The following is a 72,089-nucleotide window of genomic DNA, read 5'->3' on the forward strand; positions in this document are numbered from 1 at the left end:
ACCCTGTGCCTTCCTCCATTGTGCCTCTGCAGTGCCCGTAGTCAGCAAGTCAAATTCTACATGTAGCCTTTGCCTTTCCCTGTACAGTCCCTCCTCCGGTACTTCCGCATATTGTCTGTCCACCCTCAAAGGTTCTTGCAGCAACCGCTCCCGCTCCTTACTCTCCTGCTTCCCTTTATGTGCCCTTATTGATATCAGCTCCCCTCTAACCACCGCCTTCAACGCCTCCCAGACCACTCCCACCTGGACCTCCCCATTATCATTGAGTTCCAAGTACTTTTCAATGCACCCCCTCACCCTTAGACACCCCCCCCTCATCTGCCATTCGTCCCATGTCCATTCTCCAGGGTGGGCGCCCTCCTGTTTCCTCCCCTATCTCCAAGTCTACCCAGTGTGGAGCGTGATCCGAAATGGCTATAGCCGTATACTCCGTTCCCCTCACCTTCGGGATCAACGCCCTTCCCAGCACAAAAAAGTCTATTCGCGAGTAGACTTTATGGACATAGGAGAAAAACGAGAACTCCTTACTCCTAGGTCTGCTAAATCTCCACGGGTCTACACCTCCCATCTGCTCCATAAAATCTTTAAGTACCTTGGCTGCTGCCGGCCTCCTTCCAGTCCTGGACTTCGACCTATCCAGCCCTGGTTCCAACACCGTATTAAAATCTCCCCCCATTATCAGCTTTCCCATCTCTAGGTCCGGAATGCGTCCTAGCATCCGCCTCATAAAATTGGCATCATCCCAGTTCGGGGCATATACGTTTACCAAAACCACCGTCTCCCCCTGTAGTTTGCCACTCACCATCACGTATCTGCCCCCGTTATCCGCCACTATAGTCTTTGCCTCGAACATTACCCGCTTCCCCACTAATAGCCACCCCCCTGTTTTTCGCATCTAGCCCCGAATGGAACACCTGCCCCACCCATCCTTTGCGTAGCCCAACCTGGTCTATCAGTTTCAGGTGCGTTGCCTGTAACATAACCACATCTGCCTTAAGTTTCTTAAGGTGTGCGAGTACCCATGCCCTCTTTATCGGCCCGTTCAGCCCTCTCACGTTCCACGTGATCAGCCGGGTTGGGGGGCTTCCTACCCCCCCCCCTTGTCGATTAGCCATCACCTTTTTCCAGCTCCTCACCCGGTTCCCACGCAGCTGTATCTCCCCCAGGCGGTGCCCCCCCGCCCATCCCCTCCCATATCAGCTCCCCCCTCTCCCCAGCAGCAGCAACCCAGTAATTCCCCCCTCCCACCCCCCCCCCCGCTAGATCTCCCGCTAGCGTAATTACTCCCCCCATGTTGCTCCCAGAAGTCAGCAAACTCTGGCCGACCTCGGCTTCTCCCCGTGACCTCGGCTCGCACCGTGCAACACCCCCTCCTTCCTGCTTCTCTATTCCCGCCATGATTATCATAGCGCGGGAACCAAGCCCGCGCTTCTCCCTTGGCCCCGCCCCCAATGGCCAACGCCCCATCTCCTCCACCTCCCCTCCTCCCCCCATCACCACCTGTGGGAGAGAGAAAAGTTACCACATCGCAGGATTAGTACATAAAACTCCTCTTTCCCCCCTTTTTAACCCCCCTCTTTGCCCCCCACATTCGCCCCACCACTTTGTTCAAACGTTCTTTTTAATAACCCGCTCATTCCAGTTTTTCTTCCACAATAAAAGTCCACGCTTCATCCGCCGTCTCAAAGTAGTGGTGCCTCCCTCGATATGTGACCCACAGTCTTGCTGGTTGCAGCATTCCAAATTTTATCTTCTTTTTATGAAGCACCGCCTTGGCCCGATTAAAGCTCGCCCTCCTTCTCGCCACCTCCGCACTCCAGTCTTGATAAACGCGGATCACCGTGTTCTCCCATTTACTGCTCCGAGTTTTCTTTGCCCATCTAAGGACCATTTCTCTATCCTTAAAACGGAGGAATCTCACCACTATGGCTCTGGGAATTTCTCCTGCTCTCGGCCCTCGCGCCATCACTCGGTATGCTCCCTCCACCTCCAACGGACCCGCCCGGGCCTCCGCTCCCATTAACGAGTGCAGCATCGTGCTCACATATGCCCCGACGTCCGCTCCCTCCACACCTTCAGGAAGACCAAGAATCCTCAGGTTGTTCCTCCTTGCGTTGTTCTCCAGTGCCTCCAACCTTTCCACACATCGTTTCTGATGTGCCTCATGCGTCTCCGTCTTCACCACCAGGCCCTGTATGTCGTCCTCATTCTCGGCTGCCTTTGCCTTCACAACCCCAAGCTCCCGCTCCTGGGTTTTTTGTTCCTCCTTTAGCCCTTCAATCGCCTGTAATATCGGGGCCAACAGCTCTTTCTTCATTTCCTTTTTGAGCTCTTCCACACAGCATTTCAAGAACTCTTGTTGTTCAGGGCCCCATGTTAAACTGCCACCTTCCGACGCCATCTTGGTTTTTGCTTGCCTTCCTTGCCGCTGTTCTAAAGGATCCACTGCAATCCGGCCACTTTCTCCTCCTTTTTTCATCCGTGTCCAGGGGGGATTCCCTTCTGGTTTACCGCACAGTGTTTTTAGCCGTCAAAATTGCCGTTGGGGCTCCTATCAAGAGCCCAAAAGTCCGTTTCACCGGGAGCTGCCGAAACGTGCGACTCAGCTGGTCATCGCCGCACCCGGAAGTCGTCACCACTGATGTATATATTGTATATATAGGATGTTGATATAGGTGCTTTACGGTAAGGCCCCTGTACTACAGGTACGGGGGTAGATCCCTGCCTGCTGGTTCCGCCCAGTAGGCGGAGTATAAATATGTGTGCTCCCAGTACAGCAGCCATTTCGTCAGCTGCTGTAGGAGGCCACACATCTCAGTGTAATAAAGCCTCGATTACACCCTACTCTCATCTTTGTGTAATTGATCGTGCATCAATTTATTACACTGAGTTTTTTTGAAGATGGACCTCCACATCAAGCCGGATCGCCTGCAGCTGCATCCGCAAGCAAACAACGGCAAAAAGGACTTTGAACATTGGCTAGCCTGTTTTGAAGCGTACATCGGGTCTGCACCAGACGGAATTCCAGAAACACAGAAGCTCCGGATCATTTACACGCGGCTGAGCTCCAACGTCTTTCCACTTGTCCAGGACGCGCCGACCTACGCAGAGGCCATGGCGCTACTGAAGGAAATCTACACTCAGCGGACTAACACACTCTACGCCAGGCACCTCCTCTCCACGCGGCGTCAACTTCCCGGTGAGTCGGTGGAAGATTTCTGGCGCACCCTGCTCCCCCTAGTTAGAGACTGTGACTGTCAGGCCGTTTCAGCCACGGAACACTTGAATTTGCTAATGAGTGACGCATTTGCTACGGGCATAAGGTCTGACTACATCCGCTTTCACTCACGGTCGCATCACGCAACATTCAGGCCTATGCCCCGACCGCGTGGCCCAGCCCCCCTGTGCATCGTGGACTCCGCAGACGGCCACCCCATCGTGGACCCCATCAGTGACCGCCCCATCGTGGACCACATCAGCGACCGCCCTCAGCCAATCCCACGCTTGTGCCGCGCGGCAGCCAACCAACCCCTGGAGGCCCAAATGCTACTTCTGTGGGCAATCAAAACACCCCCGACAGCGCTCTCTGGAGCTGATGCCCCTGCAAAAAGGCAGCTTTGATATCCATAGATTTACATTCCCATGCCTTTGTGGCTAATAGAGCCAAGAAGATCTTTAAAATAACCTTTCCTGCTGTAGGTGAATCTACCCTTAAATCCTGATCTTCTAAGTTTGCTTCAAATCCCCTTTCCACGAGCCTGGCCTTTGCCTTATAAGTTCCATCCGGAAGAACCTTTTCCGTGCAAATCCATCTGTGGGATAGAGCTCTTTGTCCCCTATCCGGTACTTCCGAGTATACCCCACTCATTCATTCCACTGTTTTCCCTCTGATGGCCGAGGCTCACCAGGCCTTTAACCGTATCAAGGACGACATCGCCAAGGCCGCGATGCACGCGGTTGATGAGACGCTCCCCTTCCAAGTCGAGAGCGATGCATGAGACGTCGCTCTGGCCGCCACCCTCAACCAGGCAGGCAGGCCCGTGGCATTCGTTTCCCGAACCCTCCATGCCTCCGTAATTCGGCACTCCTCCGTCGAAAAAGAGGCCCAAGCGATTGTTGAAGTTGTGTGGCATTGGAGGCATTACCTGGCCGGCAGGAGATTCACTCTCCTCGCTGACCAACGGTCGGTTGCCTTCATGTTTAATAACACGCAGCGGGGCAAGATCAAAAAGGATAAAATCTTGAGGTGGAGGATCGAGCTCTCCACCTACAATTACAAGATTTTGTATCGCCCTGGTAAGCTCAACGAGCCCATGATGCCTTATCCCGAGGTACATGGGCCAGCGTACAAATGGACCGACTCCGGTCCTTGCATGACAACCTGTGTCACCCAGGGGTCTCACGTTTTTACCATTTCATCAAGGCCTGCAATCTGCCCTACTCCATCGAGGAAGTCAGGGCGATCACCAGAGACTGCCAGGTCTGCGCGGAGTGTAAACCACACTTCTACCGGGTGCCAGACCGTGCGCGCCTGGTGAAGGCCTCCCGCTCATCTGAACGCCTCAGCGTGGACTTCAAAGGGCCCCTCCCCTCCACCGACCGCAACAAGTACTTTCTCAGTGTGGTCGATGAATATTCCCGATTCGCTTATTGTCACAAGTAGGCTTCAAATGAAGTTACTGTGAAAAGCACCTAGTCGCCACATTCTGGCGCCTGTTAGGGGAGGCTGGTACGGGAATTGAACCGTGCTGCTGGCCTTATTAAAAGAGGTGCCTTTGCTTCAAAAGGTGCCACCTTCGCTGTTGCAGGACAAACTCCTGGCCACGGTCTCAGACATATATGGGGAGCTGTTGAAGAGAGAGTTCCCTGGTGAAGGAGGTTAGGAGTAAGTGGGAGGAGAAGCTGGGTGGGGCGCTGGGGGCTGGAGTGAGGCTTTGCGGAGGGTTAATGTGCCCTCGACGTATGCAAGATTAAGTCTTGTCCAGTTTTAAGTGGTACACAGATTCCACATGACGGTGTGCAGGATGAGTCGGTTCTTTCCAGGGTTCAGGATAGGTGTGGGTGGTGTGTGGGGTAGCCTACGAACCATGTTCATATGTTTTGGGTGTGCCCGAGGTTGAGGGGGTTTTGGATGGGATTTGCAGTTATATTGTCGAAGATATTGGGGGTAACGGTAGCTCCAAGTCTGGAGGTGGCAATGTTTGGGGTGTCGGAGGATCCAGGTGGGGAGAGAGGCCGATGCATTGGCCTTTGCCTCCCCGATAGTAAGGAGATGGATTTTGTTATGCTGGCGGGACTCGGAGCCGCCAAGCGCAGAGGCAAGAAGAATTTGGCAGAGCACTTAAGAGAAAATCAAGTTCGGCACCAGGGTTGCAGAGGGGTTCTCCTCGAGGTGGAACCTGTTTATCGACTTCCTTAAGCAGTATTGATTCATTGATTCATGGGATTGGGGGGAGGGGGGAGGGGGGAGGTTTTTTTTCTGTTTGGGTTGGGTAAGAGATTGGGGTTGGTTTGCTGGGGGCAAGAGCCGGGGTGGCAGCAGGTGGGGAGTGTAAGGATGTTGTGGCTGTTTGTTGTTGTCGTCGGGGCTGTTTTTTTTCCCGTTTTTCTTCTTTATGTACATATTTGAAAATGTCTCCAATAAAATGTTTTTTCAAAAGGCCTGCTTGCCGACTTGCATGGCTTATTTTCCCACACTCAGCCGACACTGTTCCCCAGGAGCTCCCAAAGCAGCTTGAAACGACACGCCCACGGTGACGTCTTTCGGCCTTCGACGTGAGGATGCGTGATGAGGTAGGCGTTGGACGTCAACGTAGCGGCGGGTGGGAAGCCGGAGGGTCGGTCGGTTGGTCGCCATGAACCAGAATGCGGCGGCAGTGGGAGACACCTGGCCTGACAAGCTTGACATGTCTCTCGGTAAGTGGGATGGTTGCGGCGCTGGTATCTCCGTTTTGGGATGGTTTGGCCCAGGGAGAGGAAGATTAGTACCCGGTTTGGGTGAAATGTGAGAGTATCAGGGCCGTGGCCTGGGCAGCCTCGGGTACAACATGGGAGTTGTTAGTGGCCGAGGGAAGACGTTATGTGTGTGGCTAATTCGTGTGGAGAGATGCGGACTCAATCGCTGAAACTTCAAATGTTGCTGACGATTTAAATAGTGGCAGGCGGAACTCCAGTCTATCTTTTTGTAATCCTGTAATCGACCGATTTTCCTCGTATTGATTAATGGGAACGGGAGTGATACAAATTTTATGAAATATAATAGACTAAACGTAATACAATTAAACTCTTCCTTGTGTTTAATTGTTTTTAATTTATAATTGACAACATGTAAAACTATATCTGGTCCTATTGATGTGACACCCCCCTTTCCTCAAAGCTGCTTATCTTCATTTTTCTTGAGAAAGAATTGACATGGATTAGATGCTTTCTTCTTGTACTTGGTCTTTGTTTGCCTTTTAAATTCATGTGCAAATTTTGGCCATGGCAGTCAGGTTTACTGGCCCTTGCTCACTCTTTGTAGGTTCTGCAGAGAAGAAGTGACCTTAGCAACTTTAAGTGAACTTAAATAGAAGTGAGAGTAGGCAATATGGCTTTTTGAGCCTGCTGATAGAAGGTATTTTCCATTTAAGCTAATCCATAATATCACACCATTTTTCTGATACCCACATCCCTCGATTCCATTTTAAAAGCTCAAACATCTAGCAGTCTCAGCATGGATTGTTCTCAATGACTGAGTACCAACAGCCCTATAATTAATAGAATTGCAAAGGGTCTTCTGAATGAAGAATGTTCACTCCATTTCATGATGAAACGGTTGATCTCTTCTCTTGATACAATTCCCAGACTCTCCAACCAGGTGAAACGGCTTCGTAAGATAGACTTTTACAGCACAGAAGGAATTAATTCGGCCCATCATACATGCACTGGCTCCGGAAAGAATACAGCACAGGAACAGGCCCTTCAGCCCTCCAAGCCTGTACCGGTCATGATACCAACCTTTGCCAAAACCCTCAGCACTTCTTTGTATCCCTCTATACCCATCTATCCATGTATTTGTCAAGATGCCTTTTGAACGCCGTTAATGTATCTGCTTCCACAACCTCCCCTGGCAACGTGTTCCAGGCACTCACCACCCTTTGCGTAAGAAACCTGCCTCACACATCTCCTCTAAACTTTGCCCCACAGATCTTAAACCTATGCCCCCTGGTGACTGACCCCTCCAGCCTGGGAAAGAGTGCCTGTCCATCCACTCTATCCATGCCCCTCATAATCTTGTAGACCTCTATCAGGTCACCCCTCAACCTCTGTCTTTCTAATGAAAACAGTCCGAGTCTATTCAGCCTCTCCACATAGCTGACACCCTCCAGACCACGCAACATCCTGGTAAATCTCCTCTGCACCCTCTCCAAAGCCTCAAAATCCTTCTGGTAGTGTGTCGACCAGAATTGTGTGCAATATTCCAAGTGCAGCCGTACCAAGGTTCTGTACAACTGCAGCATGACTTGCCAGTTTTTATACTCAGTACCCCGTCCAATGAAGGCAAACATTCTGTATGCTTCTTGACTACCTTGTCCACTTGTATTGCCACCTTCTAAGATCTGTGGACCTGCATGCCCAGATCTCTCTGACTTTCTATATTCCTAAGAGTTTTGCTATTTACTGAAATTTCCCTTCTAGGTTCGACCTACCTCACATTTGTCCAGATTAAACTCCATTTGCCATTTATCTGCCCAAGTCTCCAACCTATTTATGTCCTGCTGTATCCTCTGACAATTCTCAACACTATCTGCCAATCACCACCCTTGGTGTCAACTGCGAACTTACTAATCAGACCAGCTACATTTTCCCCCAAATAGTTCATGTAAAGAGCTACCTAGCTAGTCGTATTCCCCAGCCCTATCTCCATAATTTAGATTAATCTAGATTAATCACTTTCCATGAAATATCGAGCTCTCTTTTGAAACCTATGGAATCCACTTCCATCGCTCCCAGACAGCGCATTCCAAAGTCTAACAACTGAGTAACAGTGACCATCTTGAAATTGTGACCCATAGTCACTTACTTGCCAGATAGTGGAAACAGTATATCCTTTCTGATCCTGTCAAAATTGTTCATAATTTTGAACACCTCAATAAGGTCATCTCTTAATCTTCTCCGCTCCAAGGAGAACAAGCCCAATTTCTCCAATCTTTCCTTGTATCTAAAATTCCTCATTCCTGGCATTCTAGTAAATCGCCTCTGCATTCTTGGGCTTTAACATTCTTCCTTAAATTAGGTGCCAGAACTGAACACAATACTCCAAACGTGGTCTGACCAATGATTTGTAGCGGTGTAGCATCACTTACTTTTATACTCTGTGGCCTTGTTTATAAACCCATCGACCCTATAAGCCTTCCGAACAACTGTTTCAACTTAAGGCAGCACGGTAGCATTGTGGATTGCACAATTGCTTCACAGCTCCAGGGTCCCAGGTTCAATTCCGGCTTGGGTCACTGTCTGTGCGGAGTCTGCACATCCTCTCCCTGTGTGTGCGTGGGTTTCCTCCCGGGTGCTCCGGTTTCCTCCCACAGTCCAAAGATGTGCAGGTTAGGTGGATTGGCCATGATAAATTGCCCTTAGTGTCCAAAATTGCCCTTAGTATTGGGTGGGGTTACTGGGTTATGGGGATAGGGTGGAGGTGTTGACCTTGGGTAGGGTGCTCTTTCCAAGAACCGGTGCAGACTCGATGGGCTGAATGGCTCCTTCTGCACTGTTAATTCTATGAAACTTGCCTGGTCACCTTGAGAGAATTATCCACTTGAACCGAACCCCGAGGTCCCTCTGTTCCTGTACTCCCCTCAAAGTTGTACCATTGTCTCCCCATGTTTCCTTTCACAAAATGCATTACCTCTCATTTCTCTGCATTGAAATTTATCTGCCATGTTTCTGCCCATTTGGCGAACTTGTCATTGTCCCTCTGAAGTCTCCCAGCATCATTCTCAAAATTCACTCTTCTCCCTAGCTTAGTATAATCTGCAAATTTAGAGATTTTTCTCTCAACACCCATCTCTAAATCATTTATATAAATCATAAAAGGGGTCCCAACACTGATCCCGGGGGACATCGGTTTCAACTTGTCTTCATTCTGAGAAATACCCATCTACACCTATCCTCTGTTTCCTATCTCTTAGCCAACTGCAAATCCATGCTGCAAAGGACCCATCAGTCCCAAACGTTTTTAATTTGCTCATCAACCTGCCATGTGGTACCTATCAAATGCTTTCTGAAAGTCCAAATATACAACATCCACAGCTCTACCCTCATCTGTGTCACGCCGTCAAAGAACTCATTTAAATTTGCAGATATGATCTGCCCTTGACAAAGCCATGTTGTCTGTCTAGTATTCACTTGTTTTTCTCTAAGTGTATATTTATCTTATTCTGTATTGTGACCTCTAACAGTTTTCCCACTATTGATGTCGAGCTGACAGGTCTGTAGTTTCCTTTTGCCCCTTTCTTAAACAATGGCATCACATTTTCAATCCTCCAGTTGCCCGGCTAATCATGCATTCAGAGAGGCCTGGAAAATTTCTGTCAACGGCTCAGCAATTTGCTCCCTTACCCCTCTCAGCAATCAAGAATGCATCCCATCCGGGCCTGGTGACTTCTCTACCTGGACTGCTGCTAGCCTTCTTTATTTAACACCAACATTTTCAACTGGGCCATTGTCACCATCTTCTATTTTGGTAAAGACAGAAGCGAAGTACATCTGCCATACCCACTGCTTCAGTGAGCAGCTTGCCCTGTTTGTCCCTTATAGGCCCCACTCTATCCTTCACTAATCTTTTACAATTAATATGTTTGCAGAACATTTTACTCCTTGTTTTAGTGCAGCCTTCCATCATTTCCTCATGCCTCCCCTTAGCCTTCCTTATTTCAGCCAGAGCCCCTCTCCTACATTTGAGGTAGCCTTCCTGATTTCTGTTGCTATTATTCTGGCATGTATCATATGCCTTTTTTTTCTCCCTCAATTGTCTTAGTCATCCAGGGTACTCGACCTTTGGATACCCTGTCTTTATTTCTCATGGGTGTAGCTTGAACCTTATTCATCTCTCCTTTGAAAGTCTCCCTTTTTCATCCATGTATTTCCAATCAACTTTTAGACCCCTAAAATGAGCTCTTTTCTGATCTGGGATCTTAATCTGTGACTGATTTTTATCCTTTTCTAACTTAATATTGAACCGTATTCATAGAATTTGCAGTGCAGAAGGAGGCCATTCGGCCCATCGAGTCTGCACCGGCTCTTGGAAAGAGCACCCTGCCCAAGGCCCACACCTCCACCCTATCCCCATAACCCAGTAACCCCACCCAACACTAAGGGCAATTTTGGTCACTAAGGGCAATTTAGCATGGCCAATCCACCTAACCTGCACATCTTTGGACTGTGGGAGGAAACCGGAGCACCCGGAGGAAACCCACGCACACACGGCGAGGATGTGCAGACTCCGCACAGACAGTGACCCAAGCAGGAATCGAACCTGGGACCCTGGAGCTGTGAAGCAATTGTGCTATCCACAATGCTACCGTGCTGCCCGTATTATATTATGATTGCTATTTCCCAACTGCTCCTCCACTCTGACATTCTCCACCTGGCCTGCCCCATTTCCTCTGACCAGATCCAGCACAGCTTCCTCCCTGGTAGCACTGGAAATGTACTATTTTGGAAAGTTCTCTTGCGCACACTATTGGAATTTCTCCCCTTCCATGCCCCATACGCCCCATACTCTACCCTTCTCCCTGTCTACTTTACGATAATTCAAATCCCCAACTATCACAATCCTACTTGCCCACAAATTTCCATAATCTCCCTACAAGTGCTCTCTTCTACTTTCTCCCCACTATTTGAAAGTCTAATAATACCCTACAAGGTAAATGCTCCCTTTTTCTCACCTCCAACCATATAGATTTTAATTCGGGAACTGCATCACTTTCAAGGGCTATGATGCTATCTTTGGTCAAGACTGCTGCAACTCCCTTTTTACTACCCTGTTTCTACTAAAAACTGAATAACCTGGGATGTTAAGTATCCAGTCCTGTTCTGGCTTGAACAATTTCTGTTTACAGTTCCCTAATTTTGTTCACTGTATTTATATACATTAGAATTTAACCCTGTCCTTATCTCTTTCTTGCCATTTGGGAAGCGACCATTTTCTTGTTCACTGTCAACACTCAAGCCTCCCCACTTCCTTTTCCCTGTTCCCCACCTCTCTTTTGCCCTCTCCGGTATTTCTAAAATTAGACCCATTAGTCAACCCACCACTGCCATACAAGCTTAAATCCTCCCCCACTGCATTATATACTCACTCAGCCAGCAGATTAGTACCATTTCGGCTGAGGTGAAGTCCATCTCTTCTGAACAGCTTTCTCCTTTTCCAAAAGTGATCCCAAAAATCTAAACCCTTCTACACCATCCCTCATGCCAAACATTGACATCCCTGATCTGCCTTTGCCTAAATGGTGAAGCTCGTGTTACAGGTAGTATTTCTGAGATTACTACCCTGGAGGACCTGAAAGTTTGGCTCAAGATAGATTGGAACTTTATGGGAAAAACAAAATGTTAGATAAAGCTTTGTGTGAAGAAATGTCAAGACAGGCTTTTACAGGCTTTTGGTAGCAAGCTGTAATCACTTGTTTTTGTACCAGACAAATTGCAGTAACGGCCTTGGGAAGGGTTGCGCTAGGCTTTAAAATAATCATAATTAAGCTAAAGGCACAGATGGAATGCGAGGGGGGCTGCCCTCCGCAAAATGGAATGCGAGGGGGCTGCCCTCAGAAATGAACCAAAAACTGTACAAGAACTGCTGTTAGATGTATTGATTTTAGCTTACTGTTGTAACTATCAAGAGATACAGTGGTCTTAGCATCGGCCGAGAAATAAACATATGTTAAAGTAACGAGATGTTCGACTGATCATTTCATCCGGACTGGCAGCAAAGAATCCTCAGACCTGCGATTCACCCTACTTCTTAACTCCTGAAACTGGTCATGCAAGACCTCCAAGCTGTGCCTCCTTCTGTTGTTGGATCCCACATGAATCACACATCTGGTTGTTTGCTCTCCCTTTCCAGAAGTTGGCTAGCCGATCCGTTATGTCCCCACACTTGCACTCGGGAGGCAACGGACCAGACGGCACTCACGATCTCTTCTGTAAACTAGACTATGTATCCCTCAAACTATTGAGTCATCCACTACTACCACCTTTCTAATCTGCCTAGGAGTCTCCCTCTCTTTTCCCAGAGTAGCCTCGAACACCAGGGTACTGTGGCTTTCCCCTCGCGTCATCTGCCGCTTGCTCAATTGTGTTGCTTACTTAATAGTCATCTAAAGTTTCATACCTGTTGATCAACTCCAAGGAGTCCTGAGTTTCCTGGACTTATTGTCTTTTTTCCTTTCTGCTATCCCTCACTCCTCCTTGCTTTCACATTGTGGAGTCACCACCCTCTGGTATGACTTTCAGAAACCCCTCTCCCTCTTGTATGGAGCGCAGTGAAGAGAGTCGCTACTACAAATCAGCCACATGTTGTTGAAGGATTGCTACCCCCGGCACTTCATGCAGATATGACTGTCCTGGATGTCTTGTGGAGCCAAAACTTCCCACATCTTGCTGCCACACACAGCACAAGCTTTCCCACAGTCCCTTCCATCTTCACTGATGATACACTGCTGAGGCTCCTCTGTTTCTGAGCTACAAACAATTATCTAACAACCTCCCTCTCTCTTTGGTTCAAGGAGGAGCGGGGGAGGAATAGGAGCGAGGGGAGGGAAGAACTATAGGAATGTATTGTTTGGGGCTTTACTGCTCTTTGACACCGCTCCTCTGTGATTCCCTTCTCAGTTGTGGTGAGCGAGCAGACCTCTCACTACCACCATCTGAATGACATCTATGATGTCAGGCTCTTGGAATTTTGTTTGTCAGATTGCCTCTCTTTCTTCTAAACTGCTGAGAACATAGGCCCATACAACTCAATCTCTTCTCATTGGACAACGTCCTCATCGCAGAATCGTGGACTTTTAACACCCTTCCTCAGGGAAATATAATCTTCCTTGGGTACAGAGACCAAAACTGTGCACAGTACTCCAGGTGTTTCACAGAGTCTTGTACATTTGCAGCAGGACTTCCTTCCCTCTTTTGCTCCAGCCTTCTTGCAATACAGGCCATCATACCATTTGATTTTCTAATTGCTTCCTGTACCTGCATATTAACATTGTGTTTCTTGCACAAGGGCATCCAAATCCTTCTGAACAGCACTTGATCGTTTCTCCCCATTTAAAATTATCAAATTTTCTGTTCTTCCTATCAAAGCAAGTAGTCTCCACATTCTCCGTTACGATCTGTCGTCCCCATAGCTTCCTTTCCCACCTATCCTTGTATTGTCTGCAAAGATAGATATGTTACTTTGTTCCTCCATCTAAATCATTTATGTAAATTATAAATAGCTGAGCCCAAGCATTGTCCGTTGCAATGCCCCATTATTAATAATCTGAAAATGAGAATTAATAACCTGTCCCAAGCTGAAAACGACCTATTTATTGCTACCGTTTTATGCTTTTTTAACCAGTCATCTATCCATGCAAATATATAACCCCTTACTTGCTATGTTTGCAAATATTACTTCAAATAGCATGTGTAATATAGTGTGTTGCTTGTTTGACAAGCGTGTGAGTATGGAGATGAAGCATGACTATAGAATTGTGCTAGACCAGGCAGTACGGCTCCATTGTTGCTTAATTTCCCAAGGGTGCTCTCCCAGACTAAAACATCCTTTAGGTTTGCATTGCTCCCTTTTATTATATGTAATGCTGCAAACGATTATGGACTTTGTGATTTTGCAAGTTTAAATAGTGCACACATTGCACAGATCCCAATTTTTCTTGATATGAATCCTTGCAAAAATGTAGCCGTACAAGGATTTCCAGTGTCCCGCTTCCTTAAGATTTCTATCTGACATAAATTGCTGCCCTCCATGGTCGTGTATGACACATATTCAACGAGTTACTTCTTGACCGGACTGCACATTCATGTGAATATTTGTTTCCATTGGGTAAGCACAAAATACGTTGTAGTTTAAAAGAGGCATATTTTGTATATTTGGATAAGACACTTTAAATTACAACTTTCTTCTGGTCCAGTCCAATTGGTTATGTAACCTGTTAGCTGAACCAAATGTATTTTGAGGATGCTGCGCTTTCGTTAATTACAGGTCTGCTTTCATGCAGGTCACACTTCACGGCCATCAAATTTAGCAATACTCCATTGTACAACAATATTACAGCACTGAGTTGTTTGTAAATGTGTTAGCTTATTGACTGGTTAGGCTGCCGAACTAGTCCTAACATTCCATTGCATTGAGGCTATAAGAACTGGAGTAAGATACTCACCTTTAGTCTAATCTGTCCATCAATTAGATCGGGGCTGATCTGAACCTCATTTCTATTTACCCCTGTATCCCAAGGCTTCCCATTGATCTTGATCTCAAAAGCTCCATTGTTCAGCACCTATAACAGTGATTGACAACCTAGACTAGTGAGTGGGCTGCATGCGTGGCCCTCCTTCATCTCCGTGGGCTGCAAGATTGAAATCAGGCTAGTTCACTAACCATGACCCCAAGAAGAAAATTACATACATTTAATACACCGAATATTTTATAACTAGTTATAGAAAATGCTTAATTTATGTATTAATAGAACTATCATCAACTTAAAATTTTAAAAACAAAAGTAATGTATTGGCGTTGGAAGCAATGTTGTGTTCAATCAACAGGCACCTCACTTCACTTGCCCTTGCTTTATGTATATATTATTTCAGTCTCATCAGTGGGGAAAGAAATTATGTAGTGTGGACAAGCTGGATTTTAGGCCAGTATGTGGAGGAATCAACTAGCTAACATGCCATCCTAAACTTGATATTATGGAATGAGAAGGGGTTAATTAATAATCATGTTGAATTAATCGCGCAGATAGATATAAATGGGTTCGATATAATTGGGGTATAACGGAGATATGGATGCAGGGTGACCAGGGATGGGAACTGCATGTCCTAGGGTATTCAGTATTTAGGAAGGACCGGCATAAAAGAAAAGATGTTGGGTGGTACTGCTGGTTAAAGAGGAAATTAACACAATAGTGAGAATGGATATTAGCTCTGACAGTGTGGAATCTGTATGGGTAGAGTTGTGAAATACCAAGGGGCAAAAAACATTATTGGGTGTCATATATAGACCCTCAATTGCAGTGGTGATGTTGGGAATGGCATTAAACACGAAATTAGAGATGCATGTAATAAGGGAATATCGGAGATCATGGGTGATTTTAATCTTCACATAGATTGGGCAAATTAAATTCGCCACAATGCCGTAGAGGAGGAATTTCTGGAGTGTATACAGGATGGTTTTCTTGACCAATATGTGGAGGAACCAACTAGAGAACAGGCCCCAACGAGAGAGCAGGCCATCTTAGACTGGGTACTGTTAATGAGAAGGGAATCATTGACAATCTGGCTGTGCGAGACCCCTTGGTGATGAGCTACCATAACATGATAGAATTTTTTAGCAAGGTGGAGAGTGAAGCAGTTGATTTGGAGACTAGGGTACTGAATTTTAATAAAGGAAACTATGAAGATATGAGGCGTGAGTTGGCCTTGATAGATTGGGGAGAGTTACTTAAAGGGATGACAGTGGATAGGCAATGGCAAACATTCAAGGAATGCATGGGGGAACTGCAGCAACTGTTCATTCTGTCTGGCACAAAAGCAAAATGGGAAGAGGGCCAATCCATTGCTTACAAAGGAAATTAGAAATAGTATCCGATCCAAGGAAGACGCATCCAGATTGGCCAAGAAAAATAATAGGTCTGAAGATTGGGAGCAGTTTAGAATTCAGCAAAGAAGGACCAAAGAATTGATTAAGAAGGGGAAAATACAGTACGAAAGTAAGCTTGCAGGGAACATAAAGACTGACACTGAGTTTCTATAGATATTGAAGAGAAAGAGATTGATAAAGACAAATGTAGGCACCCTACATACAGAAACAGGGGAATGCAAAATAAAGGACAAAGAAATGGCTGAGCATTTGAATACGTACTTTGGTTCTGTCTTCACAGAAGAGGACACAAATCAGATACCAGAAATGTTGGAGAATGAAAGGTTTAGTGAGAGGGAAGAACTGAGGGAGATCAATATTAGTAGAGAAATGGTACTGGGAAAATTGATGGCATTGAAGGCAGATAAATCCCCATGGCCTGATAATCTGCATCCCAGACTGCTTAAGGAGGTGGCTCTGGAGATAGTGGATGCATTGGTGGTCATCGTCCGGGATTCTATAGACTCTGGAACAGTCCCTGAAAATTAGAGGGTAGCTAATGTCACTCCAACATTCAAAAAAGGGAGGTAGCGAGAAAAAAAGGAAGTATCGACCAGCAAGCCTAACATCTGGGGCAGCACGGTAGAATTGTGGATAGCACAATTGCTTCACAGCTCCAGGGTCCCAGGTTCGATTCCTGCTTGGGTCACTGTCTGTGCGGAGTCTGCACATCCTCGCCGTGTGTGCGTGGGTTTCCTCCGGGTGCTCCGGTTTCCTCCCACAGTCCAAAGATGTGCAGGTTAGGTGGATTGGCCATGATAAATTGCCCTTAGTGTCCAAAATTGCCCTTAGTGTTGGGTGGGGTTACTGGGTTATGGGGATAGGGTGGAGGTGTTGATCTTGGGTAGGGTGCTCTTTCCAAGAGCCGGTGCAGACTTGATGGACCAAATGGCCTCCTTCTGCACTGTAAATTCTATGATAATCAGTAGTGGGGAAAATTCTTGAATCCATTATCAAGGACTTTATAGCTGAACATTTAGAAAGCAGTGGCAGGATCAGTCAGAGTCCGCATGGATTTATGAAGCGGAAATCATGCTTGACAAACCTGTTGAAATTCTTTGAAGACGTAACCAATACAGTTGACAAAGGGGAGCCAGTCGATGTGGTATACTTGGACTTTCAGAAGGTGTTTGACAAAGTCCCACATAAGAGATTCTTGTGCAAAATCAAAGGGCATGGGATTGAGGTCGATAGAATACTGGTTGGCAGCGAGGAAACAAAGAGTAGGAATTAATGGGTCCTTTTCAAATTGGCAGGCAGAAACTAGTGGGGTGTCACAGTGATCGGTTCTGGGACCCCAGCTATTCGCAATATATATTAATGATTTGGATGCGGGAATAGAATGTAACATCTCAAAGTTTGCAGATGATACCAAGTTGGGTGGGAAGGTGAACTGTGATGAGGATGCAGAGATCCTACAGCATGATCTGGACAGGTTGGGCGAGTGGACAAATCATTGGCAGATGCAGTATAACTTGGATAAGTGTGAGATCACTTTGGAAGCAAAAACAGGAAGGCAGATTATTACCTGAATGGTTGTAAACTGGGAGAGGGGTGTGTGCAGCAGGACTTGGGTGTCCTTGTGCACCAGTCGCTGAAGGTAAGCATGCAGGTGCAGCAGGCGGTAAAGAAGGCTAATGATATGTTGGCCTTCATTGCGAAAGGTTTCGAGTACAGAAGCAGGGATGTGTTGCCGCAATTATACAGGGCCTTGGTGAGACCACACCTGGAATATTGTCTGCAGTTTTTGTCTCCTTTTCTGAGGAAGGATGTTCTTGCTCTTGAGGTGTCAAACCGCGGAGGTTTACCAGACTGATTCCAGGGATGGCGGGACTGCCATATGAGGAGAGATTGACTAGGTTAGGATTGTGCTCGCTGGAGTTCAGAATTGAATGAGGGGGATCTCATAGAGACTTATAAAATTCTAATAGGACTAGACGGGGTAGATGTTCCTGATGGGTGGGTGGGTCCAGAACCAGGGGTCACAGTCTGAGGATTCAGAGTAAACCATTTCGGACAGAGATGAGACATTTCTTCACCCATAAAGTGGTGAGCCTGTAGAATTCATTACCACAGGAAGTAGTTGATGCTAAAACATTGAATATATTCAAGAGGCGGCTACATATAGCACTTGGGGCGAATGGCATCAAAGGTTATGGGGAGAAAGCAGGATTAGGCTATTGAGTTGGATGATCAGCCATGATCGGGTAAATGGCGGAGCAGGCTCGGAGGGCCCAAAGGCCTTCTCCTGCTCCTATCTTCTATGAATCTATGTTGTGCGGAGTAATTTAGGGAACACTGACTATAACATGATAGAATTCTACTTTTGGATAGAAAGCAAAGTCTGATATGAAACCAGAATCTTAAATATGAACAAAACTACGAGGTATGAGGCATGAGTTGGCTAAGATAGTTCAGGGGATGACGGTGGCTAGGCATTGGTTAATGTTTAATAAATTCATCTATGTATTGAAACAGTTATACATTCTTTTCTGGTGCAGAAACACAGCAAGAAAAGCAGCCCAATCAAGGCATGCAAAATAAATTATGGATAGTATTAGATCCAAAGTGAAGTCATCCAAAGTGATGTCATATAAAGTTGCCCGAAAAAGTAGCAAGGCTGAGGATTGGGAGCAGATCAGAATTCAGCAAAGGGGGATCGAGACATTGATTAAGCAGGGAAAAATAGAGTACGAAGGTACACTTGCAAGTATCATAAAAGCTTCTGAAAGTATATAAGAAGAAAAAGATTAGTGAAGGCAAATGTAGGCCCCTTGTCCAAAACAGGAGAATTTATAATGGAGAACAAAGAAATAGAGCAATTAATATTAAGATCCCCGCTGATGTTAATTGCTAGCATATTCCAAATCCCAGAAGAGAAGCTGGAATGCTGGTTCTTAATTATAGACTTTTATAAATCTCTATGAGATCCCCCTCATTCAATTCTGAACTCCAGCGAGAACAATCCTAACCTAGTCAATTATAGAATTGCAATTTGGTTTGATGTGAGGAAAGATATGAAGGCCAGTGAATAATGTTCCAGTCTTGTAGTAATTTTAAACAAAAATAAATGTTGATTAAATAATAGAACACACAACAACGGCAACCACAAACATACACCTCTGCCTTATTGGCAATACACATTACCTTTAAATTGACCCAGTTCCAAACCTTCTATTAACCTAGTCTCGGAGCTAAACCTCTCCAAACAACATCCCATAGATTTCAAAATTATCCAAAATCCAGCAATAGTCAGTACCTACATTTCCATTGGGGTTGCTTTTGGCTTAGATTGGAGACAAAATAGCTCCTCCAATAAGAATCTCCGAGCACTTGTTTGTTTGGGGTGAACATAGTTTCCTGTAGCTGTGAGCTTATAATCTATCTATAGGATGAACTCTGCCACGGATAAGTGCTTTTTCTTTTGACCTTTTCTTAACAGCCACCTTTCTTAGAATGCAAGTCTGAAATTCAACTTTATCTTTTTGAATGTCTTCCATTTTTGCTTGAGCAGTTTCACACCTAAATCCTGCTCTGTTGCAATCTAACTCCATAATCCCACAATACGTTGGGTTAACAAAAATCTATGAATCTCAGGTTTGAAGTTAATAATTGTTCTCACTTCCAGTTATGGAAGAGTTTTTGAGGTGTAAACAAGCTTGGAGAATTGCTCACCAAATTTAAGCATGCAAGAGATTAGACTTGAGGCATTTGCTGCTCTGTATGAGTGTTTGAGATTAAAGTCTTGTCAATAATAGATTTAGTGAGTTATCCAACATATTACTGTGTCTAGCTTTTCAAATCTTGCTTTTTTAAGGGTAAAAGGACTTACCCAACAACATGGACCCCGTTCCTAAAAGGCACAGTTTCTGGGAGTTTCAGATCTGCTCAATTTCAGCAAACTAGAACATTGAATTATAACTTTTTTGACTGTCTATTACTCAACAGATTTTTTTAAATTAACGGAATTGCATGTTTTTAACTGCCATGAGAAGGATTTTTCTCTTCCTTTCCTGGGCACTTGCTGGAATATAACTCCATTGGCATCAGGCATCTTTCAGTACCATGCCAAGTTGTCATATGCATACCTGGACCATAAACATTGGCTGGCCATATTTGATTTTGCGAGGTACCAGCCAAGCTTGTGAGATTGGAAACCATGCATGAAGAGGAACTTATTGGTTTGTACACCATGTTCCACAACGCCAGATTACAGCGTCTGCAAGTTGCATATCCCGCAAGTTCCATATACCACAATAGAATTTCCATTCCTTCAGTTAATCATTTCCCTTCTGCTTCCCAAACGCCTGACAAAAACTGTTACATTTGGAGCAAAAATCAATGGATACGTTCTAACAGGAATGCCCCTTTTCCCAGTTGAGGGCGGAGGAGCCATTTACAACTTCCCGTCTGATACCCTGACGGAGATCAGACTAACTTAATGATTAAGCTGATTTTAACATGCCTGCAGTAACTAAATTTGTGTTTAAGTTGCTATTTCTTTTCATTGCAAATAACTCGCCTTGTGAAACATCTTTTAATGGTTGACTTTATATTGTGTTACAACAGATGATATAATTAAATTGAATAAACAGCAGCGGAATGTAAAGAAAGCTCTGCCGTTAAAAGGAAAGCAGGCATTAAATGGATCTTTCCCATTCAAGATGCAACAGAAAAGATCAAGCAGTTGGCGTGGAATCCCACAGCGATTTGGTAAGTTTAGAATTTGTGAAGCTGCTATTAAAATGTTTTTATTGAAGTTTTTCATTTTGTACACTGTACAATAGACAAGGATGTGTGGATTGGGTACAATATACAAAATCTCTCCATTTGGCATCGGCCCACCCTCACCCCGCTCCTTTGTTTTAGGGTACTTTATTAGGTCACATATTTTACAGTTGATAATTGTCATCTATTTACATGTGTGCAGCTTTTATCATTACCATCAGCTATCTTTTTATCTGGGAGCCCCAGAATTAAGAATAAGGGATCAAATTCTAAGGCTGTACTGAACATAATCTTTATTGTCACAAGTAGGCTTACATTAACACTGCCATGAAAGTTACCGTGAAAAGTCCCTCGTTGCGACATTCCAATGCCTTTATACGGAGGGAGAATTCAGAATGTCTAAATTACCTAAAGCACGTCTTTGGGACTTGTGCGAGGAAATCGGAGCACCTGGAGGAAACCCACGCAGACACATCATCTCAAGATCATGTGCACCAGACTAGTCAGATTTAATTTTGACACAGGACTCAACACAAATGTATGAAGTCTCCAGAGAACGATAGAAAAGTCACAGCACAGAAGGAGCCCCTTCAGCCCATCTTGTCCCTGCCAGCCCTAGGCCACCCAGTTGTCCTTTCTAATCCCACCTTCCTGGACTACTTTGCATTTGAACAGTGAGGATATGATAGTGTCAAACCTGTGTCTTAAGCTTGGCGTGATATGCAAATTGTGAAATATTATAAATTGAGTCGTCTCTGTTCTATTACTGACTGAGATTCTATTGGCATTTTCCCACTTATTGTCCCAAGTCGCATCAGTATTCACTGCAACGTCTTTTTCCCAAGACCACAGAGTCTCTAGTATATTCACACAGGATCCAGAGCATTGTGTCATCAAACTTACTAATTAATTGCTTAAGTTTCCTCAATATCAGGATTGTCTCCACTGGGAAACATTAGCGTTGAGATGCAGAGATGTCGTCTTGGGGAATGTCCAAATTACCTACTAGCACGTCTTGTGGGAGGAAACCGGAGCACCCGAAGGAAACCCACGCAGACACAGGGAGAACGTGCAGACTCCACACAGACAGTGAATCAAGCCAGGAATCAAACCTGGGAGCCTGGTGCTGTGAAGCCATAATGCTAACCACTATGCTACCGTGCATAGACCCCGGCATTCTTGAGGATAAAACACTCCTTATAATCCTCAATTACTAAATCATCCCCATTTGGATGATAAATAACAATACCGTTATGGCGAGGGATAGTGTCCAGCATTTACAGTGAACTGCAGATTGTTACTTCAAATTATTGTCTTTCACAGAGTTCACAAAGGCCTTAGCTAGATTGTCAAACATCTTCACAGACTCCACCCTTAGGGAAGCAGCATATAGCAGGGCATATTGCACTCCAATAGCTTTCAGCATTTTTGTAACTTCATCAAAACCCTTGTGCATCAGTTTTATTGCCACTGAGAAATTTTGGAAGAAAGAGACCTTCGCTCCATCATAGAGCAAGGCTCTGATTGTCCCTAGGCCTCAGAGACCGGATACAATGTGACTTTCTAACTTAATATGCCCAGCTTTCATATCCAGATGTAACAAATGTGGCAGCCAGCTCTCAAAGTATTTAACTGGGAGCTCATCCATAGCTCCTGGTAAACCAACAACCTGGACATTTATCTCTGGCTTCAGTTTTCCAGATGGTACAGGAATTCTGACATACCATGTAGCTGCTTTTCCAAGGATTGCAAGCTGGTCTCAACCAAGGAAGTTGTATTTTCAACAGTAAGGATTCTCACTTCCGCTTCATCGAGCCATTTACTAGTATTCTGCAGTTCTATTGCATGAGCATTGATATTCTGCGCCAATGAGCTCAGTTTCTTGTCAATGACCATAATAATATTAGAAGTCATCAGCTGTCTTACCTTCAAGAGTGCCGGACCGAGAGCCCATTCTAAGATCAAGTCATTATGTTGATTCTGTTGTGAGATCGTGTCTAATAGGTAAACTGCCTATTTACAGTCCATGGCCATCTCTTACTTTTAAGAAAACCATTCCTCTCCAAAGTTCACTTGCCTCGCTTGCCAGCAGCTGGAAAATGGAAGCAACACTGCCCTGTGATTTGCCGCCAAAAGCACAACCTGGAGGCCGCTTAACGTCAAGTGTGCGTGTAGGGCGCATGACATGCTCTCTGCTGCTGCTTTTTTGAAACGATTACACAACTTAATTTATTTTCATTTAAAGGGCTGCAGCGGCCGCCACACTTTTTTTTGTTTGCAATAAGTATTTTATTTTGAACAGTTAGGCATCATAGATCACAACATAACCAAGAGTAAAGAGTATTATTTCAGGTTGTATCGCAATCTAGCTTTAAAAATCCATCATTTTTCCAGAATGTAATTTCATTATAATTCACATCAAAATGCAAAAATGGTAAATATTTTCAAGATAGCAATTTTGAAATGTGACACAGAAGTTTAAGGCTCCAAGATAAAACACTGAAGCATGCATTCTCCAAACATCCTGCGTGAATGCCAGAATAACCTACACACTTTTCAGGATTCATGGCATTTTGCAACAAAGTTCAGTTTATATCACGAGGGGTCTCCTTCTCAGTAGAGACAGGGACTTATTTTCAAAATGCCATCTCGGATACTACAATAAAATGGAAAAAGCTGTGGACACAACTCCTCAGAATAACCACATTGACTGTCATTTCCAAGCCCGCAATCAATGCGGCCCCAGGGGTTCCAAAATGCAACCTTGGATACGAAAAAGAATGTAAAAAGTCATGGACACAGCTCCTGACGTTAACCTTACTGACTGTCATTTACGAGCCTGGCACTCAGTGCGGCCCAGGGCTTTATCAAATACAGCCCCCCCCCCCCCCCCCCCCCAAAAAAACAAAACTGTGCCCAGTGATCCTCCAAAACCAACCCAGGAGCTCCGTCTCCCCCAGAGCGGGAGGCTGGTGGGTGCTCAGTGACCAAGGTCCGTCTCAGCAGATGACTCTTAGGCCCATACAAGCCTCATTTCCCCAAATAAAGGAGCTGGAGGAACGGCGCGGCCAATTGTTCTGTGACCCACCCGCGGGTCGCGACCCTGAGTTTGAAAAACCTTGGGGCAGCAGGGTGGTGCACTGCTGCCTCACGCCGTCGAGGACCCAAGTTTGATCCCGGCCCGGGGTTACTAAGTTTGCACATTCTCTCGGTGTTTGCATGGGTCTCACCCCCACAATCCAACAGTGTCCAGAGTAACTGGATTGGACACGCTAAATTGCCCCTTAATTGGTTGGGGTGATTCCCAGTTACAGGAAGTTTATCCATCGAAGGGTTAAGATGACAGTTGAAGTCCCCACCTACAAAGGAATTGGTTGATGCTAATTCAATGAAGGTCATGAAGACTGTAGTAACAAAATCAAGAGAATAATTTGGGGGACCACAGACATTCATTATTGAGACATTTCCCCCATACAAATTATGAAGACAGAAACCCAGTTAGAACCTACAATAGGAAGATGAACCCCAGAAATGCACAGGGCATGATAAATCGATGTTTTCCATGTGACTCTCAATACCATTATGCTTTCAACTGTCCAACTCGTTATGATAGAGTGTTTGAAGCGACACATGACACGGAAGAGTCAGAAGAGGAAAAAGATAGTGACCAGAAAGAAGGCATTGTCCTATTGACGAGCAATTTTACGCCGGTAATGAGGGTGTTGGTTGCAGAATCCTTCAACTGTGCTGTATTGGACAGTGGCTGCACATCTACTGTGTGTGGAATTGACTGGTTAAAATGTTACCTGGACTCTTTGAATGCTGAAAATCGTAACTAGGTTAAGGAATTTCAACGTTTCAGGTTTGGGGATGATAATACTCTGAAGTCGCTGAAAAAAGTGGTGATCCCTTGCAATATTGCCGGAGTGAATCATTTCATTAGCATGGATGTTGTATCAAGTGAGATGCTTCTGAGCAGACCATCGATGAAGAAAGCACACATGAAACTGGATATGGAACAGGATAAGGCAACAGTTTTTGGAAAGACTGTGGACTTACAATTTACACAGTCGGGACACTATTGTATTCCATTACTGACAAATAATCATAGATTATCATAGAATTTACAGTGCAGAAGGAGGCCATTCGGCCTATCGAGTCTGCACGGCTCTTGGAAAGAGCACCCTACCCAAGGTCAACACATCCACCCTATCCCCATAACCCAGCAACCCCACCCAACACTAAGGGCAATTTTGGACACTAAGGGCAATTTATCATAGCCAATCCACCTAACCTGCACATCTTTGGACTGGGAGGAAACCGGAGCACCCGGAGGAAACCCACGCACACACGGGGAGGATGTACAGACTCCGCACAGACAGTGACCCAAGCCGGAATCGAACCTGGGACCCTGGAGCTGTGAAGCAATTGTGCTATCCACAATGCTACCGTGCTGCCCCATTTCAAGTAGAGTGGTTAAGGATGTGTTAATGGCAGTTGAAAGTGGGACTTTAGCTGATAAACTTGTGGTATTAAAACTGCATAGGCAATTTGCACATCCGTCTCCTCGGAGGCTGAAAAATTTATTAAAGGATACAGGGGTAAAGGATGACGACTATACTAAACTGATAGAACAGGTTAGTGACCGCTGTGAAGTTTGTAGGAAGTACAGAAAGACACCAGCACGACCAATAGTGACCCTACCTTTGGCCAGGGATTTTAACGACATTGTGGCCATGGACCTTAAGATCTGGGATAAAGCAAATAATATATTTATTTTGCATTTTGTAGATTTAGCAACCAGATTTAGTCAATCAACGATTGTACGAAGTAAAGAAAAGAGAGTAATTCTGGATCAAATCGTGGAAAAATGGATAGGGACAGGAATGGGTCCACCGGCAAAATTCCTTACGGATAATGAGGGAGAATTTGCGAATGATGAGTTTAGGGATATGTGTGAAAACATGAATATCAGAGTTATGAATACGGCTGCAGAAAGTCCATTTAGTAATGGTGTCTGTGAAAGAAATCATGCTGTCATCGATGACATGCTTCGGAAAATTTTGGCAGATCGACCAAATTGCAGGCTAAATTTAGCTTTAGCATGGGCAGTACATGCAAAGAATTCATTGCAGATGGTTGGGGGCTATAGTCCTTATCAATTAGTGTTTGTTAGAAATCCTAAAATTCCGACCATTTTGGATGACCAGCCTCCAGCTTGGGAGGGGACTACAATTAGCTCTGGTTTTGCTGAACATTTAAATGCATTACATAGCAGTAGAAAAGCTTTTTTGGAAGCCTAAGTCTCTGAAAGAATTCGCAGAGCTTTAAGACATAACGTACGGCCATCAGGTGCCGTTTTTCAGCAAGGAGACATGGTATACTATAAGAGAGACAATTCTAATGAATGGAAAGGCCCAGGGAAGATCATGGGCATAGATGGCAAAACAATTATTTTGCAACATGGTAATCAAACTGTTAGGGTCCATTTATCAAGTATAATGGGTACAGATTATAACTCTTCAAATTTAGACAGAGCAGACAGACATGACGAGGAACCAGAGTCATCTGGTACGCATGTGTTACAGAACTATGATGTGGAGATGCCGGCGTTGGACTGGGGTGAGCACAGTACGAAGTCTTACAACACCAGGTTAAAGTCCAACAGGTTTATTTCGATGTCACTAGCTTTCGGAGCGCTGCTCCTTCCTCAGGTGAATGAAGAGGTCTGTTCCAGAAACACATATATAGACACATTCAAAGATGCCAGACAATGTTTGGAATGCGAGCATTAGCAGGTGATTAAATCTTTACAGATCCAGAGATGGGGTAACCCCAGGTTAAAGAGGTGTGAATCGTCTCAAGCCAGGACAGTTGGTAGGATTTCGCAGGCCAGATGGTGGGGGATGAATGTAATGTGACATGAACCGGGACCTGGGATTCATGTCACATTACATTCATCCCCCACCATCTGGCCTGCGAAATCCTACCAACTGTCCTGGCTTGAGACAATTCACACCTCTTTAACCTGGGGTTACCCCATCTCTGGATCTGTAAAGATTTAATCACCTGCTAATGCTCGCATTCCAAACATTGTCTGGCATCTTTGAATTTGTCTATATATGTGTTTCTGGAACAGACCTCTTCATTCACCTGAGGAAGGAGCAGCGCTCCGAAAGCTAGTTACAGAACGATGAGGACCAATTAACTGATATAGACAGTTTTTCTGTGGAGGAACACAACACTTCTGGTGAATTAAAACAGGCCATTTTTCCGAAAGGGCAACTGCCAAAAGTTGGTACAAAAGTGACATACTTGCCTGAAGGGTCTAGTCAATGGAAGGATGCAACTGTTATTAGTAGAGCAGGGAAGGCCACTGGAAAGTATAAACATTGGTTGAATGTACAGCACTCAGGGGAAGGAGTCAAGACGATGGATTGGGAAAACGAAGTTCAAAAATGGAGGGCACAGAAACGCAGTGCCAGTTCAGATAGTCCATCGGATAGTGAACAGGTCCGCAGGACAAGTTCGAGAACTATTGAAAGGACATTCCACAGCAGAAGGGAAAGGTCAAGCAGTAGCAGTACAGAACGAGATACCAGGCGGGAGAGGGGACGTAATTTGTCAAGATCTAGGAACATGAGTAAGACTACGAATACTAATAGGAGTAGAAGCCCACATGCACGTGAGATTTTGGTGGCTTCAAATAAATTAGATGAAAAAGTTATTAAAGAAGTTAAACAAACAGCAAAAATTGCATAGTTGGAGTGAATTTGGGGTATACACAGAAGTACCGGATAGGGGACAAAGAACTCTATCCCACAGATGGATTTGCACGGAAAAGGTTCTTCCGGGTGGAACTTATACGGCAAAGGCCAGGCTCGTGGCAAGGGGATTTGAAGAAAACAGAAGATCAGGATTTAAGGGTAGATTCACCTACAGCAGTAACGGTTATTTTAAAGATCTTCTTGGCTCTATTATCCACAAAGGCATGGGAATGCAAATCTATAGATATAAAAGCTGCCTTTTTGCAGGGGCATCAGCTCCAGAGAGACATTTTTCTCCGTCTTCCTAAAGAAGCAGCTAACACAGAAGGGGTACTCTGGAAGTTGAACACATGTGTATATGGATTAAATTATGCATCTAGAGTCTGGTATTTTTCGGTAAGGTCAGTTTTGTTAAAGTTAGGCTGTTGCCAGTTGAAAGCAGATCCTGCAATGTTTTACTGGCACTATAAAGGAAATCTTTCTGGCATTTTTATGATGCATGTCGATGATTTTTTGTGGGGTGGGACTAGTGATTTTGAAGCTATTGTAATCTCTGGTTTGAGGAAAGAATTCAGGGTTGGAAGTCAGGCTTCCGGTGCATTTAAATATATTGGACTGGAAATTGGACAGACTAAGTTAGGGGTAACTTTACGTCAGCAATCTTATTTGGAAAGCATCACCCCAATAGCAATTCGTCGTGGCCGAGTTTCACAAAAAGACGCAATGGTTTCAAAGATGGAAAAAGAGCAACTGCGAAGTTTAATTGGGCAACTGAACTGGTTAGGTAGACAGACTAGACCGGACGTGAGTTTTGATGTCTTAGAGTTGAGTACAAAAATGAATGATCCCAAAGTGGAAGACATAATAAGAGCAAATAAAGCGTTGGCCAAACTAAAAATGCAGGAGTGTGTTTTGAAGTTCCCGGTTTTAGGTGACCTTAAGCACTTGAAACTCATAGTTTATATTGATGCGTCCTACGCAAATTTATGTGATGGGGTTTCAAGTGCAGGAGGTTTTATAATTTTCCTTTTGGGGAACAATGATAAATGTTGCCCACTTGTGTGGGAAACAAAGAAAATAAGGAGAGTGGTAAACAACACTTTGGCTGCTGAGACGTTAAGCCTTGTAGAGGGGGTGGATATGGCTTTTTATGTAAGTATGATATTGACAGAAATTTTGGGATTAGGGGATTTGGGTAATATACCTATTGACTGTCTATTGACAATAAATCCCTGTAGGAAAATGTGCACTCTACAAAAAGTGTCAATGAAAAGAGGTTACGGATAGACATCGCAAGTTTGAAGCAGATGTTGGACAGAGGGGAAATAACAAAAATTAAATGGGAAATAACAAAAATTAAATGGGTCGACAGGAGCTATCAACTGTCAGACTGTTTTACGAAAAGAGGGGCGAGTTCACAGAAACTTTTGGATATTGTTAATGCAGGGCGCTTGTTTCTGTGACTTTTTTTTTTCTTTCTCGTCCAAACAAAACAAAAAAGGGATGGGGGACATCATGTGTGTGTTTTTGAGTTTCTTAATTTTGTTTTCACCTAATTATTTTTTTCCATGGAAGGGGAGACTGTTAAGTAATGGGTTAAGAGACATTGCAATTAGTTCTCATTTATGTTAAGTATCCATTAATTGACACTGATATGTAAAGGGGCTTCAGGTGGCCTCTGTCAGGTGGTGCATTGTGAAGAGTTTTGTGCAGAGGCTGTGGAAGTGAAATAAATGGTGTTTGGTGAAAAGGCACAAGAACTTTAGACTCTTCATTTCACAGCAACTAAAACGTATAACATGGATTACCCTACACTGCCTGGATGAGTGCAGCTCTACAACACCCAAGAAGCTCGACACCATCCAGGACAAAGGAGCCCACTTGATTGCTGCTCTTTTTACAAGTATTCCAACCCCCCACCACTGACGAACAATGGCAGTCATGTGTACCATCTACAAGTAACTCACCAAGGTCCCACAGACAGCACCTTCCAAACCCACGACCACCACCATCTGGAAGGAGAAGAGCCACAGATACCTGGGAACCACCCCACCTGGAGGTTCTCCTCCATGCCACTCACCACCCTGACTTGGAAATATATCGCCGTTCCTTCGCTGCCGTTGAGGCAATGTTTTGGAGCTCCTTCCCTAACAGCACAATGGATGTACCTACACCTCGAGGACTGCAGCGGTTCAAGAAGCCAACTCGCCACCACCTGAAGGGCAACTAGGGATGGGCAATAAATGCTGGCCTAATCCGCGATGCCCACACCAAAATGAATTAAAGAAACATCTGGGATAGCCAGAGAAAAGATTTCCAAAGTTAAAAGAAATTTAGAACCAGGCGAATTCTGACCTGAACCGGCTGTGCTAGTGACCCGTGTATCGAACTTTCCTGGGGGTGTATGTCAAATGGATGTAGAAGGAAATTTGCATTAAGGTTGAGGAATATAAGTAACCATTCATTTACTATCTTCAACACAACTGTCTAAGAGAGAATGTTGTTATTAATATTCAGGTTTGATATTTGTGTAGCAAATAATTTACTTTAAACATTGAACTCTGTTTTAGTTAATACTTGGGTTTTCAAATTTCCAAAATAGATTTAAATAAACTGTTACTCTACTGGGACCGTAACATCGAACTGCATGAATTGGATTCCATTTTATCTTCTTCAAAAATGATCACCATGGTGTATGTAAGAAGTGCATTCCATGGAAATTAGGCATTTTGTTGGTGCTAAATTGTGTATTTCTCGAGCCCAATATTTTCTGAGAATTCTCTTGTGGTATTAAGGTGAGCATACAGATTGAAAATGAAAAGAAAAGCAATGCTTTCTTAAACCATTATAGGCACAGCTGTGAACAGACAGGTACCAATGGGAAAGAGGAGAGGTTCTGGACCGTGGAGGAAGCGGTTTCAGGGTGTAATAACTGGCCTGGCAGCAAGAAAAGCTTTAATGCTACGAAAGTGGATCAACCCACTAAACAGGTCGTCTCTAAGTCAGAAGGTAAATTGTCGTGTTTCATTACTTACTTTTATTATTTATAATGCATTCACATTTTGAGACTAATTATTTGTGCAATGAAATGTGAAGGTTTTATGATTGGTCATTATTGTGACAACAGTTCATTGAAATCAATGGGAAAAGTAAGCTTGGTGTTTCTACTTGATTCAGAAGATGGAGTAGTTAGCTATAACAATTTTAACAGGAATGCCTGTTCTACTTTGTTCCAGAAATAAGCTGTAAACTGTCTCAGCCAGTTAAAACAAATACAACTAAAAGACTAGAACATAGAACATAGAAAATACAGCACAGAACAGGCCCTTCGGCCCACGATGTTGTGCCGAACCTTTGTCCTAGATTAATCATAGATTATCATTGAATTTACAGTGCAGAAGGAGGCCATTCGGCCGTCTGAGTCTGCACCGGCTCTTGGAACGAGCACCCTACCCAAAGTCAACACCTCCACCCAACACTAAGGGCAATTTATCATGGCCAATCCACCTAACCTGCACATCTTTGGACTGTGGGAGGAAACCGGAGCACCCGGAGGAAACCCACGCAGACACTGAGAGGATGTGCAGACTCCGCACAGACAGTGACCCGAGCCGGAATCGAACCTGGGACCCTGGAGCTGTGAAGCAATTGTGCTATCCACAATGCTCCCGTGCTGCCCTTAAGAACAAATAAATCGACACTATATAATTTTACCGTAATCCATGTACCTATCCAAGAGCTGCTTGAAGGTCCCTAATGTTTCCGACTCAACTACTTCCACAGGCAGTGCATTCCATGCCCCCACTACTCTCTGGGTAAAGAACCTACCTCTGACATCCCCCCTATATCTTCCACCATTCACCTTAAATTTATGTCCCCTTGTAATGGTTTGTTCCATCCGGGGAAAAAGTCTCTGACTGTCTATCTATTCCCCTGATCATCTTATAAACCTCTATCAAGTCGCCCCTTATCCTTCTCCGTTCTAATGAGTAAAGGCCTAGCACCCTCAACCTTTCCTCGTAAGACCTACTCTCCATGCCATCCTGGTAAATCTCCTGTGCACCTTTTCCAAAGTTTCCACATCCTTCCTAAAATGAGGCGACCAGAACTGTAAACAGCACTCCAAATTTGGCCTTACCAAAGTTTTGTACAGCTGCATCATCACCTCACGGCTCTTAAATTCAATCCCTCTGTTAATGAACGCTAGCACACCATAGGCCTTCTTCACAGCTCTATCCACTTGAGTGGCAACTTGCAAAGATGTATGAACATAGACCCCAAGATCTCTCTGCTCCTCCACATTGCCAAGAACTCTACCGTTAACCCTGTATTCCGCATTCATATTTGTCCTTCCAAAATGGACAACCTCACACTTTTCAGGGTTAAACTCCATCTGCCACTTCTCAGCCCAGCTCTGCATCCTATCTATGTCTCTTTGCAGCCGACAACAGCCCTCCTCACTATCCACAACTCCACCAATCTTCATATTGTCTGCAAATTTACTGACCCACCCTTCAACTCCCTCATTCAAGTCATTAATGAAAATCACAAACAGCAGAGGACCCAGAACTGATCCCTGCGGTACGCCATTGGTAACTGGGATCCAGGCTGAATATTTGCCATCCACCACCACTCTCTGACTTCTATTGGTTAGCCAGTTCGTTATCCAACTGGCCACATTTCCCACTATCCCATGCCTCCTTACTTTCTGCAGAAGCCTACCATGGGGAACCTTATCAAATGCCTTACTAAAATCCATGTACACTACATCCACTGCTTTACCTTCATCCACATGCTTGGTCACCTCCTCAAAGAATTCAATAAGACTTGGAAGGCAAGACCTACCCCTCACAAATCTGTGCTGACTATCCCTAATCAAGCAGTGTCTTTCCAGATGCTCAGAAATCCTATCCTTCAGTACCCTTTCCATGACTTTGCCTACCACCGAAGTATGACTAACTGGCCTGTAATTCCCAGGGTTATCCCTAGTCCCTTTTTTGAACAGGGGCACGACATTCGCCACTCCAATCCCCTGGTACCACCCCTGTTGACAGTGAGGACGAAAAGATCATTGCCAACGGCTCTGCAATTTCATCTCTTGCTTCCCATAGAATCCTTGGCTATATCCCGTCAGGCCCGGGGGACTTGTCTATCCTCAAGTTTTTCAAAATGCCCAACACATCTTCCTTCCTTACAAGTATTTCCTCGAGCTTACCAGTCAGTTTCACACTGTCCTCTCCAACAATATGGCCCCTCTCATTTGTAAATACAGAAGAAAAGTACTCATTCAAGACCTCTCCTATCTCTTCAGACTCAATACACAATCTCCCGCTACTGTCCTTGATCGGACCTACCCTCGCTCTAGTCATTCTCATATTTCACACATGTGTAAAAGGCCTTGGGGTTTTCCTTGATCCTACCCGCCAAAGATTGTTCATGCCCTCTCTTAGCTCTCCTAATCCCTTTCTTCAGTTCCCTCCTGGCTATCTTGTATCCCTCCAACGCCCTGTCTGAACCTTGTTTCCTCAGCCTTACATAAGTCTCCTTTTTCCTCTTAACAAGACATTCAACCTCTCTTGTCAACCATGGTTCCCTCACTCGACCATCTCTTCCCTGCCTGACAGGGACATACACAACCAGGACACGTAGTACCTGTTCCTTGAACAAGTTCCACATTTCACTTGTGTCCTTCCCTGCTGGTCTATGTTCCCAACTTATGCACTTCAATTCTTGTCTGCCAACATCGTATTTACCCTTCCCCCAATTGTAAACCTTGCCCTGTTGCATGCACCTATCCCTCTCCATTACTAAAGTGAAAGTCACAGAATTGTGGTCACTATCTCCAAAATGCTCCCCCACTAACAAATCTATCACTTGCCCTGGTTCATTACCAAGTACTAAATCCAATATTGCCTCTCCTCTGGTCGGACAATCTACATACTGTGTTAGAAAAGCTTCCTGGACACACTGCACAAACACCACCCCATCCAAACTATTTGATCTAAAGAGTTTCCACTCAATGTTTGGGAAGTTAAAGTCACCCATGACTACTACCCTGTGACTTCTGCACCTTTCCAAAATCTGTTTCCCAATCTGTTCCTCCACATCTCTGCTACTATTCAGGGGCCTATAGAAAACTCCCAACAAGGTGACTGCTCCTTTCCTATTTCTGACGTCAACCCATACTACCTCAGTAGGCTGATACTCCTCAAACTGCCTTTCTGCAGCTGTTATACTATCTCTAATTAACAATGCCAACCCCCCATCTCTTTTACCACCCTCCCTAATCTATAACCAGGGACCTCCAACAACCATTCCTGCCTCTCTTCTATCCAAGTTTCCGTGATGGCCACCACATCGTAGTCCCAAGTACCGATCCATGCCTTAAGTTCACCCACCTTATTCCTGATGTTTCTTGCGTTGAAGTATACACATTTCAACCCATCTCCGTGCCTGCAAGTACTCTCCTTTGTCAGTGTTCCCTTCCCCACTGCCTCATTACACGCTTTGGCGTCCCGAATATCGGCTACCTTAGTTGCTGGACTACAAATCCGTTTCCCATTCCCCTACCAAATTAGTTTAAACCCTCCCAAAGAGTACTAGAAAACCTCCCTCCCAGGATATTGGTGCCCCTCTGGTTCAGATGCAACCCGTCCTACTTGTACAGGTCCCACCTTCCCCAGAATGCTCTCCAATTATCCAAATACCTGAAGCCCTCCCTCCTACACCATTCCTGCAGCCACGTGTTCAGCAGCACTCTCTCCCTATTCCTAGCCTCGCTATCACGTGGCACTGGCAACAAACCAGAGATGACAACTCTGTCTGTCCTGGCTTTTAACTTCCAGACTAACTCCCTAAACTCGTTTATTACCTCCACACCCCTTTTCCTACCTACGTCGTTGGTACCAATGTGCACCACGACTTCTGGCTGCTCCCCCTCCCCCTTAAGGATCCTGAAGACACGATCCGAGACATCCCTGACCCTGGCACCCGGGAGGCAACATACCTTCCGGGAGTCTCGCTCGCGACCACAGAATCTCCTATCTATTCCCCTAACCATTGAATCTCCTACAACTATTGCTTTTCGATTCTCCCCCCCCCTTCCCTTCTGAGCCCCAGAGCCAGACCCAGTGCCAGAGACCTGGCCGCTAGGGCCTTCCCCCAGTAGTTCGTATCCCATCCCCCCCAAACAGCATCCAAAACGGTATACTTCTTTTGAAGGGGACGGCCACAAGGGATCCCTGCACTGTCTGCCTGTTTGTTTTCTGTCCCCTGACTGTAACCCAGCTATTCTTGTCCTGTGCCTTGGGTGTGGTTACCTCCCTGGAACTCTTCTCTATCACCCCCTCTGCTTCCCGGATGATCGGAAGTTCATCCAGCTCCAGCTCCAGTTCCCTAACACTGTCTTTGAGGAGCTGGAGTTGGGTGCACTTCCCGCAGGTATAGTCAGCGGGGACACCGGTGGTATCCTTCACCACCCACATCCTACAAGAGGAGCATGCAACTGGCCTAGCCTCCATCCCCTCTTACCTTGCAGAATATAGTTGCCCTGTGGACCAACTGGATGTCCGCCCTACGACTCTGCTCCCAGTCAGCTGCACTCTCCAAACTCCTGGCTCTCTTCTCACTCTTTGCGGAAATGTAGGAAACAAAAAGAAAGGAGCACCTAACTCCCTCAGTCACCAAACTCTCACTATAGCACTCAAATGCACCAAATTCAGCACTCCCTCAGTCACCAAACTCTCACTATAGCACTCAAATGCACCAGATTCAGCACTCCCTCAGTCACCAAACTCTCACTATAGCACTCAAATGCACCAGATTCAGCACTCCGTGCAAACAAAGTCTGCACTGTAGGGGATCACTTTTATACTGTGAATCTAGCCTCTGAAAACTGGCCTAATCTAATTAACTAATTAACAAGCTCCAGCTGCAAGTGCCTACAAATAGAAGCTTTGTTTAAAACTGATTGAAAATTCACCTTCTTCTGAACCAAACAGCAACTTTTAAGTTAATTAACTAAATAAAAGACTAGACTTTAGATAAAAATGAAGCCTTATACTCCCTCAGTCACCAAACTCTCACTATAGCACTCAAATGCACCAAATTCAGCACTCAGTCAACAAGACCATAGCAGATTCCTGTCAACTACCCGTCAACAAGACCATAGCAGATTCATTCACAGTCCTATAATTGTTTCTTCAGTAGATTTTTTTTTTTTTTTTTTTTTTGCAGCCTCCATAATCCAAAATAATAGCATTTGAACAGAATGACTGATGTCACATTCACTTAACAACAGAAAAAATTGCCAGTTGAGATTATCCTGCACAGTTGACATGAAATATTGCATCAGAACCTCTGAGGCCACTCTACTTTTTTTTTTGCTATCTTTGTCAGAAGCTGTTAATTTCTTGCCTGACCTTCCAACCTTGGTCTGGTGAAAAATGTGTAGCGTACTTGGTTCCCAAATCCTTCCAATGCAGGTCAACAGTGTCGGGAGAAGTGAATCCATGCATCCTTTTTTAGGGCACTAATGCTGCAAACCAGGTCCTTATGGTTAAATGCATCTTGAGAAGCCAGGGATGAGGTAAGTGAGTAGCAGGTGGGGGGGACTGAAGTGTATGGGTAGCATGGGGCAAGGATGTGTAGGGGTTTCGGGTGGATCAAGGGGCTGGGTAGAATTAGTGGGGGGGGGGGGGGGAGGCGTTGAGGGAGATGAGTCCTGGGTTGTTGGGTGGGTGGTAGGATGGTTGGGGTGAATAGGATGGACCAGGTTGGGGGGGGTTGTAGTTTGTGAGTTGCGGCAGTGGTCAAGAGAGTCGTAGTTAGGGCTCAGTGGGTTGGGGGGGCGGGGGGCTGGTGTTGTGATAGTCAAGGTTCAGGATGGTGGCAGAGGGCAGTGCTTTAGTTACCCGGATGTTAGAAGCGGTTTTACTCCTTTTAACCTTTCTTGGGTAACTATTCTGCTCGGAGAGTACAGAGAACCATCTGTAGCCTCCGATTTAATTCAGAGAATCGGATAGTTCCAGCACGGTAATTGCCCGTCACAACTTTAAACTTTCTGGGCAATTCTCATGCAGTGCTTGCATGTGGACCTCTGGAGGAGGTGCCCAATGCATCTTCTCGGGTATCTCTAGGTTATGGCGCCTTGAGATGGGATGTTCTGGGCCAATTTAGTGATAGAGGTTTTGTAGGGATACATCTACACAAATATCATGTACTTTCTGGTACCTTATGTAGATGGTATCAGCAGACTATATGATCACGAGACATCCCAGTCAAATTCCTCGATTTCTTGGGTAACTATTGTGGCCCACCTGCCACAATTTACACTCCCTAACCAAAGTTGTTGAATAGTGATTAGAAGTGGGAACCCGAGCTGACCCCACCCCAATGTCCTTAGTTTCAGGGCACTGACCTATATTTAGTATTTTTGTGTTGTATAGTGCTAGCAGTTAGTTGATGATGCAGTGGTCAGAATTAAGAATTATGTGCACTGGCTCCATTTAATTTCTGAAGGAGTTGTTAATTCTTGGGATGTGGGTGCTGTTTTTATTTGCTGGCTTTTAAGGCTGGTATTTATTGCTCATCCTTGGTGATCCTGAGAATGTAACGGCACTCAAGTCAGTGACTTGGTGAGCAACGTCAAAGTGAACCAGATTGATGGACGACTGGAGTCACATGTAGGCCACAATGCATAAGGATGCCAGGTTTCCATCCCTAAAGGACATTTGAAAGAAAAAACCTGCATTAATATATAACCTATTACAACCTAAAAATGTTTTACAGCCAATTAGTGAACCAGTGACACTTTTAATACAATCTCAACAGTCCCTGGATTACTAGTCCAATGGCATAAACATTACCTTACTTTTCCAGGTAATAATTTGTAGTATTAAAATTGAGGTAAAAGTAGTAAATAAAAGTGAAACGTGGTGTCGGGAATAGCTGCAAGTTATCAATGCAAGAAGAAAATTAAGCATGGCTAAAGTTAAGATGCAGCAGATTCAATATTGCTGAAAAAGGACTTCTGTCAAACTTTTCATCCTGCACTCAACAGGACATTCACAAAACTACAATGTAAGGGAATCAACACATTTCTCCTGTATAAGAAGAGTGTTGATTGCCGAGCAGCTCTGATTGGTAGAAGTATTGCCATGGCGAATGCACCAATTGATGGTGACTGACAGTTAACTGCCAAACACTGTCTGAAAATTAAACATGGCAGCTTGTCCCTAATTGGTCAAGGTATTGCCCTGAGAATTTAACCAGCGAATGAGCATCGCTTATTTTGTTTAGTTGAACCTGGCGCAACCTGTGTACGAATTGCACCTGTTTCAGCTAAACAAAATAAATGAAAGTAATTTCCTGCTTCATTCCTCAGGCAGTGCCTTGACCAATCCGTCAAGCTGCCTGGTTTTAATTTCAAAATGTCTTGGTGAATGCAAGATGAGAAATGTTGACGAAAAAAATCTCTTTCAGTAACAGTCAAGTTCTGTAATAACAAACAGCTAAACAGTGGATTCAATAAAGGATAAAGTAAAGGTGTTGAACTCAGCGATGCAAAAAAGTTGAAATTAAACCAATTAAAATATGAAGGAAATGTAGCTTCAGAGATGCATTCAATCTCGTGTCAGGTGGTACATTTTGGTGCAAGGTTTTATTATAAATTTGATTTACTCTCTACTCCCTTCCCACTCCCCATCCTCTCCTCTAGGCTTTCTGTATTTGGTGTTGATTTCTTCTCCATGATTTCAGCAGGTTGGACAGAGATCAAGAGCTCCACTCCAGCGCAACACACCAGTAATGAGGCAGAATGAAGAACAGTGGAAATGCATGCCAACACTGATGCATTCAATGCAGCTAAAGAGGAGGTAAGGAGATGTGGACAGTGCTATGTTTAGGGTGGTGAAAGGAAATGGAGAATTAATTTGACTTAACACAAAGGATAGAGTAAGTCTCCTACGTTACTGCAGCTGAAAAGGATTCTGATAATTGTCCAAAACTACCTCAGTAAATATATTTCATCAAGGCAGAAGCAAGCACTTCTGAAATTGTATTAGATTCTTCATTTTGTGAGAAAATGTTGTTGTAGGCTTAATCCTCTATGCTTATTATTTTCAGGAATCCAGTCCAAACAAATTCTTTCAGGGCTCCAGCAAAGATGCAACAAACTAAAGAAGTGCGACAGGCAACATTTCTTTTCAAAAGAGGCCTAAAGGTATGGACATGTTTACCTGAAAAAAAAAAAAAAATAGCTCAATGTCTCAAGGTAGAAAATCCTATTTTTTTTCATAAGTGATATCTATGAATAGACATTGATTACAGAGGCAAAAGGTTCACTTTAAGTGGTGGGAATCTTTATGATGGCAAGATTGGACATAAATTCAAGAGTATAAAGAAAAGAATGAGAAAGGGTTTTTGAACCATCAACTTTAGTCTTTCCTTCGATGATCTATGCTCTACACTACCTATCTTTCCTCATGATGTGGAGATGCCGGCGTTGGACTGGGGTGAGCACAGTACGAAGTCTTACAACACCAGGTTAAAGTCCAACAGGTTTGTTTCGATGTCACTAGCTTTCGGAGCGTTGCTCCTTCCTCAGGTGAATGAAGAGGTATGTTCCAGAGACACATATATAGACAAATTCAAAGATGCCAAACAATGCTTGGAATGCGACCATTAGCAGGTGATTAAATCTTTACAGATCCAGAGATGGGGTAACCCCAGGTTAAAGAGGTGTGAATTTTATCAAGCCAGGACAGTTGGTAGGATTTCGCAGGCCAGATGGTGGGGGATGAATGTAATGTGACATGAATCCCAGGTCCCGGTTGAGGCCGCACTCGTGTGCGGAACTTGGCTATAAGTTTCTGCTCGGCGATTCTGCGTTGTTGCGCGCCCTGAAGGCCGCCTTGGAGAACGCTTACCCGGAGATCAGAGGCTGAATGCCCTTGACTGCTGAAGTGTTCGCCGACTGGAAGGGAACATTCCTGCCTGGTGATTGTTGCGCGATGTCCGTTCATTCGTTGTCGCAGCGTCTGCATGGTCTCGCCAACGTACCATGCTTCGGGACATCCTTTCCTGCAGCGTATGAGGTAGACAACGTTGGCCGAGTCGCACGAGTACGTACCTGGTGGGTGGTGTTCTCGCGTGTGATAGTGGTATCCATGTCAATGATCTGGCACGTCTTGCAGAGATTGCCATGGCAGGGTTGTGTGGTGTCGTGGTCACTGTTCTGAAGACTGGGTAGTTTGCTGCAAACAATGGTTCGTTTGAGGTTGCGCGGTTGTTTGAAGGCAAGTAGTGGGGGTGTGGGGATGACCTTGGCAAGATGTTCATCGTCATCAATGACGTGTTGAAGGCTGTGAAGAAGATGACTTAGTTTCTCCGCTCCGCTCCGCAAACGAACCATTGTTTGCAGCAAACTACCCAGTCTTCAGAACAGTGACCACGACACCACACAACCCTGCCATGGCAATCTCTGCAAGACGTGCCAGATCATTGACATGGATACCACTATTACACGCGAGAACACCAGGTACGTGGTACGTACTCGTGCGACTCGGCCAACGTTGTCTACCTCATACGCTGCAGGAAAGGATGTCCCGAAGCGTGGTACATTGGCGAGACCATGCAGACGCTGCGACAACGAATGAACGGACATCGCGCAACAATCACCAGGCAGGAATGTTCCCTTCCAGTCGGGGAACACTTCAGCAGTCAAGGGCATTCAGCCTCTGATCTCCGGGTAAGCGTTATCCAAGGCGGCCTTCAGGACCCGCGACAACGCAGAATCGCCGAGCAGAAACTTATAGCCAAGTTCCGCACACATGAGTGCGGCCTCAACCGGGACCTGGGATTCATGTCACATTACATTCATCCCCCACCATCTGGCCTGCGAAATCCTACCAACTGTCCTGGCTTGATGCAATTCACACCTCTTTAACCTGGGGTTACCCCATCTCTGGATCTGTAAAGATTTAATCACCTGCTAATGGTCGCATTCCAAGCATTGTTTGGCACCTTTGAATTTGTCTATATATGTGTTTCTGGAACATACCTCTTCATTTACCTGAGGAAGGAGCTGCGCTCCGAAAGCTAGTGACATCGAAACAAACCTGTTGGACTTTAACCTGGTGTTGTAAGACTTCGTACTATCTTTCCTGATGAAAGAGATTCCTCCAAAAAACTTTCTTTGCATGCTGCCCTCTGTAGACCGCTTCCTTGGCAGCAAAGGAACTAAAGTATTGGCAAGTGCTTGTGTCTTTACTAGTCGTGTAAACGTTTATGTTGATTTAATACTATGTGATAAATAGCTTGAAGTTGAATACTGATGCAAATTAGTTTTTTTAAGTGGCAATCTCCAACAAGAAATCCCTCGGCCCATATCTTTAACTCTGTTCTTTATTGATTTGAGAATCTTTTGTGAGTCTTAATGATTTCTAGAAGTTGCTGTTTTTCCCACCCGTCTCTACCCTCACCCTTTTCGCTTTTTCTGGTGGTGTTGATGTGTATTGGAGTTCAATTTCAAACACACTGGATATCCTTTGATGTTTTTTGGCCATTTGGCTGTTCTGACGGTGGGAAACTTAACTTGGTGTCAACAGTTTACTTGACCTTGGTATTTCAGTTTAGTCCCCCAAAAGTGGAAATAAACTGAATAGCAATAAGAAATGTGTGCCATGTCCAATTTCCTCCCTGTACTTGGGGGATACTGGGCCAATTGTGATGCCCTTGCACCTTGTTAATGTCAGATGCTTTTTTTTTGTTGAGTCTCATCTTGCAACAGTTTTTTTGCTCTGTCAGATATCTGATCATGTTTTCTTAAATTTTATTTAGTAAATGTCTGAAGCCACCAAGTATAAAAAACATATACATTTCAATAACCATCCATATGAATGTGAGAGCTGGTGGTCAGTCTGCATTTAGTACTCATTCCTGTTTACCTTAATGGTGTTGATAAATCTGTGACATAGCTGAGTGATGACTTGCCAGGCACCTTTCAATTCACCTAGCCTGCACATCTTTTTGGGTCGTGGGGGTGAGATCCACGCAGACACGGGGAGAATGTGCAAACTCCACATGGACAGTGACCCGGGGCCAGGATCAAACACGGATCCTCTGCGCTGAGAGGTAGAAACACGTAGTACTAGTCATTTTAGATCGGGCTAGCTGGGAAATCACAGATATCCTTTTCTGAATATTGGTAAACCAGTTTGGTTTATACAACAATTTGACAATTTCATGGTCTTTATCATTCATTACATTCATTAAGTACAATTTCAAAGCCTTGTGTGATGGGATTTGAACACGATTTATCTTGTTGAAAAAGGTTTCCCACAAATGTTGACCTTATTTGCTTACAGTCTGGGTTTCTAGATTTCTGTTCCTCTTTTTGACTACTGTTAGCAGAAGATTGACTATTTTGTCAGAAAGAGAAATAGGGCTAAGCAGTTTATATCTGAAAGCAGTAATCTGTATCTGAAATGTTATTAAACACAGGTGCACATGCAAACTGAACAAGGGGTGAATGGAGCAGCTACTAAGAAAAGGACAGAACCGTAAGTTCAAAAACTGAACAAACTGCAGAAAATATGCTTAAATTACTTTTTAGATGCTGAAAATTCTCAAATCCCAACATTGTACTTTATTTGTTTTGACATATCTATCAATTACTACGATACATTTGTTTTCAGAGTTGAGTTGTTGTCCAACCCAATATAAGTATAAAGTTCAAAGCATATGGCTCTTGATACCAATAGATTTGTTCTGACTTTAAAAAAAATATTTTATTGAAAATTTTTGGTCAACCATCACAGTATATTGTGTATCCTTTACACAATAATATAACAGTATAAATAACAATGACCTGTTTTATAAACAAAGAATAAATAATATATAACGAAAACTAAAACTAAATGGCAACTGCCTTGTCTCAGATAAACACTCTCCAAAAATATGATTTAACAGTCCAATATACAATTATTTATAGCAACGACCTATACATATTATACATATATATTAACAACCCTGAGAGTCCTTCTGGTTCCCCCCCCCCCCCCCCCCCCCCGGGCTGCTGCTGCTGCCTTCTTCATTTCCATTCCCTCTATCTTTCTGTGAGGTATTCGACGAACGGTTGCCACCGCCTGGTGAACCCTTGAGCCGATCCCCTTAGGACGAACTTAATCCGTTCCAGCTTTATAAACCCTGCCATGTCATTTATCCAGGTCTCCACCCCCGGGGGCTTGGCTTCCTTCCACATCAACAGTATCCTGCGCCGGGCTACTAGGGACGCAAAGGCCAAAACATCGGCCTCTCTCGCCTCCTGCACTCCCGGCTCTTGTGCAACCCCAAATATAGCCAACCCCCAGCTTGGTTCGACCTGGACCCCCACTACTTTCGAAAGCACCTTTGTCACCCCCACCCAGAACCCCTGTAGTGCCGGACATGACCAGAACATGTGGGTGTGATTCGCTGGGCTTCTCGAGCATCTCGCACACCTATCCTCTACCCAAAAAAATTTACTGAGCCGTGCTCCAGTCATATGCGCCCTGTGTAACACCTTAAATTGAATCAGGCTTAGCCTGGCACACGAGGACGATGAGTTTACCCTACTTAGGGCATCCGCCCACAGCCCCTCCTCAATCTCCTCCCCCAGCTCTTCTTCCCATTTCCCTTTCAGCTCATCTACCATAATCTCCCCCTCGTCCCTCATTTCCCTATATATATCTGACACCTTACCGTCCCCCACCCATGTCTTTGAGATCACTCTGTCCTGCACCTCATGCGTCGGGAGCTGCGGGAATTCCCTCACCTGTTGCCTCGCAAAAGCCCTCAGTTGCATATACCGGAATGCATTCCCTTGGGGCAACCCATATTTCTCGGTCAGCGCTCCCAGACTTGCGAACTTCCCATCCACAAACAGATCTTTCAGTTGCGTTACTCCTGCTCTTTGCCATATTCCAAATCCCCCGTCCATTCTCCCCGGGGCAAACCTATGGTTATTTCTTATCGGGGACCCCACCAAGGCTCCCGTCTTTCCCCTATGCCGTCGCCACTGTCCCCAAATCTTCAGTGTAGCCACCACCACCGGGCTTGTGGTGTAGTTCCTCGGTGAGAACGGCAATGGGGCTGTCACCATAGCCTGTAGGCTAGTCCCCCTACAGGACGCCCTCTCTAATCTCACCATTGAGATATTGGCGGCCCAGTAGTACTCACTTAGGCTCGGTAGTGCCAGCCCCCCCTCTATCCCTACTACGCTGTAAAAATCCCTCACTCTCGGGGTCTTCCCGGCCCACACAAAACTCATGATGCTCTTTTCAATCCTTTTTAAAAAAGCCTTCGTGATCACCACCGGGAGGCACTGAAACACAAAGAGGAATCTCGGGAGGACTACCATTTTAACCGCCTGCACCCTCCCTGCCAGTGACAGGGATACCATGTCCCATCTCTTGAAGTCCTCCTCCATTTGTTCCACCAATCGCGTTAAATTTAACCTATGCAATGTACCCCAATTCTTGTCTATCTGGATCCCCAAGTAACGAAAGTCCCTTGTTACCTTCCTCAGAGGAAAGTCCTTTATTTCTCTGCTCTGCTCCCCTGGATGCACCACAAACAACTCACTTTTCCCCATGTTCAGTTTATATCCTGAGAATTCTCCAAACTCCCGAAGTGTCTGCATTATCTCTGGCATCCCCTCCGCCGGGTCCGCTACATATAACAACAAATCATCCGCATACAGAGATACCCGGTGTTCTTCTCCTCCTCTAAGTACTCCCCTCCACTTCTTGGAACCCCTCAATGCTATTGCCAGGGACTCAATCGCCAGTGCAAACAATAATGGGGACAGAGGGCATCCCTGCCTTGTCCCTCTATGGAGCCGAAAGTATGCAGATCCCCGTCCATTCGTGACCACACTCGCCACTGGGGCCCTATACAACAGCTGCACCCATCCAACATACTCATCTCCAAAACCAAATCTCCTCAGCACCTCCCACAGATAATCCCACTCCACTCTATCAAATGCTTTCTCGGCATCCATCGCCACCACTATCTCCGCTTCCCCCTCTGGTGGGGGCATCATCATTCCCCCTAGCAGCCTCCGTATATTCGTATTCAGCTGTCTCCCCTTCACAAACCAAGTTTGGTCCTCATGGACCATCCTCGGGACACAATCCTCTATCCTCATTGCCATTACCTTGGCCAGAATCTTAGCGTCTACATTTAGGAGGGAAATAGGTCTATAGGACCCGCATTGCAGCGGGTCCTTTTCCTTCTTTAGGAGAAGCGATATCGTTGCCTCAGACATAGTCGGGGGCAGCTGTCCCCTTTCCTTTGCCTCATTAAAGGTCCTCATCAGTAGCGGGGCGAGCAAGTCCACATATTTCCTGTAAAATTCAACTGGGAATCCATCCGGTCCCGGAGCCTTCCCCGCCTGCATGCTCCTAATTCCTTTCACTACTTCCTCTATTTCCATCTGTGCTCCCAGTCCCACCCTTTCCTGCTCCTCCACCTTGGGAAATTCCAGCCGGTCCAGAAAGCCCATCATTCTCTCCCTCCCATCCGGGGGTTGAGCTTCGTATAATTTTTTATAAAATGCCTTGAACACTCCATTCACTCTCTCCGCTCCCCGCTCCATCTCTCCTTCCTCATCCCTCACTCCCCCTATTTCCCTCGCTGCTCCCCTTTTCCTCAATTGGTGGGCCAGCAACCTGCTCGCCTTCTCCCCATATTCATACTGTACACCCTGTGCCTTCCTCCACTGTGCCTCTGCAGTACCCGTTGTCAGCAAGTGAAATTCTACGTGTAGCCTTTGCCTTTCCCTGTACAGTCCCTCCTCCGGTGCCTCCGCATATTGCCTGTCCACCCTCAGAAGTTCTTGCAGCAACCGCTCCCGTTCCCTACACTCCTGCTTTCCTTTATGTGCCCTTATTGATATCAGCTCCCCTCTAACCACTGCCTTCAGCGCCTCCCAGACCACTCCCACCTGGACCTCCCCATTATCATTGAGTTCCAAGTACTTTTCAATGCACCCCCTCACCCTTAGACACACCCCCTCATCTGCCATTAGTCCCATGTCCATTCTCCAGGGTGGGCGCCCTTCTGTTTACTCCCTATCTCCCAAGTCCACCCAATGTGGAGCGTGATCCGAAATGGCTATAGCCGTATACTCCGTTCCCCTCACCTTCGGGATCAACGCCCTTCCCAAAACAAAAAAGTCTATTCGCGAAGAGACTTTGTGGACAAAGGAGAAAAACGAAAACTCCTTACTCCTAGGTCTGCTAAATCTCCACGGGTCTACTCCTCCCATCTGCTCCATAAAATCTTTAAGCACTTTGGCTGCTGCCGGCCTCCTTCCAGTCCTGGACCTCGACCTGTCCAGCCCTGGTTCCAACACCGTATTGAAATCTCCCCCCATTACCAACTTTCCCACCTCTAGGTCCGGGATGCGTCCTAGCATACGCCTCATAAAATTGGCATCATCCCAGTTCGGGGCATATACGTTTACCAAAACCACCATCTCCCCCTGTAGTTTGCCACTCACCATCACGTATTTGCCCCCGCTATCCGCCACTATAGTCTTTGCCTCCAACATTACCCGCTTCCCCACCAATATAGCCACCCCCCTGTTTTTCGCATCTAGCCCCGAATGGAACACCTGCCCTACCCAACCTTTGCGTAGTCTCACCTGGTCTATCAGTTTCAAGTGCGTTTCCTGTAACATAACCACGTCTGCCTTAAGTTTCTTAAGGTGTGCGAGTACCCGTGCCCTCTTTATCGGCCCGTTCAGCCCTCTCACGTTCCACGTGATCAGCCGGGTTGGGGGGCTTTTTACCCCCCCCGCCCCCCCCCCCCGCCGCTTGTCGATTAGCCATCCCCTTTTTCCAGCTCCTCACCCGGTTCCCACGCAGCTGTGTCCCCCTCCAGGCGGTGCCCCCCCCGCCCATCCCACCCCATGCCAGCTCCCCCCACTCCCCAGCAGCAGCAGCCCAATAATTCCCCCCTCCCACCCCCCCCCCCCCCCCTCCCCCCGCTAGATCCCCCACTAGCGTAGTTACACCCCCCATGTTGCTCCCAGAAGTCAGCAAACTCTGGCCGACCTCGGCTTCCCCCCCGTGACCTCGGCTCGCACCGTGCGACGCCCCCTCCTTCCTGCTTCCCTATTCCCGCCATGATTATCATAGCGCGGGAACCGGGCCCGCGCTTCCCCCTTGGCCCCGCCCCCAATGGCCAACGCCCCATCTCCTCCACCTCCTTTCCTCCCCCCCCCCCCCCCCCCCCACCACCTGTGGAAGAGAGAAAAGCTACCACATCGCAGGATTAATAACATAAAACTCCTCTTTTTCCCCCCCTTTTTACCCCCCTCTTCGCCCCCCCATACTCGCCCCACCACTTTGTTTCAAACGTTCTTTTTTTAATAACCCGCTCATTCCAATTTTTCTTCCACGATAAAAGTCCACGCCTCATCCGCCGTCTCAAAGTAGTGGTGCCTCCCTTGATGTGTGACCCACAGTCTTGCCGGTTGCAGCATTCCGAATTTTACCTTTTTGTGAAGCACCGCCTTGGCCCGATTAAAGCTCGCCCTTCTTCTCGCCACCTCCGCACTCCAGTCTTGGTATACACGGATCACCGCGTTCTCCCACTTACTGCTCCGAGTTTTCTTTGCCCATCTAAGGACCATCTCTCTATCCTTAAAACGGAGGAATCTCACCACTATGGCTCTAGGAATTTCTCCTGCTCTCCGTCCTCGCGCCATCACTCGATATGCTCCCTCCACCTCCAGCGGACCCGCCGGGGCCTCCGCTCCCATTAACGAGTGCAGCATCGTGCTCACATATGCCCCGACGTCCGCTCCCTCCGCACCTTCAGGAAGACCAAGAATCCTTAGGTTGTTCCTCCTCGCGTTGTTCTCCAGCGCCTCCAGCCTTTCCACACATCGTTTATGGTGTGCCTCGTGCACCTCCGTCTTCACCACCAGGCCCTGTATGTCGTCCTCATTCTCGGCTGCCTTTGCCTTCACGACCCAAAGCTCCCGCTCCTGGGTCTTTTGCTCCTCCTTTAGCCCTTCGATCGCCTGTAATATCGGGGCCAACAGCTCCTTCTTCATTTCCTTTTTGAGTTCTTCCATGCAGCGTTTCAAAAACTCGTGTTGTTCAGGGCCCCATATTAAACTGCCACCTTCCGACGCCATCTTGGTTTTTGCTTGCCTTCCTTGCCGCTGCTCTAAAGGATCCACCGCAATCCGGCCACCTTCCTCTCCTTTTTTCATCCGTATCCAGGGGGGATTCCCTTCTGGTTCACCGCACAGTACTTTTAGCCGTTAAAATTGCCGTTGGGGCTCTTATTAAGAGCCCAAAAGTCCGTTCCACCGGGAGCTGCCGAAACGTGCGACTCAGCTGGTCATCGCCGCACCCGGAAGCTTGTTCTGACTTTTTAAGGAACTATCACCCAGTGAGATAATTCGAAGAAATGCTTTTTTTCTCTCAACGTCTCCCAAGTTCACACAATCCAATCAACAAGTAAGCACAAATTTGCAAGGGTTTCATGGGCTAGATTGTCAGGGCTTGGCTCAATATGGCCTTTTGAATGCCTCTGCAATAACCCAATCAGATCTCTGGTTGTAGGCTTCTTGGATGTGACAATTCTATTACAAGATGACTGCTGTAATCCAAAAAATGGAGATGTGGAAATTGCTAGGTTCCCCCCCCCCTCCCTTTCTAAAAATGTGTTTCAAATGTGTAACGTTGTTGTACTTCAAAACAAATGGTTTAAATTTGCCTGATTGGTGAGCTTTTTCTCAGCCAAAAATTGCTCTATGTAATAAAGAACCTAAAATAAATGGGAATCCATATTTTCACTTGGTTTCCCTTTGATTTCAGTTACGAAAGCATATCATGTGTCTCAAAAATGTGACTTTTGAGGGATAAGAATCTCATCTTTTTATTTTTCAGGTGGCTATCCAATTCCAGTGCTGCTACATTTGACCAGTAAGTCATCAAACTCTGAACCTACTGTAATTGCTATATGAATCAATTATTGTGTGGACAGGGAATCATTGGGGAATGTTTGCAACGATACAAGTTGGTACGTCTAATTGATTCTTGCCTCGACGCGTGCAGCTTGAATTGTAATGCAGCTAACCTACATATCAAGAAGTTGCTAAATTTTATTTGAGCCTGGCCTAATTCATGCTGTTTTGACTGCTGAATGGTTCACTTTTTTTGCGAAAAGATTCTTAAAATTTTAGTATGGACATGCTATTTTACAATTTGAGAATACAATACTTCCGGATGCATTTGTGGACAGAAGTGACAGATATTCTGTATGGCACAATGCAAAATATTTTGCAATTTAAGAAGAATGCCATTCTTTTATGATTAACATTTGCTTGTCAGTCACTTAGGTACTTAATCTTTCAGAAGTCGCGTTCCTGTTAGCAGCGGAGGAATTTTGACTGTGTCCATTCAGAACCCATCTGCCAAAAATACAGAGTATGTATGTCTTTCTTTTGTTACTACCTTTTTTGATTCATGATTTTTTTATTGAATCATCTATCAGTTTGTGTATAGGAGTACTGTAGCTTGGATCTATTTGCCGTAATATGTGTTAAGATCTGTTTTCTTTGGATTGTGTACCTCCACACCTGGAATTTCACACATATGTGAAAAATTCAAATGATGTCGTACTTCTCCCTCCTTTTGACTGGCCTGCACCTGCATGAGCGCCACACACGTGCACGTGCCCACGCATGCATGTGTACATTCTCCCCTGCTATTGTCTACTTTGGCTGAGCATCCATTCTTTCTAATTACACCTTTGGGAATGCCATGTGATATTTTTGTACATTTGTACTTGTATAAATGCAAGTTACATAAAAGGAAGAAAACTTATTTTGTTCTATTTAATCATGAGTCTTTTTCCATAGTTCTCAACCGTTCCGAATCAGACGTCCGCCATTGATGCCATTTGCAGTAAAAAAAGAGATTGATGAAAAGAAAGAGCCACCAAAAGGAGTGCCTCTGGAATTTGATATCAACAGTGTTGGAAGACAGGTAAATGTTTGCAAATTATTTTAAAATTGTATAGATCGGCTCTTTTTTTTTCTTGTCAAGCCAGTACCAGCCACCTTTTGATGGAGGACATGTTGCACCATGAGAGTTGCTATTCCTTACAAATTTGACAAGTGCCATGTGACAATCGAGTTCAAGTGAAAATTAGATATATGCATGAAAGATGGGATGAGAAATGCTACATGACTTGGTGTTCCATTGAAACTAGTTATTTGACTTGCTATATGCATTTGTTAGTAGTCTAGCCAGCTTTCCCTTGCTGGAGAGCAACTTAATTCCAAATTATGAATTTGGGGATAGTAGTTTTTAGTCACTTACTTAGATGGCCGAAGGTCTAATTTTTGTTGGAATTGCCTGACATACCCTTGGATCATACATGGTACAAGGTGATTTAGGACAGTAATAGGAGTTACAGCCCCCATCCCCTGAACTAGATATTCTTGTTTTGCGCCATGTGCTCCTTCAATAGCTCCGAACAAACACTGAGATGAGATCAAACATTAATTGCTGAGCAAGTAAGACAGTATGACAAACATGCGGAACAGTCACTGTGCCTAGGCTCTCAATTCTGTCAAAACAGCTTATCTTTTACATGGTAATACAAAATAAAGAACACCAGCTGCTAACCAAAATCAGTCTTAAGATGGTTTCTAGCATTTCTAACTTGTTTTCCCAAGCAAATTGCTTGGGGCCCAAAAGCTCAAAAATAATCGGACATTACAGGCTTCCCCTCCATTTTTGGAAAACGCAATAGTTTAATTTATTGTTCCTTGTACTGTAACGCGGGACATACTCTCTTTAAAAGTTTAAGGTAGAAATGGGGCAGTTTCTACATCTTTTATATTCAGGAAAATCTAATTGTCATAATGATCCCTATGAGCCATTCTGCTTGTACTAATTCACCTGTACATGTATTATGTAATTGATGTAAGATTTATGAGCCATTCCTTGGAGTATACAGCTCAATGTGGGGGAAATATTTTTGCCATCAGAGAGATCTCAATTGTCATAGCGAGACTGATAAGAACAGGATTGTTACTTAAAGACTTAGTAAGGAGACTAATTTTGATCAATACTTTACAATACTGCATGCATACTGGCATGATTTTGAACTAGGCCTATTTAGATTATGGCTGCACAGTAGCACAGTGGTTAGTACTGTCGCTTCACAGCGCCAGGGTCCCAGATTCAATTCCCGGCTTGGGTCAGTGTCTGCACATTCTCCCCGTGTCTGTGTGGGTTCCTCCGGGTTCTCCGGTTTCCTCCCACAAGTCCCGAAAGATGTGTTGTTAGGTGAATTGGACATTCTGAATTCTCCCTCCGTGTACCCGAACAGGCGCTGGAGTGTTGCGACTAGGGCTTTTCACAGTAACTTCATTGCAGTGTTAATGAAAGCCTACTTGTGACAATAAAGATTATTATTGTTATTATATTTAAGACTTCACAGTCCTTGGGTGCAGACACCCAAATGGTTCTGCTAATCTTCACCCTTTCTACTGACTTAATCATTCTTATTTCTTTTAAAACAATTTTAACTTGCTGCTTTATTTTACATTCAGCACAACAGGCAAAAATACTAATGTGTAACTATTCAAGCAAGGTTGAAGATCAAAGTTTAAACTCTGAATCATCAACATAAAAAGAACACACTTTAACTTTAGTCTTCATGTGTCTCATGGTATCAGATACATCAAAACTGCTGCAATCAAATCGATATAAAATGGATTTTACAAACTCATGCAATACAATTTGCATAATTAAGTACATGTAAATTCTGTAAATGAATTACAAAATTGAAGATCCTGTAGTAATGCTGTAGATCTGACTTTTATCAAAATCATTTATCCTTTCACATTCTGGATCTCATTTTGTAATATTTGTTCTTTATTCAATTTGGTCTTAAATGTTGTTGTAGTTCAGATATTTCTTCCATATCTGTTCATTTTTCTTACTTTATGGTTGTTTTTAATTCCTTTTTATTTGGTGGTGCCTTGTGCTGGATGTAGTGTTACAATTGGATGAATTCCTGGTTGCAGAGGAGTCCATACTGGCTAATGCAGCAAAGATAATTTGCTAAAGTAATATTTTAACCCATAAGACATCCACTCCAGAGCTATTTGATTAGAATGTGTCAAATATCTGATTCTTGTTTAGTTTGAACCCAAAAACAGATGAATTTGCTAGTTTCATTAATCTTCAATATTTAATCCGTCGCATGATTAATTGTTCGGTAACCTTGCCTGCATTCACTTCCACAAATTACATATCATAAAATTACATTTTGAACTGAACTCACAATAAGTGAATACACAACTTCCTTTCGTGAAGGTTTTCCCTTTACAAATAAATAGTATTTATCTTAACTTTTCTAGCACAGCTAATTGCATATTCTAAAAGATGCTATGCAAGGTTTTTCCCAATTAAGGGGCAATTAGTGTGGCCAATCCATTTACCCTGCACATCTTTGGGTTGTGGAGGTGAGACCCACACAGACACGGGGAGAATGTGAAAACTCTACATGGACAGTGACCCAGGGCTGGGATCGAGCCGGGTCTTTGGGCCGTGAGGCAGCAAAGTGAACCACTGTGGGGAGAATGTGAAAACTACATGGACAGTGACCAGGGCCGGGATCGAGCCGGGTCTTCGGCGCCGTGAGACAGTAGAGCGAACCACTGCGCCACCATGCCGCCCTCTGATGCTATGCAAATTGATCCATTTAAATATTTCCCATAATATCTTTGTTGAGAAATACTTTTCCAATCCTAGAAACGCATTTGTGTCATTTGCCCACATAAATTGGTACATTTCAAAACTATTTTATTTGATGAAGCACTTTGAGATGTTTGATATGAAAGGGTGCTAGACAAATATAAGTATTGAAATCTAAAATGTAATTATGGCCTGTACTAGACTGATTGCTGAGAGCTGTTATGGATGGCCTCAGCTCTGCTGGAGTATGGAACAATAACCGAGGTGTCATTTTCCAGCTGTTAAACGTGCAGACGGATATCGAGTGAGGACAGGATTAGGTTTGTCTGTGAAATTCCACTTCCTAGGATTGTGCATGGAAAAATGGGAATATGTGAAATAGCAAAGGCTGCAAGTGAGTGGGAACATAGTCCAGCATGAGAAAGCATTCTCTGGAGGAGAGGGAGGATTAAAAAACTTGAGAATGATAATCTTCTATCTACATTTGTGTTTGGGAAGCCCATTAGTTATGCAGGCAGAATGCTTTGATGTGTATCACAAAATGTAATTGTACTTCTTCCTCTAGACTGGCATCACCTTAAATGAACGATTTGCGATTCTCAAGGAACGGAGAACAGCAGAGACACCAAGCAAAGGAGGACGCTTTGTGACTGTGGGATAGTTGAGCTGAATGACATTTCATCTGACAGAATTGTTGGGAAGTTGTTCACAGGCACTCTGGAGTGATTTGCTGTCACAAACTGACGTGACACATTTTAGCAGATCTGCTTGACTGTACTTTAAGGATCATTGTACAGTAACCATATCGAAGAACTGCTGACATTCCGATTATGTTTTAAAGTTTTGTTTTTGCCTGGGGAACAACAGTTGAAGATGATATCGAACAAACTGTTTAAATTGTCTCATTGCAAAGACTGAACTTTGTTAATTTCAAGAACCAATTCAAAGGTGAAGAGAATATCTAAATCCAGCACAAACGGTTGACTTAAAATTCAGTATTTTTGAAGACTTGTTAAAGTTTCAATCTAATTTTTTTTAATTCCAGTTTACCAGTTTCACAGTTTTGTAAGAAGGATTATGTCTATTGAACAGTATTGTCTCATGAAAAAAGATCCAGAGGCACTTTTTCTTAGTCGGTGATTGGAAATTTTTCAATTCCTGGCAACCCAAGTAGCCCTTTAGCGCCATAAGAATTCTGAAAGATGGCTGCAGAAAGCCTTCTAACTTAAAATGCAGCTGTGTAAATGACTAGTCGTTACTTCCTTAATGTTGGCGATGATGTGAGGTTATGCATAATATGGTCTGGGAAATTGAGTTACAACATTTGAAAATCAGTCATGGGAAGGCATTTTATTTCCTTGAAGGTGTCTTTGCACCAACTAATTGAGCACTATTTTCGGGTATTTTGTATTAAAACTCAATAACAAAGATAAGAACATTTTAGTGAAGCTCTCCTACTGAGATGTTTAGATGCTTTAACTTTACATTTTTAATAATGAGTACAGTGTTTAAAAGTTTTAATTTGTTTCCCTTGTAAAACAGTAGATGTAATGACTTGGGAAGATTGATCAGAGGATGTCTGTTTTGAAAATGGACAAGCTTGTTATCATACGTCTCAGCCATTCCTTTAAATTTAAAATTCTCTGCCATATGCCATATTACATGAGCGGCATGAGTGTAATTTTGCTTATAAAACTTGTACTGTTTTGCATTAAAAATAGACCAAAAATCTAATTGTGTGCTCTGTGAAAATGGATTCCAATCCAGGTGCATAATTATATGAAAACTTAGGTGTGCAGTGAAGCACAGTATATATCAAAAGTTGTGGCAATGGTACCAATGTATACTCCAGGTAGGAGAAAACATTCACGGTGTGTTCTTGCCATTCAGGTACCAAAACCCAACAAATACTGCATGCCTTGTGCAGAACAGCCTTTTAAGTGCTTATAGAGGGAGAGACAGTTGGCACAAAGGGAGACAAAAGTAACAAATCAGTAACTGGGGTGAAAGTTGAGAAAACAAGGATTTGTAAAGTGAAAGGTCAGTGATGAAATTGGAACCATGCGACAAGAAGGAATACGGGCTAGGTTAGAAGGTCTGGTGAGAACTTAAATGGGATCATCTATAGGTTGTTGGGGGATTTGAAAACACGGATGTGAATGTGTAAATCAGAATGGGCATGCAGTGGATGATCTTTTATTGAAATTTGAACTAAATGACACAGTGATTAGCACTGCTCCCTCACAGTGCCAGGGACCCAGGTTCAATTCTGGCCTTGGGTGACTGTGTGGAGTTTGTACTTTCTCCCCGCGTCTGTGTGGGTTTCCTCCTGGTGCTCCGGTTTCTTCCCACACTCCAAAGATCTGCAGGTTAGGTGCGTTGTCCGTGGCCCTTAGTATCCAAGGATGTGCAGCTTGGGTAGGGTTTGTGGTTGCGGGGATAGGGCGGGGATGTGGGCCAAGACATGGTGATTTTTCAGAGGGTCGGTGCAGACTTGTTGGGCCAAATGGCCTCCTTCTCCTTCTATGGTTCTAAGTAACATTTTTCACCGATGCTGATCTTGTAAATTGTAGTTCCATTTCTGTCTAACAGGAGTACATAAATAACAAATCACTATTGTAGATGGTAGATTCTCTTCCCCCCCCCCCAATAAATTTAGAGTACCCAATTTTTTCTTTCTAATTAAGGGGCAATTTAGCTGACCTGCACATCTTTGGGTTGTGGGGGTGAAACCCACGTAGACATGGGGAGAATGGTTTAAATGGTAGATTGAGAACCTCAATCAAATAGAATATTGCTGCTGATGACGACGTTGCGATACAAGGTCTTGAGGGGTCTTGACAGGACGGATGTGGAAAGGATGTTTTCTATTGTAAAAAAATTTAGAACCAGAGGTCACTGCTTAAAAATGAGATGCCCATTTAAGACAGATAGAGAAGTTTTTTGAGGATTGAGTTTTAGAACACTTCCTCAAAAGACAGTGGAAGCAGTCTTTGAATATTTTTAAGGCAGAGCTAGATTAATGATCAGCAACGGCATGAAAGGTTATCGGGGATAGGCAGGAATGTGGAGTTGAGGTTACAATCAGATCAGCCATGATCTTATTGAATGGCAGAGCAGGTCTGTGGGACAGAGTGGCCTCCTCCTGTTAATTCGTATGTTTTGATATCAAGTACTCTGTGCAAGCCCACTTGACAAGAACCATTCCAAGACATCAATTTGCAGCTACTTGATTAGTCACTGACATTGTCTAGACATACATTTATTTTAACAGTTGTGGGCCGTACCATGGATCCCATGCAGGCTGTTTCTCCCTCCTTCTCAATAAGACTTTTACCAAAAAAAAACAGGATAAACTAGCTAGTCAATCAAATCTGTATGTGTGTGTGTGTGTGTGTGTGTGTGGTTGTGGGGGGCATTGGTAGGAGTGGCAGAATTAAACTTGCTCCAGGAGAAGATAGTGCCTGAAGCCACCTGTATGTAGAGAGATTTGTTGCACGCCAATTGAGCAGTTAGCTCCTTGAATGTTTCAAAGAAATCTATTTACACTGCATGTGCTGGCAATTTGTTACAGTGGTTGACAACTCTGTAGTATCTCCTAGCATTTAGTGATAGGTCTGTATGAGGGGACTAAAACTAAATATATTGTTCTAGATGTGGCAAAACGAATGGAGGGTACATTACTTAATCCACTGTTACCTTCATGTCATTTTGCTGATTAGGAGAAAACTTGGTTGCATTTGTGCTGCTTTGTGTGGACTGGGCAATTCTCTACATTGTTAGACATATGCTATCTATAATATCTTTTTGGAACAATACCAAGAAGATGAGCCAGATCTGGAACGAGGGTCTTCAGTACTACAGCTGAGATGGTGCTGGAATCTGTACTCTTGCTGTGTCCAATGCACTCAGCTATTTAATGTTATATTGTATGTCATTAGTTGAACTGACTGAAGATTGGGGTGGTGGAATGCACAAGGAGGCCCAAATTGGAGGAATGTGGACTCGAGAGTTGTATGGCTAATGCATATTCGAGAGGCATGGAGCAAGCCCATCAAGGGATTCTACATTGGTGAGAATTTTGAAATCCTAATGCTGGTGGACTTGAAACTATTGGTGGACTTGAAACTAATGAAGGTTCCTGAGACTGATGTGCTCGATGAACTGGACTTGATACAAAATAGGGTACAGACAGCAGCATTTAAAATGAGCTTAAGTTTATGGTGGATACAAGTTGGGAGGTCAGGAATAGTAAGTCTGGAGATAATAAAAGCGTGGATGAGGGCTTTAACAGCTGATAGGCTGAGCGAGGAACAGAAATTGATATTAGTGGTGAAAGTCAGAGGCCTTGTATGATGGAGAGGTTATAGGAATGGAAGCTTAGCTCAGGAACTAACATGATGCAGAGGTTGTGAATAGTCCAGTTCAGTCTGAGACAATGACCAGGAAGAGCAATTGAATGTGGTCAGGGAACGGAGTTCAGTGGGTGTTAAAGGCAATGGCATCATTATACCTCCAGTGTTTAATTGAAAGTTGTTTGTTTGTCCAAACTTAATGTTGGACAAGCAGTTTGGTAACCGAGGCAGTGGAGAGGTTAAGGCAGGCTGAAATGTTAAAAATATAAATGTAGAAACTGACACTGTTTTCAGATAATGTTGCCGAGGGTCAGCATGTAGATAAAGACAGGATCAAGGATAAATTTTATTTTTTGAAACGCTTAATTGGCTTTTCTCGTATTTCTAAACCGTTACTGTGTATATACATTACATTTTTCTTGCCTGCGCTAATTTACTTTATTTTGCAGATGTTTGTTTTGTCCTTCATTTAACTAACTCCATTTCCCCCTTAGCTTGCTCCTCGCTGCTGACCTTGAACAGGTTTTGTAACAGGCCGTCGAACTGCCCCCAAGTATCCAGGAAGCCTTCCTCTGACCCTCGGATGGCATACTTAATCTTCTCCAGGTGGAGAAATTCCGAGAGGTCTGCAAGCCAGTCTGCAGCTTTGGGTGGTGCTGCCGATTGCCAGCCGAGCAGGATTCTCCGGCATACGATTAGGGAAGCGAAAGCAAGGGCGTTGGCCCCTTTCCCCATATGTAACTCTACCCCGGAGATTGCCACTATTGGGCATGGCTTCACCCTCAACCCCCACAACCTTGGACATTGCCTCGGAGAAGGCTGTCCAGATCCCAGCAAGCTTGGGGCAAGCCCAAAACATGTGGGTGTGGTTGGCCGGGCCCCTCTGGCACCGCTCACATTTGTCCTCCACCTCCGGGAAGAACCTGCTCATTTGGGTTCTGGTCAGGTGTGCTCTGTGCACCACTTTGAGCTGCATTAGGCTTAGCCTTGCGCAAGAGGAGGTGGAGTTCGCCCTGCTCAGTGCTTCGCTCCAGAGTCCCCATCCCACCTCTGTCCCCAGTTCGTCCTCTCATTTTTGTCTGGTCTCGTCCAGTGTAGTTTGAGCTCTGTCCAGAAGCTGTCCGTATATTTTCCCACATAGCCCCCCCCCTTCTTGCTGATTGTGCCTATCAGGTCCTTTAGTAGTGTGTTTTCTGGGGCCCCGGGGTACCCTACTGTCTCTGCGGAGGAAATGTTTTATTTGGAGGTGTCTCAATTCCTGTCCTTTTGCTAATTTCCACTTCCTCGTCAGTTCGTCCAGTGTCGCCAGTCTCTGCCCTACGTAGAAGTCCCCGACCTTCAATGTGTCCCCGTCCCGCCTCCATCTTTTGAAGGTGGTATCTAGCATGGCTGGGGGGAATCTGTGATTGCCGCAGATGGGGGCCATGGGTGACATTTTGGTTATCCCGAAGTGCTGTCTCAATTGGGTCCATGTTTTCAGCGTGACTGCTACCACTGGGCTTGTGTTTCTTGTTGAGGCGGACGGGAGTGCTGCTGTAGCCAGGGCCCGGAGGGTCGTTCCTTTATAGGATACCTCCTCCATTTGTGCCCAATCTGTGTCGGGTTATTGCACCCATCCCCTCACTCTTTCTGCTGTTGCTGCCCAGTAGTAGTATTGTAGGTTCGGTGACGCCAAGCCCCCTTTGACTTTTCCTCTTTGCAGTGTCGGTTCTGGAATTCTCTTGGAAAAAGGCCTTTGGAATGAAGATCGGGATGGATCTAAACAGGAAGAGGAACCGTGGCAGTACGTTCATCTTGATCATCTGCACTCTCACCACCAGGGAGAGTGGGAGTGAGCCCCACCGTTGAAGGTCTTTCCTTACTTCCTCCACCAGGCTGGTCAGGTTCCATTTGTGGATCTGTGTCCAGTCTCTGGCTGTTTGGATCCCCAGATAACAGAACCTGTTCTGGGTCGTTTTAAATGGGAGCCCCTTAAGCTCTGTCCCTCCCCCTTTTGGGTTCACTTGGAATGCCTCGCTTTTGTCCAGGCTAAGTTTGTAGCCCGAGAAGGTTCCAAAATCTTTCCGTATTTGCAGTATTGCCTTCAGTCCCTCCTGTGGCTTCGAGACATAGAGGAGCAGGTCATCTGCAAAGAGTGAGACTCTGTGCTCTCTGTCTCCTCTCCGGATTCCCTTCCAGCTTTTTGCATCCCTCAGGGCTACCACCAGGGATTTGATCGCTAGTGCGAACAAGAGTGAGGATAAGGGGCAGCCTTGTTCCTCTCTGTAGCTGGAAGTATTCCGAGCTGGTGGTGTTAGTTCGGACACTTGCTTTGGGAGCGTTGTACGGGCGCCTCACCCAGGCGGTAAATCCTGCTCCTAGCCCAAACCGTTCCAGTACCTCGAGGAGGTAGTTCCACTCGACTCTGTCAAAAGGCCTTTTCTGCGTCCAGGGAGACGATTACCTCTGGTGTTCTCTCCCCGGGGTGTGGGGGTCATTATCACATTCAGCAGCCGCCTGATGTTCGCTGTGAGCAGCCTACCCTTGACAAAGCCAGTTTGGTCCTCCGCGACCACCTCTGGTATATAGCCCTCCAGCCTTTTGGCCAGGACCTTTTGCGAGTGTTTTCACATCCACGTTCAGCAGTGAAATGGGTCTGTATGATCCATATTCCGTCAGGTCTTTATCTTTTTTGGTTATCAATGCGATTATGGCCTGCGCTAGCGTGGGGGGTAGGGTGCCCCCTGCCAGTGAGTCCGCGGACATGTCCCTTCGGTATGGGGCCAGGACTGGTGCAAATGTTGTGGCAGCACGGTAGCATTGTGGATAGCACAATTGCTTCACAGCTCCAGGGTCCCAGGTTCGATTCCTGCTTGGGTCACTCTGTGCGGAGTGTGCACATCCTCCCCGTGTGTGTGTGGGTTTCCTCCGGGTGCTCCGGTTTCCTCCCACAGTCGAAAGATGTGCAGGTTAGGTGGATTGGCCATGATAAATTGCCCTTAGTGTCCAAAATTGCCCTTAGTGTTGGGTTGGGTTACTGGGTTATGGGGATAGGGTGGAGGTGTGGACCTTGGGTAGGGTGCTCTTTCCAAGAGCCGGTGCAGTCTCGATGGGCCGAATGGCCTCCTTCTGCACTGTAAATTCTATGTTAATCTATGTTATGTTTTGTAGAAGTCCACCGGCAACCCGTCCGGTCCCGGTGCCTTCCCCGCCTGCATGGAGCTGATGCTCTCCATGATTTCTCCCAGGTCTATTGGTGCTTCCAGCTCCCCCTGTCTGTCCTTCCCCCACCACTGGTAGTTCCAGTCTGTCTAGGAACTGTTTCATTCCCGCGTCCCCGTTGGGGGCTCGGAGGTGTACAGTCCCCGGTAGAAGGTCCCAAATGCCCGATTGACCTCCTTTGGCTCTGTTATCAGTCTACCTCTCCTATCCTTAACCTGCGCTATTTCCCTCGTGGTTGCCTGCTTTTTCAGCTGGTGAGCCAATAGGTGGCCAGCCTTGTCTCCATGTTCGTAGAAGGTCCCCCGTATCTGGCGGAGTTGGTATACTGCGTTCCTAGTGGATAGCAGGTTAAAGTCCATTTGCAGCTTTTTCCTCTCCGCCAGCAGCCCTACGGTCGGGGCCTCAGAGTATTTTCTATCGACTTCCAGAATGGAGTCCACTAGCTGTTGCCTGGCCACCCTCTCTCTTCCCTATCTCAAGGATAACTTCTTTGAGGACTCGAGAGTGGCAGATTCTCTGGCTTTGAGATACACAAGATTGGACATAAGGGACATGCATTTGACAAGAGTGGATAGGCAGAAGAGGGTGGTGTGATCAAGTGTGTCAAAGGCTATGAAACAGTTCAAGAAGAATTAGGGTAGATGCTGCAACCAGTCAGATAAAATGTAATTGCTGACTTCAGAGCTGCTCCAGTGCTGCAACAAGAGCAGGAACGTGATTGGAGAGTAGGCTCTTGGCCAAATTATATACAGCTGGGATTTGCATACAAGTTGCTCATGGTGTAGTATGCAAAAAAACACTTCTGTAAAGCATTTTCAGATCTGAAGTATTTGCATTCTGCCCAATTTCTAAATATCCAGGTGGTGTACTGGTGAGCTTTATTCATTTGCTGTTGATGCTCGTCTTGCTTTGACTCACAGAATATAGATGCAAAAATAGGTAATTCAGTCTACCGAAACTGTGCTGTTCTTTATACTCTTTGGGAAATTGCTCCCATTCCATCTGCTTCATCTCAACCTCAAGCATATCTTTGCAACCCCTTTTCTCTCACAGATGTTTTTTTAAAAAAAAAACATTTTCGTTATTTTACTCAACCACTTGCTAGGTTATAAATTCCACATTTTAATTATTGAGTAAAGAAATTTATCTTTATTTCTGCAGGGGCTGAATAGCCTCCTTCTGTGCTTATTTCCCTGAATATAAATATAAATTAACATTTATATTTATGGCTCCTGGTTTAGGTTCTCCCATAAGGAGAAGCATTCTCTCTAAATCTATCCTGTTCAACCCATTGATTAGTTTATCTGTATCCCTAGGTGACTTCACTCTTCTGCCCTATTCAGTTTCTTCTTTTCTAAGATATAGGTGGCTGCTTTTCCTGACAGTATATAAACATATTTATCTTCAAGGAACTATTATTGTTTCCACTTTACATTAATGGCTTGAATTTGGAAACTTGGTTCATCAAATTTGCAGACAATGCCAAATTAGAATGGAGTAGAAGGATGCAGCTCAAATTACAGAATGCATTAAATAAAGTCTACATAAGTGAAACAATGGCAGATTAAATTCAATGTGGAGAAATGTAAAGTATTGCACGCAAGGAAAAAGAATGGGTAACACGCTGTGATGTGTGATGAAATATGAACAGCTGTGTTAGGAGCAGGAGTAGCCATTCGGCCCTTTGAGCCTGCTGTGCAATTCGGGAAGATCATTGCTGATCTGATTGTGGCCTCAACTTCACATTCCACCTCCCCCAGATAACCTTAGATTCTTGACCAACAAGAATGTCAATCAACTCTGTCGTAAAAATATTAATTGACTCTGCTGCCACTGCTCTTTAGGCAAGAAAGTTCCAAAGACTTTGGACCCACTTGAGAGAAATTCCTTCTCATCTCCATTTAAATGGGAGACTCTTTATTTTTTATATGTTCCAGTCTCACCCACAAGGGGAAACGTCCTTTCAGCCCTTCCACTCTCAATTCCCCTCAGGATCTTATAGAATTCCTAAAGTGCAGAAGGCGGCCTTTTGGCCCATTGGGTCTGCACCGACCATCTGAAAGAGCATCCTACCTAGGCCCACTCCCTCACCTATTGCCATAATCCTGCCTATTGGACACTAAAGAGCAATTTTAACAAGGCCAATCCACCTCACCTGCACATCTTGCACTTCCCCACGCAAACACAGGAGAACGTTCACACTCCACCCAGTCACCCAAGATTGGAATCAAACCCGGGTCCCTGGTGCTGTGAGGCAGCAGTGCTAAACACTGCCACTGTGCAGCCCATGGCATTCTTCTAAACTCCAATGCTTACAGCCCCAGCCTGTCCAAACTGTCCTCATAAGATACCCCTTGCCACACCAAACCCAGCTATCAGTAATCTTTCTCTAAGCTGTCAATGCATTTATATACTTTCTTAAATAAGGAAAACAAAACTATACAATGCTCCAAATGTGGTCTCACCAACGCACTGTACAACTAGGAAAACATCCTACCTTTTATATTTCATTCCCTTTGCAATAAATGACCACATTCCATTTGTCTTCCTAATCACTTGCTGTATCTGCATACTAGCTTTTTGTGATTCATGCAGCAGGACACGCAGATCTGTCCAAACCCGAGTTCTGCAGTATCGATTTAAATAATATGCTGCTTTTCTATTCTTCATGCCAAAGTGGACAAATTCACATTTTCCCACGGTATACTCCCATCTTTCCTGCCTATCCATGTCATCAGTAACTAAGATGTGGAGATGCCGGCGTTGGACTGGGGTGAGCACAGTACGAAGTCTTACAACACCAGGTTAAAGTCCAACAGGTCGATGTCATTAGCTTTCGGAGCGCTGCTCCTTCCTCAGGTGAATGAAGAGGTCTGTTCCAGAAACACATATATAGACAAATTCAAAGATGCCAAACAATGCTTGGAATGCGAGCATTAGCAGGTGATTAAATCTTTACAGATCCAGAGATGGGGTAACCCCAGGTTAAAGAGGTGTGAATTGCTCAAGCCAGGACAGTTGGTAGGATTTCGCAGGCCAGATGGTGGGGGATGAATGTAATGTGACATGAATCCCAGGTCCCGGTTGAGGCCGCACTCATGTGTGCGGAACTTGGCTATAAGTTTCTGCTCGGCGATTCTGCGTTGTCGCGGGTCCTGAAGGCTGCCTTGGATAATGCTTACCCGGAGATCAGAGGCTGAATGCCCTTGACTGCTGAAGTGTTCCCCGACTGGAAGGGAACATTCCTGCCTGGTGATTGTTGCGCGATGTCCGTTCATTCGTTGTCGCAGCGTCTGCATGGTCTCGCCAATGTACCACGCTTCGGAACATCCTTTCCTGCAGCGTATGAGGTAGACAACGTTGGCCGATCAGTTAAACGGATCAGTAACTAAGTAAGGAACTTGAGAGACCTCAAGAGTCTTTATAAACTATCAATATAGTCAATGTAATACTGAGCCAGAGGAAGTTGTACAGTGCTCTGGTCAGACCACACTTTAAGTACTTAGCTCATTGCTACTTTCTGAAGTACAAAGAACTAATTGTAGGAAGTACCACTTCATAGTGGACTTTCTGATGGACTCTTGGAGACAAAAATCCTGGAATAATTTAAGAAACAATTGAATACTTCAACAGGTGTATTGTGATGAATAAATAGAGATAAGTCAAATACCTTCCTCAGCAGTAATTATCTTGTGACATGCTCTAAATTTGCCATGGTTTTCTTCTGGTAGGGACTAAAATTGTGCACAATCATGGAGCTGCAACAATTAAATTGGGTCTCAAGCCCATATAATTTCCGGGATTGACGCAAGGACACCAGACATAGGCACAGGAATGGGCCATATGGCCCCTCTCGCTTGTTCTTCCATACAATAGATCATGACTGATCTGATTTTTGGCCTCACGTCCTCTCTCTCTCTCTACCCCCACCACCCAGCCCCTTGTTCCCCATAACCCTTGATTTCCCTATAGTTCAAAAATCTGTCCCTCCGCCTCCACAGCTCTGGAGAGAGAATACCAAATATTCATGACCCTCTGAAAAGAAATTCCTCTTCAAGGGAGACACATTATTTTGAAATTTTGCCCCTTAGTTCCAAGTGCTTGAAACAAAGAATGAAATGACAATCGCTTATTGTCACAAGTAGGCTTCAAATGAAGTTACTGTGAAAAGCCCCTAGTCGCCACATTCTGGCACCTGTTCGGGGAGGCTGGTACGGGAATTGAACCCGCGCTGCTGGCCTGCATTGGTTTGCTTTAAAAGCCAGCTATTTAGCCCTGTGCTGAACCAGCCCCATGCTTGAGGAAACATCCTCTCGGCATCTCACCATGTCAAGCCCTCAGAATCTTGTGCTTCAATAAGATTATCTCTCGTGCTTGTGAACTCCAATGAATATAGCCCCCAACTTACTCAACCTTATCTCAAAGGTAACCCCTTCATCCCAGAAATCAATTGAACTTTCAATTTTCAATACTTTCAATGAAAGTATATCCTTAAATAGAGAGATCAAAACTGTGCAGTGTTTCAGATGTGGTCTCACTAATGCCCTGTATAATTAAAGCAAGATTTCCCTGTTATTCTCCATTCCACCTTGCAATAAAGGCTAATGTTTTATTTGCCTTTCTAATTACTTGCTGGACCTAAATCTCCCTGTACTGCATCATTCTGAAGTGTCTCTATTGAAATATTCTACTTTTCTATTCTACTGAAGTGGATGATCTTACATTTTTCCATATACTACATCTAGCAAATTTTGCAGATTCTTTGTATTTATGTTAAGAGAAAAAACGGTCTGTTATTAGTACTGGCTTTCCTACTTTATTGAATGATTAGCCACTGAGCTCCCAACCTTTACTGCCTGTTGGTCCATTTGGGGTTGTTTTCATGGCTCCTGGCTGGCTTAAGTCTACTCTTTTGTTCCCTACCCCTTTGAAATGATACAGACATTACCCAGTACTACTAAACAGCTTGCAATTATGTATCTCTTATAATGTAAATAAAGACTTGCAGTCTACACAGATGTAAGGAAAAATGGATCATGTGCCAGAAACTGGATTGTATTATGTGATTGTGATTGGGCATTTTCTCAATAGAGAAGAGAATCACAGAATTTCTATGGAGCAAAAAGAGGCCATTTGGCCCATCCCATCTATACCAACCCTCTGAAAGAGCACCCTACCTAACTTGCACATCTTTGGACTGTAGGACGAAACCGGAGCACCCGGAGGAAACTCGCGCAGACACGGGGTAGATAGAGGTTGAGAGGTGGTAAAATTTCTGTTTTTGGAATAATAATAAAGGACTGGATAACCTAGACCGTGAGGAGTTATTTCACTCCACCGTATTCCCGTAACCCAGTAACCCCACCTAACCTTTTTGGACACCAAGGGCAATTTATCATGGCCAATTCACCTAACCTGCACATCTTTGGACTGTGGGAGGAAGCCGGAGCACCTGGAGGAAACCCACGCAGTCACAGGAGAAAGTGCAAACTCCGTACAAACAGTGACCCAAGCTGGGAATCGAACCTGGGACCCTGGAGCTGTGAAGCAACTGTGCTAACCATTGTGCTACCGTTGGCCCCCTAAACCTGATTGGAGAGATTCAAAGTGACCCAAGAAGCAATGGAGACATGTTTAAGAACTTTGGAGAATAAAGGAAATCTGGTGATTGGGCAGTGGTAATGAAAGACAGGTTCAGAGTGGGTTTTTTGAAGAGGAGGTAGTGATAATGCTGGATTGAAGTAAAAATGGCTTGAGAGCCAGTTGGAACAGGGCCAGGAAAGGAAATGGGATGATCAGGTGCTTAGTGGGAATGGGGTTGAGATAAGAGGTTGACCTCATGGACATAATGAGTTTGGAGGAGAGATGCTGTTTGATCTTGGGCAGGAATGAGACTTGGAGGTATGCCATTCTAGAAGTGGAAAGGAGAAAGGCAGCTGAATGGATATCCTTTCCCTTGGTGACTAATGTAGCCACCTAAAATGGCTGATTCCCGATTAATTTGGCCAAACCCCGATGTAAAATGGCGAACTGAAAAGGCTGATGGGAAAATCAGCCAACAGGACTCAAACGGACAGCTGCAGACAGAGCAGTGTATTCGGGCTCTGGGGAAGTCGGCCCAGACCGATACCTGCAACCATTAACAGCACATCAACCCAGCCACCTGCAGTTTAATCGGCCATTCCCGGGAACAATTGCTGCACATTAGCAATTGAAAGCCGATCCAGACCTCTCAGCGCCAGCAGTGGCTGAGACAAAGAAAGGTGAACGACCCCCCCCCCCCCCCCCCCCGAGCAAGGAATCGCCCTATTATTGGAGCATATCGAACCCAGTGATTGGGACCAAGTCCAATCACTTGGGACCAGGGTCAAGGTCCGCCCCGAGAGGTGGGAAGCCCCTGGGAACTATAAAGATAGGGGCCAAGTTCAGATCGACCCTTCTCCTACTCGCAACCTTCGAGACCCTTCGACGAAAGAATAAGTAAGTCTTACTCCAGCGATCGCTACCAGATAGGTGTTCCAGACTATCGACCCGTACCAGCCTTTTTGAATCCCGCAGGCCAGACCCAATTCGATAAGCCATTCGTTTCCCTGACCTGGTGGGCCATCACCAAAGTTAAGTATTGGCCTTTAGTGGTAGGTAATAGTCTAGAAGTAGGATTATTGTATAAGTATTTATTGCTGTATATAATAAATGATCGTTGATTTAACATTTACTAAGCGGTGTGCTGCATTATTAATCATTACTTGAGCTTGAACCACGTGGCGGTATCAGAAAAATACCTGGCGACTCGTGAGCAAAGGTGACAGAAATAGAGCTAATAAAACTAAGGCTAATAAGAGCAACACTAAGAAATCCAAGTTCTTGTCACTTGGTGAATGCAACGGGACAGGAGGGAGAGGGATTTAAGAGGTGGATGGTGTCAGAAAAATAAAGAATCTTGTGTATATTTTTGCCTTCCAGGATGATCATAGAGGAATGGTAGTTTTGGAAGGGGAGTAGAAGTGCGAGCAGCTTAATGCAGTTCAGTGAGATTGTACAAAGGATGCCTAACACACGCAAGGGCTCATAGATTTTGGAGTAATATATTAGCATTGATAGAGGATTGGTAAACATACAAGAAGCAAAGAGTAGGCATAAATGGGACATTTTCAAATTGCCAGGTTGTGATTAGTGGAGTGCCGCAAAGATCACTGCTGGGGCCTCCTATTTATAATCAATACAATCACCTTGGAGAAAGGGTCAGAATACTATCTTGTGGATGCTAGAAATCTAACTAAAAACTAAGTGCTGGAAAAACTCAGCAGGTTTGACAGCATCTGTGGAAAGAGAAACAGTTGATTCAAATATTACCCTTCTTCCCACAGATGCTTCTAGACCGTGGTGGATTTACTGTGAAACAAACCATGCGGTGGCATAGGGTCCCCAAACGACAGGGGCTGGATATTGAATGAACACAAGCATTTGCGGTATCTAATAAATGTATAATCTACTGAACAGAACAGGGATGATTGCAACGAGTGTCACAGTCACTTGAACTTTCTTCTATTCTGTAGAAAGACATTTATTTTCTGTGTAATAAGATCACAGCTAAGTCCAATATGTGCTGCTCTAACAAGCTGCTGAACAGACTGATATGTTACACATGTATTGTCTAGTGGTGGTAAGGACAGTTTGATTTGCTGAGATTGTCCAGAAATTACTCTCAACGCAGGAGAGTGCAGTTCAAATTGTGGAGCATTGGGCACGGATACCACTCTCAAATGGAATGCTATTGCTTCAGGTTTTATGAACAGCTGGGAATGCTAAACTTCATAATTTCCTCTATTTGCAAATTATCTGTTAAGATACGTCAACAAGGAAATGCTGCTGGATTACTGTAAATGGAGAAACGGTAACTTTGCATTACAATTGTGTTAATTGTGACTTGTAGCCTCACACTTGCCAGTAGCAGCCTTTAGATATGGTGAGAATTACCACTAATGGTATTATCAGATCAATTGGTATTTTTTTTTCTTGCAGTTTTTTATTAACTTTGTTACTGTTACGATCCCAGCTGATATTCCTGGACAAGTCAGATCCTGGGGTGGAACCTGACTTGATAGATCTCAACTTTTCTTTTTTGTTTAGAGACGTGGATGAACAGTCACAGGACTGCCGATTAACTTTTAACAAAATAAAACATTTATTAAACAAGAAAGATCAAATATATGCATTACTTCTTCACCCCAACTATATCTTTACAGATATATACAGTATTGTATAGATAACAGAAGTTACAAACTCTTGTACTCTAATATTCTCAGTAAGTACACAGTCCATATAAACCAATAGGCAAAATGTGGTCAGATACTCCACACCTTGAAACCAAGTGACAGATGCCACCCAATACTACTTTTGTGGATTTCTCATTAATTCTCCCCCCAGATGCTTGTGAATCAACTGGTCTCACTGGAACGTTGTCTTCCGCGCACGAGTTTCCAATCTCCACTCTTGAACATACCTTGGAATCTTCTCCCACCCAACTCATTTTCTCTCGATACCTTCACCATGGATCCACTCCAGGATTTCAACCTTTTATTATTCCTCTGCCTTGGTTTGCCGCCGCATGCATTCAAGTTTCCACATAATCTCTTGGGTGCCAAGTTAACAGAACACTACTGATTCACAGGCTACTTAAGGTGTCACAAACCTTTTTATTACCCCGGCTATCTGGCTTCTTGCTATCCGACATCTCCAGGTCTACACCTGACAGCTCTGTTTTTAACTGGGAGCCACTCTGCTTTTGACTTAACTGAACAGAATCCCTTTTCCAAATTTGTTATTTGTTCCTTTAACTTCCTGGAACCCCCCAACTCTCCCATTCCCTAGTTTCTGGTACTTTCTGTCCTTTAGCTTCTGGAACTTGCTTTCTGACCCACAGTATTGTCCTGCCTGTGCTGGCAGTGCCTGTGGAGCCTCTGGTTGGTAAGCAACCAATTTTATTTTTTAATCCCTGTAATTGCTTTTATGTCATAAAACTTCATTACAATGCAGGCAACGTTTCAAGTGAAACTAAACCTATAGACTTGCAGGCACCTTTACAAAACTGAAGTTATTAACCCTTCCTCCCTTAGCAGATCAATACAGAACACAACACTAAACTTAAATTTATACCTTATTCCTCACACAATACAAATATAAATTACTTCTTCCTGGTCAGCTCTGCCATTGCTACCAGACCTACTGGTTTTTTTCAGATCTGGTCGATTGCATTAGCTGCTCCCAATGTGGTTGTCTCTATATTGGAGAGACCAAATTGGATGATTGCTTGGCTGAGCACCTTCGGTCTATGCGCATTCAGGGCCTTCCCGTTGCTTGCCATTTTAACACACGACCTGCTCCCATGCCCACATATCTGTCCTTGGCCTGTTGCCATATTCCAGTGAAGCTCAACACAAACTGGAGGAACAACATCTCATCTTCCGGTTAGGCATGCTACAGCCTTCCGATCTCAACATCGAATTCAACAACTTCAGATGATTAGCTCTACCCTACCTCGACCCATTTGTTTTCATCTCATTTCATTTTAACTGTCTTTTACCATTTAATTCTCTTCCCCCCCCCCCCCCCCCATCTTATCCACCTTTCCTTACCCTTTCTCCCCTTTGCTTCCCCCTTCCCCTCCCCCCACATCTGTCACAGTTTACCTCTGATAGTTTCTCTGCTGTTTGGCCTTTCACACCATTTGTTCTCTCTGGAGGTTGCCATTAGCACTCTTTCCCCATGGTTTCTGTGGCGATTAGCACCCCGTTTCCCTGGGTTTCTGTGGCTATGACTCAGCTTTCATTCTCACTCCACAGTATAAATATTTCCCACTTTCTCTGTCTTATAGCTTTGACAAAGGGTAATCTGGACTTGAAACGTTAGTTCTTTTCTCTCCCTACAGATGCTGCCAGACCTGCTGAGATTTTCCAGCATTTTCTCTTTGTTTTTATTTGAGTACTGGTTTGCTGACTATGCAAAGTTAGGTGGAAATGCAAGTTGTGAGGAGAACACAAGAGGCTGCAAGGAGATAGAGATAGGTTGTGAGTGGCAGCAAGATATCAGATGTAGTGTGATGTGGGAAGAGTGAGGTTATTAACTTTGTAAGAATAGAAAAGCAGAGTAGTTTTAAAAGTGGGAAACCTGCAAATGTTGATATCATAGAATTTAGAATTTACAGTGCAGAAGGAGCCCATTCGGCCCATCGAGTCTGCACCAGCCCTTGGAAAGAGCACCCCACTTAAGCCCACACCTCCACCCTATCCCCGTAACCTAGTACCCCCACTTTACCTTTTTTTTGGACTCTCTAAGGGCAATTTAGCATAGCCAATCGATCTAAATTGCACATCTGTGGACTGGGTGCGGAGCTGGCCAAGAGGAGAGCGGGCTTTAACAGAGTGAAGGCTGCTCTCTTTAAGAAGGGGGTGAAGTTTGGGATGCTGTACCTGGCCGGCCTCTGGGTGATCTACAACGGTCGGGAATACTATTTTGGGATGCCGGAGGAAACGATGGGAGTTTGTGAGAGACAATGGACTGGCAAGAGAAGGAGGACATTGACCTTTGGAAGAAGTGTTGGGAAGGTTGGTTCTCCCTGTCCCCTGTCCGGGGAGGTTGGGGTTTCCTTTTTTTTCCATGGGGGGGGGCGTTGTTTTCTCCCCTGGTGGGGTCGTTGGATGTTTTTTGGGGGGGGGATGGGAAAGGCGCATGTGTGTGTATTGGACTCTGTTTTTTTTTCTCTCTCTGGGGGCCATTGTCCTTTGTTCGTTCTTCTGTGGGGGTTGTGTTTTTTCTCTTTCAGTCTGTGTATGTTGATGATGTTGTTTGCACCAAAATAGTGTTTGAGCGGGGGGGGGGGGGAAGAAGAGAGAATCAGTGGGGGGTAGGATGCTAGGCTCCATGGGCATGGGCTGCCAGGCTAGCTGGACTGGATAGTTCACGGAAGTGCAGTGGGAGGTGAGCAGGTGGTTAGAGTGTTGATGGGGATTGGGACTGTTATTTTGTGAAGGAGGGAAGGGAAGACTACTGACGGGAGATGCTTTTGAAATATGGTATGAGGCAGGTTGATGACGGTGGACATCCCAGGGCGGGCCTCATGGAGTGTGGGAGGCAGGCCCAGGAGGGGCTATGGTTGACTGGGGGCAGGGGGGTCCCCCTGACCAGGCTGATCCTCCTGACCAGGCTGATCCCCCTGACCAGGCTGATCCCCCTGACCAGGCTGATCCCCCTGACCAGGCTGATCCCATGGAATGTGAGAGGGTTGAACGGGCTGGTCAAGAGGGCTCGCGTGTTTGTGCATTTGAGGAGCTTAAAGGCAGATGTGGCATTCTTGCGGGAAACACACTTTGTAGATTGGGGATCAAACTAGGCTTAGGAAAGGGTGGGTAAGGCAGATCTTTCGTTCAGGATTGGATTTGAAGACGAGGGAGATGGTGGTCTTGATAAGTAAGCGGGTAGCTTTTGAAGTGGGAAACATAGTGACAGACTTTGGGGGAGGTTCATTATGGTGAGTGGGAAATTGGAGGGGATGACGGTGGTATTGGTGAATGTTTATACCACGATATGGGATGATGTAGTTTGAGATGGGTGCTGGGGAGGATCCCGGACTTGGACTCGCACCAGTTGATAATGGGGGGGGGGGGGGGGGGGGTTTAGCACTGTTCTTGGGCCGAAATTGGATCCGTCGAGCCCAAGGTTAAGGAGAGTATCGGCTGTGGCGAGGGAATTGAGGGGGTTTATGCGGCATATGAGAGGAATGGACCCTTGGAGGTTTGGGTGAAGCAATTTTCATTTTTCTCCCATGTACATAGGGTGTACTCCTGGATTGACTATTTTGTGTTGGGCAGGACGCTGTTGGCGGGGGTGGTCAGTTCGGCGTACTCGGTGATTATGGTTTCTGACCATGTGCCAAATTGGGGGTGGGGTGGGGGTGCCAGCTCCCGCAATGGAGGTTGGATGTGGGGCTGTTGGCAGATGAGGTTTGTGAGCAGGTGAGGGCTACTATTCAGGGATATGTGGAGTTGAATGACAGAGGGGACGTTTTGGCCGCCACGCTGTGGGAGGCACTGAAGGCAGTGGTGAGGGGGGAGTTTATTTCAATACGGGCACATAAAGACAAGACGGAGCGGGCGCAGGTGGGAGGTTAGTGGATGAGATTCTGCAGGTGCATAGGAGGTATTCGGAGGCCCTGGAGGCGGGTTTGTTGAGGGAGCGACAGAAACTTCAGATGGAGTTTGGACTGACATCCACGGGTAAGGCAGTAGGGAAGTTGAGGAGGGCTAAATGGGTGGTCTATGAATACGGGGAAAAGGCAAGTAGAATGTTGGCACATCAATTGAGGAAG

General features: G+C 45.0%; 1 protein-coding gene across 2 annotated transcripts; it reads left to right on the plus strand.

Annotated features, from left to right (window-relative positions):
- The first annotated feature begins 5,788 nt into the window (after window positions 1-5,788).
- On the plus strand, window positions 5,789-53,903 carry LOC140389716 (UAP56-interacting factor-like). 2 transcript variants are annotated; one of them, XM_072474159.1, is made up of 10 exons: window positions 5,789-5,916; window positions 20,465-20,608; window positions 30,242-30,399; window positions 38,149-38,264; window positions 38,515-38,611; window positions 41,893-41,951; window positions 48,342-48,377; window positions 48,810-48,881; window positions 49,316-49,442; window positions 52,735-53,903. In XM_072474159.1, exons 1-10 carry the CDS (start codon window positions 5,856-5,858, stop codon window positions 52,828-52,830), a joined length of 966 nt encoding a protein of 321 aa, XP_072330260.1. In that variant the 5' UTR covers window positions 5,789-5,855; the 3' UTR covers window positions 52,831-53,903. The 2 variants fall into 2 exon arrangements, with proteins under 2 accessions (XP_072330260.1, XP_072330261.1); XM_072474160.1 differs by having other exon boundaries at window positions 38,152-38,264.
- Window positions 53,904-72,089: the final 18,186 nt, after the last annotated feature.

Source organism: Scyliorhinus torazame, chromosome 14 (assembly GCF_047496885.1).
Source record: "Scyliorhinus torazame isolate Kashiwa2021f chromosome 14, sScyTor2.1, whole genome shotgun sequence".
Lineage (NCBI taxonomy): Eukaryota > Metazoa > Chordata > Chondrichthyes > Carcharhiniformes > Scyliorhinidae > Scyliorhinus > Scyliorhinus torazame.

Coding starts and splice junctions, on each gene's coding strand:
- LOC140389716 (XM_072474159.1), top strand. CDS start 5,856: ATGAACCAGAATGCGGCGGCAGTGGGAGACACCTGGCCTGACAAGCTT. Junction 41,952..48,341: donor ACTAAGAAAAGGACAGAACC/GTAAGTTCAAAA, acceptor TTTATTTTTCAG/GTGGCTATCCAATTCCAGTG. Junction 48,378..48,809: donor AGTGCTGCTACATTTGACCA/GTAAGTCATCAA, acceptor TTAATCTTTCAG/AAGTCGCGTTCCTGTTAGCA.